This window comes from Chenopodium quinoa, unplaced genomic scaffold (genome assembly GCF_001683475.1).
Source record: "Chenopodium quinoa cultivar QQ74 unplaced genomic scaffold, ASM168347v1, whole genome shotgun sequence".
NCBI classification, from domain to species: Eukaryota; Viridiplantae; Streptophyta; class Magnoliopsida; order Caryophyllales; family Amaranthaceae; genus Chenopodium; species Chenopodium quinoa.
The window spans coordinates 1,009,921-1,082,009 of NW_018742345.1; the positions used below are offsets into that span (position 1 = coordinate 1,009,921).

General features: G+C 37.6%; 1 long non-coding RNA gene across 1 annotated transcript; it reads right to left on the reverse strand.

The window, feature by feature from the left end:
- Positions 1–30,562: 30,562 nt before the first annotated feature.
- Positions 30,563–34,317, reverse strand: LOC110694001. Its single transcript, XR_002505714.1, has 4 exons — positions 34,142–34,317; positions 33,856–33,994; positions 31,492–31,557; positions 30,563–30,882 (listed from the first exon to the last, which is right to left on the reverse strand). It is a non-coding gene; the product is annotated as an uncharacterized LOC110694001 (long non-coding RNA).
- Between the last annotated feature and the right edge of the window lie 37,772 nt (positions 34,318–72,089).

Here is a 72,089-nt window from a genome sequence, read left to right on the forward strand (position 1 = left end):
ATGTCGGTGTTTTGCTTCCACTCTCTTGTAAAATCTTGAGCCTGAGCGCTCCTACCTCCCTCCCAGTCAGCCACTGTGTGCGGGAGGAGAGGTTGTTGACCCATGACCAACTCAAAGGGGCTTTAGTTGGAAGAAGAACTCCTTTGAGCGTTGAAGCAAAGTTGTGCTACGTCCAAAAGTCTCACCCAATCTTTCTGGTTGGCGCTCACAAAGTGACGCAAGTATTCCTCAAGAAGCCCATTGAATCTCTCTGTCTGCCCATCAGATTGAGGGTGGTGGCTTGACGACATGTTGAGGTCAGACCCCATCATTTGGAATAGCTTAGACCAGAATATGCTCGTGAATCTGGTATCCCTGTCGCTCACTATGCTCTTTGGCAATCCCCAGTTGGTACAGGAAGTGGTTCAAGGAGGCCCCCGGGCTTCTGTCTGTCAACCTTGTCTTGCTGGCACACAAGGCAGGTTTTGGTGTAGCTCATCACATCTTCCTTCATTCCTGGCCAGTAGTACCCCATCGCGAGTAGACAGAGGGTTCTCTGCCAACCTGGGTGTCCCGCCCACAGCGTATCATGGCATTCCTTCAACAACATTTTCCTAAATCCCCCTGCTTTGGGGATGAAAAGCTTTGTACCTTTGGTGAAGATGAGGCCATCGTCCAACCAAAAGCGTCTAGTCTTCCCCTCTTCAATCATCCTTGTTAAGGTTTTTGTCATCGGATCATCTGGGAGATAAGCACGAACTTGATCTCTAACGGATGTGGCAATGCTGCTTGCAGTCATTGGCGCTAACTTGTACATCGCAGCAAGATTGGCCCGCCTACTCAGGGCATCGGCAACTCTATTGCTGGATCCTGTTCTATAGGTGAACTCCACGTCGAACTCAGCTAAGTCCTCCTGCCACCGAGCTTGTTTTCCTGTCAGCTTGGGTTGGGTGAGAAAGTGACTCGCCGCGGTGTTGTCTGTGCGGACGGTAAACTTTGATCCCAACAAGTAGTGCCTCCATCCTCTTAGGCAGTGCACAATGGCTAGTAGCTCCTTTTCTTGTGCCGCATACCTTCTCTCCGCATTATTCAGCTTCCTACTTTCGAATGCAATAGGATGTCCTTCTTGGAGGAGCACTCCTCCTAAAGCAAAATCCAAAGCATCCGTCTCGACCACAAATGGTTTGGTGATATCTGGAAGGGCAAGGACCAGCTCCTTCACCATTGCTTCTTTCAACTTCTGGAAAGCTTCCTTCTGGGGCCCTGACCATTCCCAACGACAATCTTTCCTCAATAGGTCGGTGAGGGGACTTGTGATCTCTGAGTATCCCTTAATGAATCTTCTATAATAGTTCGCTAGTCCGAGAAAGGATCGCAACTCAGAGGGGTTCTTGGGATCCCGCCAATCGCGAACAACACATATCTTCTTTGGGTCCATCCTCAATCGACCCTTCCCCACAAAGTGTCCAAGAAATTCGACTTCTTCCTGCGCAAGGGCACACTTTTCTCGTTTCACAAAAAGGTGATGTTCTCTCAACTTCTCGAAGACCAATCTTAGGTGCTCGAGGTGCTTTTCCAAAGTCTTGTTGTAGACAACGATGTCATCGAGGTACACGACCACAGACTTGTCTAAGTACTCTCGAAATACCTGGTTCATCAGAGTACAGAACGTAGCAGGTGCATTCGTCAAGCCGAAGGGCATGACTAGCCATTCGTATGCCCCGTATCTCGTCACACAAGCAGTTTTTGGTTCATCTCCTTTGGCGATGCGAACTTGGTGATAGCCAGACTTCAAGTCTAGTTTTGTAAAGTACACTGCATCCCCTAACTGATCGAACAAATCCGCCACCAAAGGGATAGGGTAATGATTGAGCACCGTAACCTTATTTAATGCTCGGTAGTCGTTGCACAATCGAAGACTTCCATCTTGTTTCTTCTGAAAAAGCACAGGGGCCCCATAAGGAGCCTTTGATGGGCGGATGATGCCGGCCTCAAGTAAGTCCTCCAATTATTTCCGGAGCTCGGCCAATTCTGGGGGAGCCATGCGATAAGGGCTTCGTGCTGGGGGTTTCGCCCCTGGAACCAGCTCAATCTCATGGTCCACAATCCTTCTAGGTGGGAGAACTTTTGGTAGATCTTTCAGGAGGAGATCCTAGAACTCTGATAGTAGCTCGACAACTGCAGGCGGAAAGTCTCCACTTGCTTCATCTTCCTTTGTGGAAAGTGTTGCTAGGAACGTGGGCTCGTTCCTCTTCAACCCCTTCTCCAATTGCATTGCTGAAAGAAGGGGCCCTTTCGGCCCTTTTCCCGGATTGCAGGTTCGGAGGAGACATGGTTGCTGCCCGGGCACCAGAATAGATCTAAGATGCGGCATTGGGACCGCCTTACTAGAGTGTAAGAAGTCCATGCCGAGCACCAAGCTGAAGTCGTCCATTGGCGCAACGGTAAAATCCACTTGTCCGCTCCAATCTCCCAGCTTCATTGTTACTTTCTTGGCAACGCCGTAGATCGGTTTGGCAACTGAATTCACCGCTTTCATACTGCCTCCTTCTGGTAGGAGCTTCAACCCAAGTCTTTTTTCCTCCTTTTCTGAAATGAAGTTGTGGGTAGCACCTGTATCCACCATGGCACGAGTTTCCTTTCCGTTTACCAACGCATTCACATACATCAACCCAGAGTTTTTGGGTTGTCCCTCAGAGCCTTCTCTTCCCATAGCGCACATCATGTGAATGGCCCCCAGTGTGGAATGTTCTCCTTCACTAAGTTCTACCTCATCGGCTTCTTCCCCCTCGGGGTTTTCTAAGGACATGGAGGATAGTTTCTTTTGGAGATTGTCAATTTCTCCCTTGTGTCGACATTCAAACCACTTGTGCAGTCCTCGGCAAAGGATACACGTCAATGGCCTGGCTGCCGAAGATGAACTAGGGGTGCTTCCTCTACTAGAGAAGGAAGAAGCTCCACTCTTCCGAGAGTCTTCTCCCCCACTCCTATTGTATCTATTGTTCGAGTTGTTGGAGCTCACTTGCGAGCCATGTCCTGAGTTCCTAGGAGGGTTCGGTGTCGGCCCACTATTCCCTTTCTTCAAACTTTTCCCTTTCTCTAAGGAGTAGTCCATCAACCTTTCAGCTGCAGCGATGGCTCCCGAAAAAGTATCAATCTTTTGGCGCCAAATTTTTCTTTGGGCCCATTCCTTAAGACCACGCACAAAGTTGAATAGCCGATCTTCCTCGGACATATTGTGGATCTCCAACATGCACGCTGAAAACTCTTTGACATACTCCCGGATGGAACCCTTATGCTGCAAAGCAGCGAGCTTGGAGCGAGCAACAAACTCGGTATTCTCGAGATAAAATTGGGCCATCAGCTCTTTCTTCAGATCCTCCCAAGTATCCACCGCCGTCCTCTTAGCTTGGATGTCGGCGTACTTGGTGCGCCACCAAAGCTTTGCATCATCCACCAAATACATAGTGGCGGTATCAACTTTTAACTCATTCTCCAACTTGCAGACCCGAAAGTATTGCTCCATGTCGAAAATGAAATTATCGACTTCTTTTGAATCTCTCGTGTCATTGAAGGTCCGGGGTTTGGGAGGTTTTATCTTGGCACCTCTACTTACCCCGAGCCCTCTCTGGGCACGCATTAAGGTTGCACATTTATCTTGTGCTTCATCAGCGACGCCTTGCACGAAGTTAACTTGCTACGTTAACCCATCCACAGTTGCAGCAAGCCTCTCTATTTGTTCGGCTTGTTTTATCACAATATCCTCGATTTTGGGCAACCTTTCTTCAAGCATGGCCCACTGTTCGGACTTGCCTTCAAGCCAAGCAAGTCTTTCCTCAAAGGTGTATTCATGCATCTCTCCTTCTTCTGCCATCTCTACGGCAAACCTGGCTCTGATACCAAACTGTCACGGTCCGAGTGATTCGACACTGGATCGTGCGGCACGCTCTCGTCTTTTGGCGACAAGAGTGCAAGCCTAAAGCAAGGAGGTTCGTGAGCACACAGCAACACGGACCTACGGTGTCTCAAGAGGGCACACGAGAACAACGAGTGCGGGGTCGGGGCTTGTGACGGCCGATACTTCGAAGCGGGCACAAGCGGAACCGACGAAAATGAGGGCGTCTCTAGGGTCTCTTGGTTTGGTGGGGGATGATTTAAAACAAGGCAAGCACAATACCTATAAAGGCTTAAACAACACACAAGTCTTAAAGCAATAGCAACGGGGTAGAGAGCTTTGATTGAATAACCATTCGCTCCCTAAAGAGCTTTATATTGCATTAGTAGAGAATTACAAGTGTACGTTGAAATGACAGTAACACAATAATTCTCCCTAGGGTCTAGAAAAATAAAAAGAAAGACTAAAGAGACATTACATAAGAAAAATACAAGGAAAATAAAGAAGAATACATAATAAAGAGGTTGGATTCTAACACTCGAGAATCGTCATAAATTTGCAAATTCCTATAAAATAATACCAACTCTACAAAAACACTAGAAAACGTATATTAGTAATAAAAATAGCTCCGTAGAGCTCAAATAAGCACAAATATGACCGTGGGACGGGGAATAAAAATATATATAAAAAAGACTCATCAATAAGTATACTTCTCATTATGGCTATCAGAACCTCTTTCCTCGACCATGAGTATTGTGAGTTCTCTTGTTTGATTTCTAGTCTGTTTTGATTTTACTCAAACGTCTTCCATACATGGAGATTATAACGGCAACACTCGGGCGGCGAGGTCCTCTTTGTAAGAGAAGCTAACAATATAAGACTGGCAATGTCCCCTACTAACAATAGGTAACATGTCTTTGTTGTTTACAAGACCTCTCGAAGAGCGAGACTGTAAATGCATGGCCGTGCTCAGATGGATTTTAAGAAATCATATGCTTATTGACAGTCGAACTCAGATTTTGAGAAACGCTTCTGGATGTAATAAGGATGACGAATAATCTTACCTTATAGTTCATGAAGAGACAATAAGTGATATAGGAAATATGCTACACATAAAAACCGCACTTGTCCGGAAGGACAAGTGGGAGATTGATAGGAATGGTGTCCTTCGAACAAGTGTATTATTCTGATAGAGGGTTCAAAATTAATTATTAGAAAGCTAATTATTCAGTGAGGTCAAGTGATCGAAATGCCTACTTGGAGGCCACTTCCGATCAGTAGTATAAATCCATAATTAATATTACATCTTAATCTTGACTGAACCCTTTAGGTCACACCCAAGAAACTAACGATCCGATACGATGAATTACTGCAAAAGGAATTAATGAGTCGCTCGAGTATTATGAATTTAGACGTTGGAAATTGAGCTAGAAGCGTCGAGACCGAGCGTCGCAGGTCGAGTTAAATTAGTAAAAGACAAGAAAGTAAAATCTATAATTAATCAACTATTACCAAAATACCCCTTGCATCAAAATTCCCCACGCAAACCGAGTGTTAGGGGCAATGGTGCTAGCATGTGCACCATACTAAGGCTAAAGTGTTGGGTGCACATTGCTAGCAATGCTAGAAGCACCAGCCACGTACAAGTAGCAGCAGTAGTCCGCATTGCATGTGTAGCTTGCTGCGCGCATGTGCATGCTAGTGCGAGGCTAGTACGCTGCTGCTCACGCGCTAAGTTAGCATGGCTAGAAGCAAGCCTCGGCCAGCAGCCCGCGTATGTGCGTGGCTTGTTGGGCCGAGCTTACGACAAGCCCTCACGCACGAAACGCACTCAGTAGGCCCAGCCGAGGCATGCCTTGGTGCGGGTGCCACGTGGCGTGCGGTGGTTGGTCCGTGTGGCTTGAATTTGGCGTGTAAGGGGAAGCTTGTGGAGGAAGGAAATGGTCCCCTCCCCTAGTGGTCTTCACCTACCATCTCCCTCCATGTTGCCACTTGTTGATTATTTATTTGTTTGAGATATCTTTTTATTTTTTATCTAAAAATAAAATGAGAAAATTAATTTTACCAACTCCTAGCTCTCCCACATTGATGGGAGAGTGGAATTCTCATATGACATTCTCTATATATACCCACTTTGGGAATTGGAGAAGATCACTTGAGTAGGAACTCAAAAAGATATCTCCACTTGAGATAAGTTCACATAATACTCGAGTAGTTGTTTTAGTCCTCTGTTTTAAGTCCACTTGAGATAAGTTCACATAATACTCGAGTAGTTGTTTTAGTCACGACAGTCCTCTGTTTCGAGTTTTAAAAAAAAATAAAAAAAAATTGATAAAAATAAAGTATTTTAATTAATCTTAAATTATGGATTTAAATTTAATTAAAGATAATTGTTTAAAAAAGGCTGTTTTTAAGGAGATAAAATGGGAAATTCCAATTATGGTTATTTGACTTGGTTTATGTGATTATCCATAATTTGATTTTTTAATCAAATTAAAATTAGATGGTTAACTAATGATTAGGATGGAATTTTAAATTGGTTAAGATAATCCTAGAATATAAATGTGATTTATTTTCTTAGATTATATATTTATTTGATTTCATCTCATTCCTAATTTAAATATATGATATTTTATTATGGGAATGAATAATATGAAGATATTATCTAATCGTGTCCTAAAATATGTGATATTTTGAAATATACGTTGCCTTAATTAAGAATATCTTATATTTTAATTTAGGCAAAGTATGCTATGTGATTTATTTTGTGGAAATTTTATGTTATATATGATATATTATTATTGCTATAAATGACTAGTATGGCCCAAATTTAAATTAGAAAATACGATCTGCGTATCGTTGTGTATTTTTGTAATTTAAATACGATCTGCGTATCGTTAAGTATTTTTGTAATTTATTTTAATTATGAATTAGTTTAATTATTTAAATACTTGATTAATCCAAAGAAGAGCCCAAGATGAGAAGGCCCATAATGAAGATGGATGGAGATCCATGAAGAGTTCAAGGAAGTGCCTAATCAAGCTTAGTTCTTAGGATTAGGGGCCATACTAGCTCATATTTAATTTTATTCATTTTATTATTATTCTTAAAATGTTTATAAGGTTATTGAATGTTGTTATCAAATGCGCTAGAGTTCACTAATTTATAACAACATAATAAACTTAAGTCCCACAAATATTGAGGCTCGCTTTTCCAAATATAAAGTACTTATTAAACCCTTGATTAATAGTAATGGGTCATGCCTCCGTAGGGCATTATTATTAATCTTGGGAGGTAAGGTGAAATTGCGAATTTTGCACACTTAATTTGGTCACCCTCAACAAAATCATCAAAAGCGTTTTGGATTTTGAAGCAAGGGGATAGTTGAACATGTGATGTTATCTATCCAACCAAGAATTACAAGAAGTTGTAATTAGTAAAGGAGTTTACTTACCTTGAAAATGTAACCTTAAGGAAGGGCCTCCGTCCGCTTAATGCTACATAGGGATAGGATCTTGGATCACGTTATTCATGAAGGGACACAAAATGAATATAGTGTAAAGTAGCTAAAATGATTTCAAAGGATGTTTGAATCATAAACTACTTCGATAAACATAGTTGAACTTTGTAATTATTTGCAAAAAATTATGTATTTATTGATTAATTTTCGTGTTATGAATATCTCCTCGATTGAAAGAAATATTGAGAAACGTTCTCAAAAGTAAAAGAGTATCCGTAAACCATTATCCATGCTTTGCTAAAAGGATTTTAAAGGCTAAAAGGAGTGTTATAAACCTATTTAATAATGTCACATTTCTAATGATAGCTTCCAAGAACTCAAAAGGTTTGAATAATTGAATGGCTCCACCATTGACTCATTTTGAAAACGTTTCAAGTGATTGGACTCGATGGAGAGGTACAAGACCTCTAAAGACAACATGAGTGCGACTCACATGATAAACCCAATATTTTTTCCTTGATCAATATGGTTGAACATGGTGAATGACTTGGATTTTCATACTGTCAAATGTTGACTAATTTAAGTGACATCATTCATCACTTATTGCATGCGGTGTTAAATACAAGATTAAACTCCAACATGAATTGTGTTGAATGGTTTTGGCAAAATTATGTAAGATGCTTAAAGTAGTTGAGCATAGTATCAATTTGAGCTTGAAAGAAATGTTCTAAATGGTTCAAATGAGAAAGGGTTAAGAAGGATGGGGACTACAAGAAAAGCTAAAGGATAAAGAAAAGACAAATAAGTTGTCAATTCTTAATCACAAAGCTACTAAATTGTCAAGTGTTATTATGAATAGCAAAATTTAAATTGAGGACTGGCTCCAAAAGATTGAAAACTACCCCATAAAGTACAGTTGGAAGGTAAAGAATGGAAATGTTCCACATCAAGTAGTTATAGAAATTGATTTAGCAAAAATCTACTTATTTGACATGTGATGTCTAGATTAACTCTCTTGTTGAAGAATGAGGTTGAGTTAAAGAGTTGAAACTTGGATAAGGGAAAAGTAAATCTACAATGTGAGAAACAAATGTTGTTTTACATGTATGACTTTACATTTCAACTTAACTATATATAGTTTAGCATTGACATAAATAATCATTATTATATTCTTGCTATAATCAAAACATCATTCCATTGCAGTTATCACTGAATGTCAAAGATTCAACACATCGAACAAATGTTATTCTGTGCTTAGTTGAATCAAGGGATGTTTTGAAATGATAAATAGGTTAAAAAGCTCTATATGTTAGATATAGATGAACCATTTATATGTATGAATCATTTCTAGTAATGTCAATTTGATAAAAATACGAATAGAATTGCATACGGAAGCTCCGAAGGGATGGATTTCTAACATCATAAGATTATGAATCCATTGATGCATGCAAATCTTATTATAATTTTATGATTGAAAATTTTATCTTTTGGAGAAAAGATGACGTTAACACATATATGGTTGAATACATAACGATGTAATTAAGAAACCTAAGGTTCACAGACTAGAGATGAACATGGACACTTCATTTGAATATGATCACACATGCTTACATGAAGCATGAATCTGAAGATTTTGAAGGAGTTCAATACGGTTCAAAAGAAGAATAAAAGAGACTTGGCAAACATTGCGATATGATCGTAACAGTTTACTTTTGAGTCAAATTGTTGACTTGGAAAGAACTCAAAAGCATTTATGATGTGATCGTAGTGATGAGCATTTGAGCCAAGAACTTGATGATCATCCCAAGGATTGTAAAATAAGTTTACAACCTACTCCATTAAAAGAAAATGTTTTTCAAATGGAGGAATTAAACTATATAAGATATAGCATAATTCATGATGAACTGTACCTATCTTCCAAACAATAGTTCTAAGGATACACTTTTAAAATGAGCTTTTTACACTAATTAGGACTGCGTCAAATCACAATGTAGATAAGACATCATATAAGATATGGATAAGAGAAGTTCTTATTTTGTTTTTCTTCAAATTTAAGAATAAGAAACTTGTATTAAATTGTTTAATGCAATGTTGAATTCTAAAGCTTAGTACAAGGGTACTACAACCACGAAATGTTTTGTGGACAAATTGTTTGTTTCTCTAAATTGATGCCTTTTTGAAAAAAAAGTGTCATTTCTAAAAGGCAAGTGGGAGTATAAGTCTCGAAGGTGTTCGAGATAAGGCAAGTGGGAGTATAAGTCTCGAAGGTGTTTGAGAGAACTAAAAAATGAGCATGATTCACCATATTAATGACAACAACACGTGGTCTCATTAATGTAATGGGATACGTAACCATGTGTCAAGGGCCACATTCCATGTATACCCTTCTTATGTTGTTTTCACTTGTTGCGCATAAACCCACAAAGTCTAGTAAATCTAATCCAGAGAAATAAGTTCTATGGTTAAGAAATTCTAAAATATTGATTTTTGAATGTAAGATTTGACGAGTCACAAAATAGCTTAGTACAATGAAAATCTGAAATGGTTTCCATGTCTGAAAAATTGAGTGTGAGACACTTGGTTGATTTGCATGAATTGGGAGAGAACCATTGAATGCAAAGAGTAGACAAGGAAGGAAAAATGTTTTCCAAGCATTGATTAGTCACTAAAGGATTTAACGAATTCATAGTATTGACTATGGTGAAATCTTTCGTTGCTAATATTGCTTATATCTATTCAGACTCTTCTAGTGATTTCAACTCTATGTGATATGGTTGATAGAGTTCAAAACACTTTCCTGAAATTATTCATGAAAGGGAATGTGTATGTGATACACACATTAACGTTTTGAAGAACCAGGAAGTCCTAGAAATGCATGTAAGTTTCATAAGTCCATTAGTGGATTGAAATAAGCATCATGGAGCAAAATCTTTGATTTACTAAGTTAATCAAATTGGTTGATAGTCTTATAAATGAAGAAGCCTGTACATACAAGAAGTTTAGTGGGAGCTATGTAGTCTTCTTGGTTTTGTATGTAGATGACATACTTCTTACAAGATACAATGTTTCCATACTTGAATAGTTCAAGTAATGGCTAATGAATTGTTATTGTATGAAAGACCTTGAAGGTTTAATGAGTACATCTTGGGAATCAAGATTTATTGAGATTGGTCTTGGAAGAGGATTGAACTTGATTGAGAAACTTATATAGATGAGGTTCTCTCTACGTTCAAGCATGAAAACTCCAAAGGAGGTTTCACTCCCATATGGCATAGCACATTGCTTATCAAGACTTAGTGCAAAGCAAAGACAAATGAGATTTAGCGAATGAGTGACATTCCTTGTGCAATTGCAAAGGATTCGTCATAAAGGCTACGCATTATACTCATTAGATGCATGTATGCAATTTTCAAATCGAATTCTGATATGTGATATTGGAAATTATAGAATTAAGAGTTTCCTGAAGTACTTGGAGAAGAACAAAAGGCAACGTCTAAGTATATGGAGATAAACTATCATAAAAGAAAAGGTCGCAAAGTTCATATGGATGAGAATGTCTCAAAATATGTTAAATAAACTATTTCAGAAGCCTAAATATGAAAGTCATATTAGGTTCAATAGAAATTGAACATATTAGATAGTTTTGATTATGTATTGGACACAGTTGCAAAACTATCAATTGTGTTCTCCCTATGTTTATCAATGTGAAACAAAGTTTCATACTTATTTAATCATGGTTTAGTATTAAATAAAATGTCCAATATATTTTATGAATTTCAATGGGTTTGTTAAATTGCGTGATTTGATGAATGAAACCCCATAAGTGAACTGAATTCATGGAATATTTAAGTTCCTAATCCAAGTCGTTAAACTGGACATAAACGACTTATTAAAAAGGATTAGCATATAATATTGATTGATAGCGCAGTTTCATGGGCTATGGGAACATAGAGATGTTCAGTCAATTATATGGATTTGTATGGTTGATACAGATCGAACTGACCTACTTAGAAGTTTTGAAAAACTTCGCAATTATGTTAGTGGATTCCTAAGACATGAGTGGAGCACTACTTAGCTCAATGATTAGTGTAACTTTGATGTTATCAAATGCCATGCCGTAAAAGGGGGCTATAAAGGCAACATTCGGGTTATACTAAAAGTTGAGTGGGAGTTTTGGTTGCCACAAGATTGAATAGGTCCTCCTATGTTAGATAGGATGGGTGTCTTGGCCTCTTGAAGAGTATGGATTGGAAATGCATGGCCGTGCTCAAATGGATTACTAGATAATCATTTGTTTAGCAATTCGAACTCGGATTTCAAGAAATAATTTGAACGCTAGTATGGATGACATAGAGATGTAATCATACAATCAAATTGGACACTAAGAGACTTAAGGAATTTGAAGATTGCACGCCTGTCTCAGACAAGTGGGAGATTGAAGGAAATGTGTCCTCGACTCTCGTGCAATTACTAATATAATATGGATCGTATTATGGAGATAATAAATTCGTTTAGTTGGGTCGTCTTTACGTCTTGCTAGAGACCAATATTGATCATTGAGTTAAACCAATGCCAACTAAATGGATCCTATGAGGTCACACGTTACAGTGTTAGGTCGAACATGAATACCGAGTCCAAAAGTTGGGCTTAGTGAATGACTGGCCATAAGGAGTAATATAGGAATAAGTATTTCCCTAATTAGATAATATGATTATATATAATAAAGGGCTTGGGGGAAAAATAAAAACAGACGTTCATCTCTCAAAAGAAACAACGTAATATTTTTCCCTTCCTCTCTCTCTGCAACCGGTTGGAAACTCTCCATAGAAGAGGAGATTAATCTCTCCCGTCCAACTAGCATTGGTGGAGGTTCGATCTACACTTGTGGACCAATATTAGAGGAGCAACAACTGAGGCTCTAATCTCCGCAAGAAGGTAGAAGAAAGCTTGGGAAATCATGCATCAAAGGTTAATTCTAAACTATTATGTGATCCTTTATTTGTATATGCATGAGATCCTGTTTAGCTGCGTATGAATGAGATTCATGAAATTCCGCTTAGAGTACCTAAAATCCTACAATTGGATGGTGGAATAATTGAAATTAAGGTGATGTTTTAAGGATTTTATCTCAATTTGGGGGTAATTTGACTCTTTGCTTTTCAACATCCAATATCAAATCATATTTTTTTAATGTTATACATATTCCTCTATATTTGAGATTTTTTTTGTAAGTCCCCTTTTTCGGATGCAGGGAGATGGTAATGGAGGATGTAATTAGGGATGAAAGAGTGGTAATCCTGGCTGTTGCGGTGCAAAGAGTGAAAGAGGGTCCTTAGACAGAGGCGCTTGCTTCTCAGCTCGAGATTGATCTTGCTAGAGATCTAGGATACCATAGTGTGGAATTAGAATGCGACACTATGGAATTTGTAAGTGATACTTTCTCTAAGTCTCTAATGAGTAGGAGGAGAACTCCTATGTCCCTGATTGTGGATGACATTAAAGAGGCAAAGGGGTATTTGCTCATATTGCTTGCAATCACATTAAAATGTGTGGTTGTACGGAAATGTTGCTGCACACTTCATGACTAGAGTTTCTCCTGTAGATGAAATTGAACAGTAGTGCCTTTTTGAGTCCTATTCGCAAGGTTTGATGAGCTTGGTGGAAATTGACAATTTGTAATTAATCATTAATAATAGGAAATTTTGATTTTTACCACCTTCAAATAACGACTTTATTGAATTTACCACCTCCAAAAAAAAAAGATTTACTTTACCACCTTATAAAAAAATTAAACATCAGTTTTCCCACCTAAGCCTAACTCTGGTGACGGAAACCACCAGTGGGGCCCGCCATAACAGCTAGTTTTTGAAATTATCCCCAAATTCTCTCGATTTTCCTCCTATTTAAACAACCTTCTTCATTTCCACATCAAATTGTTGAAGATTGAAGTTTTTTTTTTTGCGATTTTCTTTACAAATCCTTAATTTGGGTAGTAAATGAGTCAAAGTTCATCTTATAATTTGCTTATAGCTTGGTTTTTGGTCTGATTTGTATCCTTAATGGCTTAAGGATTGCAAACAAAAACGTGTTTGATCTTATAAATACCGAATCCGTGGATGAGCAACAACAATTACTCGTACCTGAGCTGCTTCAATTTCTGTTTCCTGAACCTGATTGTTATATGACAGAGGTTTCAGAAAACAAACGGCGACGAAGAATAGATTCGACTTCTGGAAAAAAATTGTTCTCGTAATTCAGAGGTAGTGTGACCATTTCTACTGCCAAATTTTCATTGAAGTTAATTGTATTTGAACACAATTACCATAATCTAACCCTAATTTTACTGCCTAATTGAAATATCAAAAACCCCCAAATTAATTTACACTTACATGAACCCTAATTATTTACAATATGAAATTGGGGTTGAATTAACAACAGAAAACATGCAATTTCAATTATACTTAGCAGTTGTAACATAATCACGCAAACAATTGCAAAAAATTACAACAGAATTCATGAAAATTGCTTACCTTTTCGCTGTTAGTCGTCGAACAGTTCAATTGATTCAGGGCCGAGTACAATCTTCAATAATTTGATAATTTGAGGATGTGGGATTGTTAAGGATCACCCAAAATCAGAATTTGTGAAGAAAATGGCAAAAAAAAAACTTCAATCTTCACGAAATAGATGTAGAAATGAAGAAGTTAGGTTTAAATCAATGGGAAATCGGGAGAATTTGGGGATAATTTCAAAAACTAGCTGTTATGGCGGGCCCCTCTGGAGGTTTCCGTCACCGGAGTTAGGCTTAGGTGGGAAAACTGATGTTTAATTTTTTTATGAGGTGGTAAAGTAATTCTTTTTTTTTAAGGTGATAAATTCAATAAAGTAGTTATTTGAAGGTGGTAAAAATCAAAATTTCCTTAATAATAAATAGAATTCCCATATTTTTATAGAGAAAAAAAGAGATTGAAATAAATGAATTCTCAATTGATTTGAACTTGAATTCAGCTTGTAGTTAAGATTCTCTCCAATGGTGAGACTTAAGGAAGTTTCTTTAGGAGAGAGAAAGCATTTTTATGCAAAGGAAACCAATAAGTTGGTATCTAAACTTAGCAACTCCAAAAGAAAGTTGTTAAATTTAGATACTCAACTTTGAGTCTCATTTGACAAAAAAGTGTGGCCCCTTATCAATATTATAATATGTTTTGTAATTTATTTAAGTTTTAATTTTTTTTTCATAAAAAAAACTTATAATATATGATTTGGTGGGCTATCAATTGAAAGTGACATTAGTATACTTTAAAAAGTTTCACCATTGGGAAATTAGACTTCACATGATTGCTAAATTAAGAAGTGGGTTGAGTGTCACCATTAGAGGTGAAAAAACAACTCATTTTGTATTTCAATACCCAAAGTTGAGTCTCACCATTGGAGATGGACTTAGTGTTGTATTTAATGGAGTACTCCTTAGTAAATAAATTAAAGTATACCCCATTTTTTATTTAGAAGCATGTTACCCCTACAATGTTATGTTAATTATGTGTTAGTGTGTGTTACACAAAATTAAATTTATTTACTTTTCTTGACCTTTGACCTATTGACAAGGGGGAATGGACTTTAGAATGTTGTTAAGGGCTTTGGTCAAACGATGGAAGTAAAGTGGAATGACTAAACAAAGTGTTAGAATCCAACTCCTTTTGATGTATTAGATTCCCTTTAGATGCTTTCTTAGAGTCTAGTTTAAATTTTCCAAGCTTGAGGTCCCATTATTGTGTTATTGTCAATTCAGTGTTCACTAGGGATCTCCTCGTACTCAAATTAAAGCTCTTTAGAGGGTGAATGATTAATGAAATCTTAAGCCTTCTATCAAGTGTTGCCTTGCTTTTATGCTTGTTTGTTGTTAGACCTTTATAGATATTGTGTCTTACTTGCATAATAGCTCCCCTCCAAACCAACTTGATGCACTAAGAACTCGTGGTTCGGACTCGCTTATGCCTGCCTTGAAGTATCGGCCGTCACAAGCCCCGACCACCCGCACTCCCTTGCCCAAATAGACATGAGTGCTCTTGAGATTTAATTGCCCGCTCGTGTTGCTTTGTGCTCACAAGTCCCTCTTCCGCTCAAGGCTAGCGTTCTTGCCGCAAAAAGGCTAGAGCGCGTCGCACGTTTAGGGCCCAAACTCCTGGACCGGTACACACAGTCAAAGGCCAAGGAAATGGAAAGAAACCGTCTTTGTGGCAAACAAGGTGTTTTAGTTTGAAAGGGAGAGTTGACGCCAATAAGGATAACCGCTCAAAAGTTATGGGATTCAGCAGAAAACCACTCTAATTTTGCCTATAAATAGAAGTGAAGAAACCACAGAAAGGGGATCAACAAAATAATCAACAACCAGTATTTCATTTTCTTTAAGCTTTCTAACATCCTTAGTTTTCCCAAATTGGTTTATATGTTGAATGGAAATTGTAACCATGAGATGATCGAACTAAAAATTGTATATTTTTTAAGTGACACTAATTGTTTATTTATTTGATGGATGGAAATTGCAACCATGAGATGGTCGAATTAATAGTGTTATATTTTTTGGTGCACCTAATTTAATTTGTAGTCTTTTATGGTTCAGTATATATCCATGTATAGTTTAATTTTGGTACAATGTTGTTGTTAGGTAACTAATGTTGAAGGAGGAATTCTATTACTTGAAGCCAAAAATCCATGAACAATCAAATTGAAGATTTAAATTTATTCAAAATATAAAATGACTTGATATTTTTATTTGTAATCAATTATTTTTCTATTGGTTTAGGGGTTTAAGTTGTTAAGCATTTGTTTTCAACTAATATACATCTATTTTGTTACAAAATAAAAGCGCCAATTTGATTGTATACCAATGTAGAGCTTTGACCGGTAACATCTTTATTTAAAAATAAGCAAAAATTTGTTATTAAAATCATTGAGATGAATCTAATAAGTATCCTCATTATTAATTTTCATATATAATTTAAAACAAATGGAGTAATCCTAATAGTAATAGTTATAACACGTTCATGAGCACAGGCACACACTAGTGTATAACAATGGCAGAACCTCCATTCAAGATCTCGTACTCAAGGTCATGGGTATAACATAATTTGCTCATTTCTTAACCAAAATACATGCATATGTTATCAAAATTCTCACAATTCAACATACAATCATATGGGATAATTAATTTCAACAATTTTACATTACATAAGAAAGCCCTAATTTGTTTTTTTGGCATTTTTTTAAAAAAATCCGAGAATCTCAAGCAATTAAACTTTCTCTCTCTTCCGCCATGGATGACCTTGCTCCTCTCCTTCGCCGTAACTACCACCAACTTCTCATCGGTGGAAACTTGTTCTTCATTGTCGCAAGAAGATGACGATGATACTTCTCGACTAACGAAATACTTTGTGAACAAATATAATGACCATATATATGTTTACATACAGCAATAAATAATACATAATGATGTAGACACAACATAAAATGACAAATTGAAATTAGGAAACTTTGCACATAACCACCTTTTAAATCTTGGTTTTTGCATATAACCATTTTTTAAAATAAATGTTGCAAATCAATTTTAAAAATTTTGTTGCAACTTACCATCTGTTCAATGAAACAGTTGGTAAGTTTGGCTTAAAAAGTGGTAAGTTGCAATAAAATTTCTAAAATTGGTGGCCTGATGTAATTTTTTTTTTTTTTTTGGTAAAAGGTGGTTATTTGCAAAAAAAAAAAGAAAAAAAAAAAGCTTTAAAGGTGGTTATATGAAAATTTTCCTTGAAATTATCACTTTTTTTGATAGAAAATTGAAATTATCACTTAACTACTCAGTGGTATACAACCAATTATTTCCCTATTATCATAAACCCTAGCCTTATAGCGATTCTAAATAAATTTTCAAATTATAAACTCAAACTCTGTGCACTTCACCTTGAAGTTGTAATATTAAATAAAAATAATTTTAGTTTAGTAAAAACCTTTCAGTTAGGTAAAACTAATTTTTTTTTAGTAAGATTAATTTGACTTAAGTAAAAAAACAAAAATATTAAATAAGAAATAAAATTGACAACTAGTATAAATATTCAGTTTACCAAAAATAAAAATAAAAATAAAAAAACTTCAAAGAAGATATAAAATAGATAAAGAATCCGTAAAAAATAATTCCAATTCAGTAAAATAATTTCAGTTGAATAAAAATAACTTCAATTCAATGAAAATAATTTAAGTTCATCGAAAATGATTTCAGTCTAGTAAAAACAATTTCAGCAAAAGTAAGGTGAAATGAACAAGACTTCACTCGTCCCCTTTTCTAAAAACCTTTATTTCCACTATTAAATTTTAAAAATTAAACTTTAATCTTCTATTTTTACTCCTGACGTAACTAATACCCCAATAAGAAATCTACTTTCTACACGAATTATCTCATCATTTCTAAGGCCCTGTTCACCTCACCTTATATTGGTTGAATTAAAATTTTTTATTTGAATTAAATTAACATTATTTTTGTTGGACTCAAATTATTTTTACCAAACTGAGAAATTAATTAAACTGAACTTAAAATATTTTTGCTTACCTGAAATTATTATATTTTTACTGATTCTCTATTTTTTTTAATAGCTATTCTCTATTATATTTCTTCTTTAAAGTTACTAGTTTTTACTGAACTGAACTTAATTTTACTGAAATAAAATTAGTTTTGTTGAATTGAAATTATTTATACTTACTTTTTCATGGTGAGGTGAATATAACCTAAACGGCTTATTTGGGGAAAAAATTTCAAGATATTTCATAAAGTTATTTTTTTCTAAGAGATTATCAAGCATTTACTAAAAGAATTATAAGATTTAATTTACATAAAGGTAGAAATTTGATATTTTTTTTTTGAATAAAATTTCAAATTATTTGATTGGTTATTACTTTTTTTTTATTTCCATTTTATTTTATTGATCCAATTTTAAAAATAAAATTTATGTCTTTCAACTTTAATTGTGACTGCCTAATTTTAGTGGTTAATTTCTTATAACATTTGATTAAATTTTTTATTTTATTTCCTCTATTTCATAATATAATTATTTTTAGTACTCCTGTTTTTTTTCTCCTTTTTTTCTCAATACATTTAGTTGAGTTTTATTTTTCTATTCTTTGGAAATTTATTTGATTTATTATTTAAATGCAAGCTTAACTTTCTCTTCTTCTTTATTTTTTGACAAAGGTTTAAAATAATGTACAGAGTACATATTACTACAAAAGCAGAATGATTTATATTCCTACAAATTATTCTCTTTCATACTTGTTTTTTATAAGGGAAAATTCCCATTGGTACCAACCTGGTTTTGACTTTTCCTATAGATACACTCCGAAATTTTTGCCTTTCCATCGGTACACCGTGGTTTGGTCTTTTTCCCAACTGTGACTAACACTATTAAAAATTATTTCATTAAGTTAAAATTAAGAAAAGACTATAATACTCCCTTTTAAGCATCTAATGTCTCGATTTGTAGTCGAAAATTGTTCGGTTAAAGTTTTAGGAGTCAAGTTATTCCTTAAGCTTCCAAATTAACCTCAAAATTAGCAAAACAATAACACAAATGTCCCATATGTGTGTTAAAAATTGTCTTAATTTGCGTGATGTTATTTATTTCATGATAAAAATTGTTCGATTAAAGTTTTAGGGGTCATTTAGGCCCTTTGTGGGTTTAAATCAAACTCGAAATTGTCATGTTGCATGTCATTATATTTTTTTTAAGTTTTTTTTTTGTCATGACACGCAAAACGAGACATTTTCGTTAATGTTTTGACAATTTCGAGATCGATTTAGACCCATAAAGGGCCAAAATGACCCCTAAAACTTTATCCGAACAATTATTATCACAAAAAAGTAATAGCACGCAAACAAATCTTAACATGACATATGAGATAGTTGCGTTATTTTTTTTCTTAATTTCGAGGTTAATTTGGGACCTTAAGGAATAACATGACTCCCAAAATTTTAGCTGAACAATTTTTGACACGTAAATCGAGACATTGAATGTTAAAAAGGGGTATTATAGCCTTTTCTTTAATTATTTTAAGGAAAATTTAGAATTTGGTACCTCAAAAATAAGGGGTGTTCAAATTTGGTGCCCATTTAATTTTTTTTTTTTAAATTGATACCTACCAAACTGTAACTTTATAGGTTTCAATACTTTTGTTAGTGTGTTGTTAGGTTTGCCGTTAGTGGGGCCCACAGTCCAACGACTAGCTTTTTTAATTCCCTCCTTTAAAACCAAAGAATCATTCAGTCATCCCTATTTTTATTTTTCAAACTAATCTTGAGAAGAATTCACTTAAAATCTGCATTGGCTTTGTGTATAATTGGGGGTTTACATTTGTTGCTGATTTGCAAAGGGACTTGCGAGGGTTTGGTGCAATTGTGAAGGCGGTAACAATCGAATTGAAGGTTGGTTAATATTTTTTTTAATTTTCCCCACAATTGCGTAAAGTACACTGGAATATTTAGTGGAATGTATTTGTGTTTGTGGTTTGTATGTTGTTAATTTGTGATTTGCACTACTAATTGTTATTTTGATTGAATTATAATATTGAAATTTGGTATGTGAAAACTAGACAAAAAAAATACCAAGATTCAAAAAAAGAATTGTTGAAAAATCTTTTGTAGCGAAGGAGATATAGCCACTGGAAATTGACCTTCGAAACTGACCAAAACTGATGAAATTAGAACACTTCCAAGATCGTGATGAATTGAAAATTTCTTCAAAAACTTTGGCTCTTGATACCTATTTGATGTGGATTAAACCACAATAAGGGATACTAGCAATTAGGGTAAACCTAATTCAATAAAGATGTGATCTTTTCGACTAAAACAAGAAGAAAAGCAACGTTTTCAAATTAACTCACACGAATCAATCTCACAATTAATTTTCTTAAACTTAAAAACACTTAAATTCTCATTAATGAAAACAATATTTATAGGCATACAATCCCATGCCCAATAGGATAACTATAACTAAAAAGATAATATTAAATCCTAACAAACTCTAATAATATTAAACCAACTACTAATAGGATAAAATAAGGAAAAATAAATCCCAAACAAAATACAAAATAAATCTAGACCAAGATCCTTAACCTGCATCAGTGTTTTTAAAATATTTTAAATCAATGTTATGTATTTGCAAATACATAACCTTCGTCCATTTCTACTTCCTCAACACTTGTGTCATTAAATGAGAAGAGAATCGAGGTGTGATGCATGCCTACGAATTTGTCATAGGTTATTCATAATTTGTACGAAGGATGTTACTAGGAGTATATAATAAGATGCATGTAAATATAGCTCAATGGTGAATATTTCTACCATAGTTGTTGGAGATTTGTGGTTCGAATTGTCTTAATTGGTTTTAGTAGACCTGACAATGGACAGGTCGGGTTGAGGCTTAAAAAATTAACCCATTTTTCGGAATTGGTTAGACAAAAATTTCATATCCATGCACGCCCAAAATGGGCGGCCTGCATGGGCTTTTTGGGCTGGGAAAAAAAGAACTAAAATGGCTTAAAATGTATTCCCAAGCCTTTCCAAAATATATATATACCCAAAAAAGAACTAAAATGGCTAAATATATATATAGGGCCTGAAAATGCTACCCGAAATCCGCCCAAATTCGAGTCGGACCATCTTTGATGAGCTCTAGGTTTTAGGAATATTATTTGATATTTGAACCCATATAATCCCATCATTTAACACCAGTGATTTAACAACCGTGTTATGTTATATTACGAAGTACAAAATGACTCCACCATTAAGACCATCACCCGAGCTAGAATTAGTCTATCTATCTATAATCATATCACTAATAAATAAAGCTGGTCTCGCAATAAGGACACAAGACAACGACACTTGGCATTCCAGTTTTTCGCCAAGTATCAAACCATGTAAGCGATAAATAAGTTTTATAGTGATACATATGATGCTAAGTAAGCAAATTTTGGACAACTTTTTTAGAATAAAATTGTTTTATAGAGTTTTAGTATCGATATGCTTCTAATATTTCATATATACAAAATTAGTTATAACTTAATAAATATCCTATAACTTAGTTTAATTTCCATCATAAAATTAATCTTAAGGATTTCATTAAAATAAGATCCATTTATAATAGGAAAAATTAATAAAAATAATCCAAACTATTGATCTCCTTCTCAAATTAATCTCAACTATTATTTAACTTCCAATAATCCCAATTATTGGGTGCTTCTTCTTCTTCTCACAATAGTCTCCTTTATCGGTTACTTATGACACTATCAATTAACATTTTTAATCCCCACTTTTTTTTTTTTTTTTTGTTTTTTGTTTTTTTTTTCAATACATTTCACCCTTTCTTTTTCCCTCCACCATTTCGATAAACTTAGCAAAAACATTCTGCCATACCACCTCAACGGCTGCCAGCCATTCAACCAACTCCTTCTCTTGCATGATACTTTGTACTTTATATACTCCGTCCGTGTTTTTTTAAGTGTTACAGTTTGACCGACACATAGTTTTATTAGACAATTTAATTGACTTCAATAAAATAAGAAGTTAGTGGGGTAATTGGAGTATTAAAAAATTGTAAAAGAAAGATAGTAGAGTTAATAGTTTATTGAAAAGTAATGAATGTGAAAGGAAAGATATAATAAAAAAGTAGTAATGGGTTTGGATGGGGACCATGAGAGGAGAGAGATATAGTATTTTAATATAACTTTTTGCCAAAAAAGAAAGTGTAACACTTCCAAAAAACACGGCCGAAAATGAAAAGTGTAACACTTAAAAAAACACGGAATGAGTATATTAGAGTGTACCCGTGCAAAATGCACGTAATATATATTATATTCAAAACATATTAAATATATAATATAGAAAAAATACTACGTACATTTCAAATATTGGAGGTTGATTTTAATGTAGTAACGACTTGTTCTCTTCAGTTTATTTTCAGTTCAGTTCAGTTTAGCTCTGTAGGGAATATTTCAAGCATTACCCCTAGCTTGAACGCCACTGTGATCATACACTAAAGTACGGTAGCGTCCAAAGGGAAAGAAGATAGAGCAAAAGAGTCGCCAACAAGTTTTTTAAGAAACTTGTAAACCGTTCACGAGGTGAAGGTTACACCCCTTAACGATCCAGGAGATCGTCAACTCCAATAGGTCTTGAACCATGACTGGTAGTTCGGGGATGAAGGTACAAATCAAACCTAAAAGAGATTGAACCTGCCTTAATAATAGGCCTCTACTTTATTCTGATCGTATTCATGTATGTGCGCTTTCTGACTAACATACAATCATTAGGATTAACCCTAAACCTGTTTAACTATGTTGGTTGAATATTAATGCACAAACAAAACTATTATTGGCGATCACTTGAATTATAATCATATTAACCCTAAACAAGATTATTAATTATCTTATTAAGCGTGATTACAAGTACCAATTTCCTTTAAACATGCATAAAAGGCGTGATCAAGCAATAACAATAAATATATATCAAGCAACATAATAATAATCATAATAATAATCATCATAAAATTATAATCATAAGAAAATCATCATCATCATGTTAAATCATAATAATGTCAAGATCCTAAGCATGATACTAATAAGATTAATAACAAACCATAGCATGTCACTAAACAATAAAAATCAAAGCTTTAACCCTAACATGATACTATCAATCATAAATATTAGGAAGAATATAAGAAGCATCGCAGGAATCATAATTGATTTAAGAACTTATTCTTTACCCTAGACATAATATTAGGAAGCATTCTTTTAATAATACTTGATATTAAAAATTACCCTAAACATGATTCTAGGAATCAAAATAACAATCTAAGCATGATATCTACATCATAATATCAATAAAAATCACTAAAGTACTTACTTGGATGCCTCATACCTCTTTCTAATAACAAAATACACACGTTAGTAACTTCAAGGAAAATAATATTAAAACAATTAAATTAAATAATTGAAATAGAGATTTGGGACCAAACCCTAAAATTAAAACCTTTCACGTCTAGGGCAAAGGCAACTTCGAACAATGCCAGGTGTATCTAAGTCTTGCGAATGCGGAATTTTGTATTTGATAAAAGGCTAGTTTAGAAAAGAGAGAGAGAATAATCAATAAAATCTTGATGAGAGTTGGTGAAAATTGGTGAATGAAAACGGAGTTCTTAGAAAGCTATTTATAGAAAAATCAGCCAAAAAGATAAAAAATCGAAACAGAGTTCTGACGCGCATAAAACTTGATTAGCGTCGACGGTGGCAATTAGCGCCAGGCGCTGAAGTTAGCATCCACAAACAAGGCACTGAATTAGCCTAGAAATGAAACGCCAGGCGCCAAGCCTTAGCGCCAGGCGCTAATGCTTAGCGTTAGGCGCTAATAATCAGTTTCACGCGTTTTTGTTTTTATCATATCTTTTGATCCGGAAGTCCAAATAAGGCATATAATATGTAGTTAAAAAGCTCTTGAAGTATAATTTTTAACCAAATTAGAATCATATTAAAATATTTTGTAGATAAAAATATATGGCCGAAATAGTGGAAGGGTGTCAGTTTTGAATAGAGTTTCATATCTCATTCATATCTTTTTCGTTATAACTCGGATTTAATATTATAATATATCATTGGAAAGCTAATTTCAAGATATATCCAACCATATAAAATTTGGATAAATATTATGAGGCACGAAAACAAAATCTGACTGTCTTTGAACATCTTTAAATTCGAATAGAATTAGGATTTAAGAAAAGGAAAGTTTTTAAAAAGGAAAGTTTTTATTTAACTCAAATTCTTTAATCTTATCTTTTCAAAAAGGATAATTATGATCTTTTAGAAACTTATAGAAGCTTCTAATTAATCCTAATTAGTTTAGGAATAGGATTAGACCTTTGGACCCTCCACATGATCATTGGGTCGTAGGTAAAACCCAGTTTGGGCCCAGTTTAGTATTTTGGCCATAACTTCCTCATTATTCATCGGAATTGGGCTTATAATATATCGTTGGAAAGGTATTTTCAAACCCCATCCAACTACACCATTATTAGACCCATATCATGGACCAAACTAAATTGGAATGCACGTTTTTCAAAAATAGGGTAAGAAAAGAAATATTTTCAAAAACAGAAAGAAGAGATATTTTAATAAAAACATCCTAATCACTAGACTTTTCAAACTTTCGCTTTGTTCGATAGTCAAATGACATGAAAGGTATTCATCACTGGGTTTGGTTTTGGGAGACACATTTGGGTGTCTACAGAAGCCCCCACTTTGACTGAGTTTGGAGAAACGCAAGTTTCGAAAACAAAAGTCAAAGTATCGATAGGGACGGAGAATGATTCAGAACGTTATGCGATCCTAAATCATTCTTGTAATGCTGATACCTGCAAAGTAGCGTTAGTTAAAACAGATAAAAGAGTTAAGAAACGCGTATCTTGCACCGTCAAGCACACGTCTCCGAAGGTAACCGATTTATTGCTGCATTTGCTGTTGTGACAACCTTCCACAATCTATGGGACGCCATCTTGCTATTTTGATGTTCACTCGTCTCTGAACAAAGAGCTTCTTTTTTTGGATATGTTCACGTGCCTCTGAACAAAGAGATTCTTTTTAATATGTCCACGCGTCTCTGAACAAAGAGCTTTGATGATATGTCCACGCGTCTCTGAACAAAGAGTTTTGATGATATGTTCACGCGTCTCTGAACAATAGAGCTTTTGAATAATATGCCCACGCGTCTCTGAGCAATGGAGCTTGAAAGAAATGTCCACACGTCTCTAAACAAAAGAGCTTGAAAGAAATGTCCACGCGTCTCTGAACAAAAGAGCTTGAATGTTTATTGCGATAATATTTCGAAGAAAAATTTCCGAAGACCAACGATTGTCGATCTCTAAAGCTCGCTTGAACTTTGCTTCCGCTATGCCAGTACGTCGGCGGTTTGCTGCTTGTGAACCATTATGTCGATGCCTCTGTGTTTATGAACCAGTATGTCGGTGTCTCTGTTATTTAGGAACCAGTACGTCGGTGTCTCTGCGATGAGCCAATGCTTAGGCGCTTTAAGCTAAGTGAGACGATCTTTTGTCAGGTCGATCACCTATTGCGATTGTGATCAAGTTGACTACTTGTTCATGTCAAATTTCTTATAGGGGCTAACTGGCGTACCAAGGAACCAGAAATTGCTGAAAGAGGTTGAAATATATAGCTCTGAGTGGTTGAGCTCTGTTGCCGCCGCAATGCCTCTGGGGCCCCGATTTGGCTCTGTCGCCAGACGCTGAGATTTAGCACCAGGCGCTAAAATCTGTTGCCAGACGCTAGATGTTTTTGTCTGGCACTGAAGTAGGAAAGAAGATAGAGCAAAAGAGTCGCCAAAATTTTTTTTAATAATGCACACACAGAGATCATGACTTGTGTGTGCATTGTAATGTAATCGTGCGACTCGAAAATGCAAAAAAGAAAAAAAATTCCGTCATTTTTGTGGAGGGTACCGACTTTCTCCCGAAAAAGAAAGACGCAAAAAAAGAATCGAAATTTTCAAATGCATGTTGAATGAGCTTAGTCAAATGTTGTTTCTCACAGTACAAGGATTATAACGTCTTAGACTATCCTAGTTGACTCGATAATGAAATTATTTAGATAACTTTGGCACGGAGGCTAAGCACTTCATACTTCGATGCAATGATGATTATGAATTATGAGTGATGTTGATATGAAAAGGTATGCTTCAACGTTATGTTAAGATTTCATGACAAAGGGATCCTAAGGGAAGTATATTTGGTCATGTATCTGTGCAGTGTGTGAAAATGACACTAAAATTAGGCCGCAAGGGCTAAGTGTGTGGGAAAATATATTGAAAAGAGTCAAATGGTGGTGACTCTTTAGGCTAGGTAGGCTAATAATGTAAGGATCAAGCCCCCAAGTCTAGCTCTACATGAATAGGGATGAGCATTGGAGATCCTTTGATATGATCATGGTGTGAGTATGTGAATGTGAATATGAATGCAATTTTATTACGGCCGCACCTCGATGTGAGGTTGCCTACGTATCCGTTAGGAATCAGGCCGAACGTAGCTCTAACCGAACCTCGCACAAGTGTATGTATACCTCAAAAGGTCTTTTTAAGGGTTGTAACGTGGTTAGGCTAAAGGCTTGAAGAAGAAGGGAATAAAGGCTCAAGACCCTCGATAAGCCCCCAAGGTGTGCAACCTCACTTTTAAATCTTTGTATTATATTTTTTTTATGCTTGAGTTTCTACTCTTTTTTAGCTCTTTTTTGCTTTAGAATTTATTTTATTTTTATAATTGTGGGCAATCCCGATCATGCGATCTATCACTCACTTGGCATTCATGTTTCTCAGGCACGGTACCGAGCACTCGATAAGAGACGCAATCTGAGACGTGTTCTTATCGAAGACATTTTCATATCAAAGACATTGGAACACTTACCCTTTTGTACACTTTTATTTATTTATTTATTTTATTTATTTTGATCTTTTGAAGTCACTCAAGCTTTTTATGATATTGAAAACTGCATAAGGTGCACACTATCCCATCCCAAAGTTAGGTAGATGTAGGTTGAAAAAATGAAAGGTCTATCATTAGACGAGGCTCAAAGTGGTTTATCAAAAAAGGATTGCATATTTAAAGGGTGAAATGTGATATGATGTGGCTACAAGGGATGCCGCAAATCATTGGTATACCTTGTGATTAGTTTTGACATGATTTTTTTTTTTTTGGCAATGTAACGATCATATGCAAGGAAATAAATGCTCATTTTATTAAAAGGAAAAAGAAAGAATCTACAAAATTAATCAAAGGGAAAAGAAAGGTGCCTATGCTAGACTTATTAGGGAAAGGGTAAATAAAAAAGAAAAAGAAGAGGTCATGAAATCTTGTCGTTGAAACTCGCCTCTTGTCTTGTGTTGTTTGCTTCATCATCACCCAGTCTTCTCGTTAGCTAGAGGCAATGGGATCTTATTTGCTTCTATGAGATCTTGAATGACCTGTAGCATTCATCAGTAGTATGACCGCGTCCTCGATGGTACTTGCAATAAGAGTTGGGATTCCATCTCGAAGATCGATTTTCTGGAGATGGATCCTTGGTAGGGCCAATAGGTTTGATTAACCCTCTATCATAGAGACGATCGAAAGCAACATCGTAGGTCATTCCAATGGGCGTGAACTCTCTCCTTGGTTTCTTTTTAGATCCTTGATTGTCCATGGCTAAGACACCATTATGGTCAAAGGTACTAACATTATTACTAGAGTGGGCGTTTTCGGAAGAAGAAGGATTTTCGTTCTTCTTTCCTTTCCAGCCACTATGGTTACTATTGTTAGTAGCTTTTTGCTTTGCGAGGTCGTCTTCGATTTTGATACCTATGTCATAAACGGCCTTGAAAGTATTCAGATTGTGTTGATATTTTAAGTTGCTTTGAATACTTTTCTTGGAGACTCTTGATAAATATCCTCACAGACTCCTTTTCGGTGGGGACCTCAATCAACTTAGCGGAAGTTTCCCTCCACTTGTTGAAGAAAGAAGTAAAGCCTTCATTCTCTTTTTGTCTTAGCATTTCAAGTTGTTTATAATCAGTTTCGATTTGGATATTGCATTTATATCTATCTATGAAAGCGTTTGTTATTAACTCCCAAGAAGAGGTTTTCTCTTTGTCAAGGGAAAAGAACCATTGTTGACAAATGGTCTCAAGGGATAAAGAAAACAAAGAATGAAAGACTTTCTTATCAATCCCCTTAATGTTCATTATAGTTTCAAAAGCTCTTAGATGAAAATAAGGGTTATCTGTTGCCTTGAATTTTGGGATGTCGTTGGCATTGAACTTATGCAGAAGAAGTTCTTTATCCACCAAGACCCCTTGTGAACTAATGCCCTGAAATTTATAGTCGTTATATAGCTTGCTCAAGCTTTCTTACATGAGGTTCATTTGTTGTTGCTTCATAGGGTCATCAATTTTGAGGGTTAAAGCCTTTAACACCTCAATGACGTCAGTCAATTGACTCCTAAGTTCATCAACTTCCTTTTGAGTTGCCATTATCATTTTAGCCTTCCTCTTTTGACGAATCGGTTTATCAAAAAGCAAGACTTGAATAAAGAGGTTGTCCTTGATTAATCGTCCTTCTCTCCTCGACCAAGTACTGTGGAAAAGGAATTTGGGGATATTCATTGTTAATTATTTGACTCAAACTTTATTCAACATGCAATGGATGGAGGAAGGTAGGAAAAATTAAGGTTGTAATGTGAAGAAAGCATGTAGAGAATGGAAACATGATGTAGATGGAGAAATATGAAAAAATTAGGAATAGAATGTACCCCCAACTCAAATGACGGAGAAAACCGACTCATGCATGAACCTAAGACATGGTCATGGTGTATATACATATTAGTGGGTGCTTTATTGTGAGTGAAAGTGACATGTTAAGACTCGTGTCATGACCATGTGGCTAGACTATGTGACTAGACTCGAACAAAAACTAAGTTAAGACCTCACGTATATGCATTAAACTGGACAGGCTGTGGTATTTTAGTCATACCTTTTGATATGTGATTCTGATTTAGATGAAACCAACGCCAAAGTAAAGATAAAACTCAGGGCTACAGATCCATAGGTTGTAAGGCTCGTAGTTCTTCCTAGAACTCTGTCTATGACCAAAACAGGTTGACGTTTGTGCAGTATACGGGAATAATAATCCGGGTTGATTTAAAGGAACTATGACTCGATTTTAGGCATATTTATTAGCTCAAATTAATTAGTAAATTAACTAAGCAAAGTCCTTTAGTTATTAATTAGTTTATTTAGTCTTAACACAAGGCAAACAAACGGTTAGGAAAAAAAACAGATAGAGTATGCACAACAAATAATGCACAATTAGTCAAGTAGGCACAATATGATGCTATGAGTTTGCAACCTAACCATGGCTCTAGTTCTCTAAAGTTCGGGATATGGGTTAGTCAATAGAGGGTCCACGCTTAATTGTCCGGATGTACCGCGCGGAAGCCTAACCGTGAAGGGTTGGCGGAGTGGACGGGACACCGCGAGTTAAGAAAAACTCGCTTCCATGGTTTAGTGAATTCAACATTCTCGGATGTACCCTTTGTTGCTCAGAGCGTTCAATCAGGTAGATGGAGCATAAATTCCCAGAGGGTTATGTCCATATGTAGAACACATATGGGTTTCAGAAAAGTGAGAAAAACTCAATCAGGAAGTAGGATCGAGCAAACAGTGCTAAAAACTGGTCAAAATTAGAACGCATATTTCTGGCTCGGCATTGGAAGAACTTGGCGCCAGCAAACAAAGGCTGGCGCCACAATTTGGCTTTAGCCCCTGGCGACAGAAGTTGTCGCCTGGCTCTAAAGTTAGATAAGTGGCGCTAGACTTTGTTTCCTGACGCTAGTTCCTACATGTCTCAGCAGCTTTCTGTGCTCGATAAAATTTTCCAGTTTCGCGCAGCATTATTTCGGTCCTAGTTGTGAAAGATATTTCTCAAATTTCCTACGTGTAAAAATCCTATGTTTTAACTCATTACGGATGGTCTTTCCAATGAGATCTTTTTTATGCATATGAAAATAATGTTAATCAAAATTACGCACATGAAATACTTAGAACTTTTCAAGTCTCATCCACTCATTCTAAATCATTGCCGAAATAAATTTCAGGAATTAAAATAGAAATCCTCCCCAGTGGAGTCGCCAAAAACTGTAGGGAATATTTCAAGCATTACCCCTAGCTTGAACCCCACTATGATCATACACTAAAGTACGGTGGCGTCCAAAGGGAAAGAAGATCACTAGTAGAAAAAATGTTATTTGTAACTAGCAAAATTGACTTTTTGTAACTGGCATTGTTGGTTGCGAATGCCACCGTTACAACTAGTGAAAATTATTCGTAACTAGCTAATGTTAGTTACTAATAATGTACTATTTGTAACCGGCTTTACCCAACGACAGTTACTAATAGACAATTTTCCAAGTTAGAAAGCACACTATTTGTAACTGGCGTTAAGTTATGCTGGTTACAAATAAAGTACTATTTGTAACAAGCATAGCCTAACGCCAGTTACAAATAGTGTTTTTATTTTAAAAAAATAAATAAAATGGTAGCGGTAGAAAATTCCCTCTACTGCCACCACCCGTACACTACTTTTTTTTCAATGTAAAGACCATTAATTATTAATAAACTTTCATAAACTATAATAACTATTAATTTAACCAATATAAGATAAATAAACTTTATACAACATCTTGTAAATTATATTGAATTGATGTACTAGTAAATTACAAATATTTCTCACACAACTCACAATAAATAATACTCTATAACTAAAAAATAAAAAAAAGCTAGTTAGTTAATTGTTACAATGTTTAACCTTCAAATTTTGATGATTTTTTCAATTTTGTCTCTGTCTGCTTCACAAATTAAATTTGACTGTTCTATATGGGATAGCAGCAATTCACACTGAGCACTTGATATTGCGCCAGAATTCTGCATGGGGAAGAAATATATACATTAAAAAAGCCAAAAATAAAAAAGGGTTGTTTTAGACGATCACTAAAAGAACTCTTCCAATTACATGGGCAATGCATCAAATTGAGGGGATATAAAAGAAAATAAGCATCAAAACTCACAAGAAAAACTTCAGTCACTTATTAGACAAAACTAGTCACAAATAAATTCAATACAGAAATCAAAATAAGTAATTCCGCTAAAACTATGCCATGACTAAACTAGCTATCACATACATATAATTGTATCTGACTAAACTGTCACATAAATATAATTGCTTTTATAGTTAAAGGGAGAGCAATAAAACAACCCCACATACAAAATACAACAAAAACATAGGGTAGGAGATGCTTGGTGCCTTAACTAGCTAGCTCAATTTTCAGCTAGCACAATCTATTACATACACAAGCTAGGAGATACTTGAAGTAGCTCAAATTTCAATTTTCTGAACTAGAGACCAAACCATAACATACAAGAGATAGCAGGTGCCTATTATCACAACCTATCACATACACAAGTTAGAAGTTGCTTGAAATACAGGGAGACATACACTTAGGAAAGTCATTCTTTGCAAAATTATTTAATTACCTTGATGAATCTAAGTGCCAAAACTAGCTCAAAACTCTGTTGACCTTTGCTTGAGTGAACTCCAACCTAAAATGTGACCACAAAGGACGAAGCCAGGAATTAAGACTCAAGGGGGGCCAAGGTTTATATTAAACAAAATAGTACGGTAATCGTATTGTATCTCCTACATTTTTTTCACATCAAAAAATTTACTCTAAGACTATTATAAATTAGCTTTGACCATAACTTTTGACTAATATATAAAATTAAATTTTTATAGAAGAATTTACTACGCTAGGAATTTCATGATTGTCAATAATATAACTTATATACCCGTTAATATGTTTTAAAAAAAGAAATAAGGATAACGCTTGTATGCCAGGAATCAAATTCTTTTATCAGCCTCAACGCATCATAGTATAGATACATCAAAAACTAAAATATGGCTTCAGGCACTATAAATTTAAGCGACAATAAATTGAGGTGTATGTGGAAGTAATGGAACAATAAAGAGGAAAGGGAACAAGATAAAGACTTATATTATATGTAAAATTCCAGTAATGTTCAGACAGAAATAAGAAAGGTTATTAGCTACGAGATATGTACAATCCATGAGTAAGAATTAGATACAGAACTTCCATTTAATTACACGAAGACCCATTTACCAAAAGTGGGTAGTAATATAAACATCAGATTTCAACCATGAGTCTGACCACCATAAGCTAGATGCATCTGATATCAGTTTGGATATGTGCTTGAACATTGTATGTAATAAAATTAATAAAATAAAAACCTTACTCCTTGAAGATACAAGTGAATCTGACAACATACAGGCCAACCAAAATGACGTGTACCAAGCAAGCAAAGACATCAAACCTAGCTTCCGATCTATCAATAAAATTTTCCACCACGATATATAATTTCTCAAGAAAGTTTACATAAGTTTGTTTCTATAGCCTCTTCACCATGTTTTAAACACAAAATATGTCCACAAATCAGAGAAAAAAAAATCCACAAAAAGTGTAGTAGTAGCAAGGATGCAATTTATGTGAGTAAAACACTCTTAAAACAACCTAAACCACATAGGAATATCCCAGCAAAAATCTCAACACAGCTCTAAGAAAAACGCACTAAAACAGAAGCATATACCAGTTGAACCAAAACTGACCAGTTTTCATAAAACAACCCAGTTTAATATGAAAATAGTATAGTGCATCCGGAAAGAACATTAGACTTATTTTAAAGAACATACTAGTGTTTGAAAAAGAACATGCTAGTATTTGAAAAAGAACATGCATAATAGTGTTCAACACAAGAACATGTTTGTGTTTGACAAAGAACATGGCCTCCGAAAAGAACATTAGGCATATTTTAAAGAACATGGAATAAAAATAACATGTTAGTGTTTGAAAAAGAACAAGTCAGTGTTTGAAAAAGAACATGCTAGTATTTGAAAAAGAACATGCATAATAGTGTTCAACAAAAGAACATCTTTGTGTTTGACAACGAACATGACCTCCTAAAAGAACATTAGGCATATTTTAAAGAACATGGAATAAAAAGAACATGTTAGTGTTTGAAAAAGAACAAGCTAGTGTTTGAAAAATTAACCTTGCTTAGTTATCTTCCAGTTGGCTTCAATTCATTACTATTCTTCTTTCTCCTCTAATTGTTCTTTTTTTAATAACTTGTACTTTATAGCTTTAATTTTTTATTTTATTTTTTTTTAAAAAACCCCAAATTCACAAAATTAAACACTTTGACTTTAAAATTATTGACGAAAAACAATTTGCATGTACAAAATTTATACTTACATTTTACTTGAATCCACCATTTGTTTAAGTTTGAAGGTTGAATTGTTGAAATAAGTTCAATTTTTTTCTTGGGTTTCACTTTGAAGATGAACAATTTTACTATTTTGAAATTTTTTTGAAAAATAGAAAAAAAAAATAGAGATAAAAGTTATGGAGAGAGAAAATGAGTACTTTGGAAATGATTTTTACCCAAATTCATTGAAATTCTTAAATGAAAACGATGGTGTAAAGGAGAGTAAAAATTGGCAGCAAGAAAGAGAGTGATAGGAAGGGAAAGAGGAGTGAGAAATTGCAGGAGAAGAGAGTGATGGATTTGCAGTTGTAAGAAAATAAAAACATGTTCATTTTTTACCCATGTTCTTTTAAATATACTAAATGTTCTTTTGGTGCACCATGCGCATGGTGCACCCGGGTGCACCAACCACAAATTATCAAAAGCTTGTTCCTGTTTATTAATTTTGTTTCCCTTAAATTATTGATAATTAAATTGTAAACATTCTCATAGAAGAATTAAAATCAAACACACAATAAATCATAATAAAAAAAATTTCCCAGAATTGAAGATCCATACCAAATGTTCAACTATACACCGATTTAGGAATTTTAAGCCCCGATTTCTTTCTCTTGCGCTTGAAACTCTCGCCACCCAACTTTTCAAATCTGATATTCTTCAATCTATCCCAATTTACTATGAAACCCGAAAATTTCAACTAAAAAGTGATAAAACCACAAAACTTCCATTAAATTAAATTATTAACAAACAAGCATAAACCCTAGAATTCTATTTATTTATTTTTTTTCAAAAACCATGTAAAATTAATCAAAAATAAATATATTAGTCTAAGATCGAGACATACCGTAATGATATTGATGAATGAATTTTGGAGAACCTTTAATGGAGTTTTTGTGGACTTTTTACTTTGGAGCAGTTTCAACTTTTAGAGGAGAGAGAAAATTTGTGAGCCTTGTGAAAAATGGGGACCGATTTGTAACTATGAGGGAAAGAGGGTCTATGACTAATTTCTTCTAAAAACATTAAAATTAAAAAGTGAAATGAGAGTCATGGGTGTTAGGCAGCATTAGTAACCAACTTTAATAAAGCCCCTTACAAATTAATAAGGTCAATAAAGTTTGACCTATTGTTTGTAACTAACTTTTTATATGCCCATTACTAATACTAGGTCATCCTATCTTTGACCTATTATTTGTAACTGACATTGCTAATGTCGGTTACTAATATTAAATTATTTGTAACTTGTGTTATCTATGTTAATTATTAATACTCTTGTAATAACTAACATAATGTATGCCAGTTACTAATAGCGCGTTACAAATAACATTTTTTCTACTAGTGGATAGAGCAAAATAGTCGCCAACAAGTTTTTTAAGGAACTTGTAAACCGTTCACGAGGTGAAGGTTACACCCCTTAACGATCCAGGAGATCGTCAACTCCGATAGGTCTTGAACCATGACTAGTAGTTCGGGGATGAAGGTACAAATCCAAGCTAAAAGAGATTGAACCTGCCTTACTAATAGGTGTAAGGAATAATTTCAAGCCTTTAATCCCACTAGCTTGAACCCCACTGTGATCATACACTAAAGTACGGTGGCGTCCAAAAGGGAAGAAAATAGAGCAAAAGAGTCGCCAACAAGTTTTTTTAGGAACTTGTAAACCGTTCACAGGGTGAAGGTTACACCCCTTAACGATCCAAGAGATCGTCAACTCCATAAGGTCATGAACCAAATAAGGGTTCGGTGATGAAGGTACAAATCCAACCTAAAAGAGATTGAACCTGTCCTAATAATAGGCCTCTACTCTATTATGCTCGTATTCATGTGCGCTTTCTGATTAACATGCAATCAATAGGATTAACCCTAAACCTGTTTAATCTATGTTGGTTGAATATTAATGTACAAACAAATCTATTTTTGGCGATCACTTGAATTATAATCAAATTAACCCTAAACAAGATTACTAATTATCTTATTAAGCGTGATTACAAGTACAAATTCCCTTTAAGCAGGCAATGAAGGTGATCAAACAATAAAGAATAAATAATGTCAACATAATCAATAATAATCATGAATAATAATAATAATCATAATAATATCATCATAATAATAATAGTAATAATGAATAAAAATAATCATCATCAAAATAATAATAATAATAATATTCATAAATTATCATAAATTATAACAATTATAATCATAATCATGTTCATGTTAATATTAAAGCATAATAAACTAGCAAGATCCTAGGCATGATACTAACAAGATTAATAACAAACCCTAGCATGTCACTAAGCAATAAAAATCAAAGCTTTAACCCTAACATGATACTAACAATCATAAATATTAGGAAGAACATAAGAAGCATCGCAGGAATCATATTTAATATTAAAATTACCCTAGACATGATACTAGGAATATCATAATAACAATATAAACATGATGTCTACATCATAACATCAATAAAAACCATTAAAGTAGTTACTTTAATGCCTCGTACCTCTTTCTAATAACAAAATACACACGTTAGTAACTTCAAGGAAAATAATAAACAACAATTAAATTAAATAATTGAAAGAGAGATTTGGGACCAAACCCTCAGAAATTAAACCTTTCACGTCTAGGGCGAAGGCAACTTCGAATATGGTTAGGTGTTTCTAGATCTTGTGAATGCGGAATTTTGTATGACAAAACAAAGTTTAGGAGGAGATGAATGAGAGAGATGAATGATTTAGAGAATGCTAAAGAATAATGATTGTTGATGAATGATGGATGTAAATGATTAGTGATGAATGGTGATGATTCGTGAATGAAAACGGAATTTTTAATACGATATTTATAGAGAAAATCAGCCAAAAAGGATAATTTAACAAAACAGAGTCTGACGCTCAGGAAACAGAGCTGGCGCCAAGCCTGGTTCCAGGCGCCAAGGCCGGGGGTTGGACGCCAAGCTCAATTTTAACGCGTTTTCGAAAATCTGATAAGATTACCGTACTGGAGGATAAAATAATATAATTTCTTCGAAAATGCTATTTGATCTTGATTAAAACTGTGAAAAGTCAATAAAGTCAATTTATCAATGCCAATTGAATTAGGAATCTAGAAGACTAAAACCATTCCTAATTGCATTAGGAATGATAAATCATATTAGGCCCTCCCCAAGATCATTGGGCCGTACATAAAGCTCAAACCGGGCCCAGTTTAGTAAATTGGCTATAACTTCCTCAATATTCATCGGAATTGGGCTTATAATATATCGTTGGAAAGGTCTTTGCAAGCCCCATCCAACTACACTACCATTGGACCCATATCATGGACCAACCAAACTGGATTGGCTGTTTTCTTAAAATAAAGTTTTCAAAAACAGAGAGAAGAGAAAAGAAATTAAAACTATCCGCAACACTAAACCTTTCCACACTTTCGTTTCATTCGATTATGATTCGACGTGAAAGGTACTCATCACTGAGTTTGGTTTTGGGGAGACACAAATGGGTGTCTACAGAAGCCCCCACTTTGACTGAGTTTGGAGAAACGTAAGTTTCGAAAACAAAAGTCAAAGTATCGATAGGGACGGAGAATGATTCAGAACGTTCTGCGATCCTAAATCACTATTGTGACGTCGATACCTGCAAAACTAGCGTTAGTTAAACAGATAAAAGAGTTAAGAAACGCGTATCTTGCACCGTCGAGCACACGTCTCTGAAAGTAACCGATCTGTTTTGATGACCTCCTGCAAGCTAGAGAATGCCATCCCGCTTGAAAACTGCTACGCCTGTAACTGCTTCGAAATTAGAAGATTGCTTCGCCTGAAACGATCCTCCTCCGCAATGATAATACTCCACATCCTAGGGAATACCATTGAAGATTATTTCTCTTGAAACAATCCTCATCCGCATTGATAATATTCCACATCCTAGGGAACACTGATTAGGGGATTTTTATCCACCAATCACCGTTTGACAAGTGGACCAACCAGGTTCCGCCACGTGTCCTTCACGTAGGCCAATAGGAGCCTGCCACGTGTCAATCACAGATACGTCCTCTACGGACCAATTGAGACACGCCACGTGTCCACCCATGCCAAATGGGAAAACCGGCCAACAAGGCCCAATCCTGTCTAGAGGCCCGGTCAGCCCTAGGTTTACCCTAAACCTAGAGAGTGGCACGCTTCTCAAGACTATAAATACTTAATTAATCCTCATTAAAGGGAATCAAGCAATTAATCTCACCTGAAGAACGGAACAGAACAGAAACGTTACGGAAGACACTAATAACCGCCTAATCTCGCTAACAAAGCAGATTACCAACATTAAACACTCTCACCTAGAGAGATCTTATTACTTTAATTTCCGTATTAATTACTCCTTAATCAGGTACTAACTTGACCGTTGGAGGCGGAGCTCTCAGGAGTCTCCGTTATTTTGCAGGTACAGGCGTCCGGTTCCAGTCTCGGAATTGTAACTCTCCCGCAGGACATCAGAAGACCCCGAAACATTTGGCGCCGTCTGTGGGGAGAGTACTTCAGAGATGGCATCCAAGTCTGTACCGACTCCTGAAGAGAGGCGTCCCCTAAACGACCCTCAAGTTCAGTCGGACCATGACACCGAAAGTGAATTTGAAGTTGAAACTCATACAGCTCCAGACGGGACCCTAAGGGCCCGACGTACCCGTCATACCGAAAGGAGGGAACGGGAGCATCTTCAAACAGGAAGCGAGCCAGCAGGCGCACCGCCTGCTCGGCAACAGCCGACTGATGGGTCTGCTCCCATCACAAGGAACGAACTCCTGACCTTCATGAGGGACTTCAAGGGAGAGATTCAAGAGTTGATCAACAAGAAGCCGCCTGCTTCAGTCAAGGAGCAGTCGGCCAAGAAACCTTCCACTTCACTGAAGAGGAAGCCAGTTCAAGGGCGAGAGGCGACTCCTCATCCTAAATCTAGGAAGCGGGAGCCACCTGCTCTTGATTTCACAAAATTCCGTTATCCTACAAGAAATAGGAAACCGGTTCGTCATATTCAGGCGGACGGGTCAAAGCAAACGTTCACAGATGCTCGGCTACTGCTAGAGCAGAAGAAGAGTGACCGATTGTCAGAGTTGGCTTCTACTTCAGACTTTCAAGACAGTTTGCGAAATGCCTCGATGAGGCATACTCAGTCGTACCATGAGAGTCAGTCAGGCGGCACCTCCCGTCAGTCCGGCTTTCATAGTGCCCAGGCGGTACCAAACTTACCATTTGTGCCGCAACAACAGTATTTTATGCAGCCACCTCCATTTGGTGGACCTGCAGCAAAAAACGTCCAACCTATGGACTGGCAGCTACGGTTGCTTAGACTTGGTGAACAGCCGTCGGCCTTCTCCAAGGAAATTACTGAAGCCGCTCAGCCGGCCAAAGTGAAAAATGTACTAGTAGGCGCCTATGACGGCACTACTAACCCAGAAGACCATCTGATGGCATTCACCAACCTGATGTACCTTCAAGGGTTGGATGATCCCACTTGGTGCAAGTGTTTCCCAGCGACTCTCAAAGGAATCGCACAGCAATGGTTCGGCAACCTGCCGACTGGTTGTGTAAATAGCTTCAGGACGCTTGCTTACTTGTTTGCCTCCAACTTCGCCATGAACATCCCTGCGAAGAAAACGACCCTTGATTTGGGAACAATTCAGCAGGGCGAGAAGGAGGGGCTTCGTTCTTACATCAGGCGGTTTAACCTGATGAGAATACAGATTCAAGGGTTACCGGATGAGGTAGCTTATACCGACTTTTTTAGAGGTCTCAAAGACGGGTCTACCTTCAAATTTGATTTGGTTCGAAAAAGGGTGGCGACACTTCAAGAGGCCTTGATTGAAGCAGAAGCCTATATACAGGCGACTGATCTGTGTACGATAAAACAGTCGGACGGGAAAAGGTTCGAAAAAAGAGAAGGACGACAGAAACAGTCGTCTAACAAAGATGAGAAAAGAAAAGAGGTCTGGGCGGCTGATTCCTCTAAACAGCCGGCCCAGAAGAAGAAAAAAGAATTCAAACCATACTCCCCAAAGTATGCGTTTAACAAGGATAACCAGTTTATCCTAAAAGAAATAAAGGGACGGATCTCAATTGAGAAGCCGGTTCCCATGAAAGGTTCTGCAAACAACCGGAACCAAGATAAAATCTGTGCTTATCATGATGACGTTGGTCATCACACCAATGATTGCATCAGTCTCATGCGGTACCTAGACCGCCTGGCTGAGCAAGGTGATCTTGACACTTATGTCAAGAAATCTACGGGGAACACTTCCTCAAAAAAGCAGTCGGCCAAAAAGAATCAACAGGCCGACAGCTCCGATACAGATGATGCAGTCGTCTACACCATTGCTGGCGGCTTCTCAGGAGGCGACCCCACTATTAGGGGCAACAAAGATAATATAAGGCGGTTAGATGTAAATTCCGTTCACCAAGAACGGCCGTCCAAATATACATTTCCTGAGATTGTCATCACTGAAGAGGATCTAGGAGGGGTAAGGGGGCCGCATGACGACCCTCTCGTTATTGAATGTAAAGTGGCCAACCAGAGAGTTGGCCGAATCCTCATAGATACCGGGAGCTCCTCAGATCTCATCAGCAGCAAGTGTCTGTCAAAACTGAAATATCAGACGGACTGCATACATCCGGCCTCCCACCCTTTAATAGGGTTTGGAGGAGGAGTCGTCCACCCACTGGGACGAGTAGATTTGCCCATTCGCCTTGGCGAAAAAGGGGAAGGACGACACATGGTAGTCCGGTTCCTAGTAGTAGAGGAACTCTCGGCCTACAACATGATTCTGGGTCGACCAACCCTGAATAATTCCAAGGCTGTTATAATCCCGTCTCTTATGTTGCTCAAGTTTGAGAGGGATAATGGAACAGTCGGCTCCCTAAGGGGAGATCAGAGGATGGCCCGAGAGTGCTATCTCTCGGATGTCAAGCCCACTGATATGGCCACTGGGTCAAGTGGTGAAAAAACAGACCTTGACAATGTCAAGGAGAGTGCGCCTGTTCAAGAAACAGGTGACAAAAAGAGAAAGGCGTCCCAGACAGAGTCCGCAAGAAAAGCAAGAAAATAGCAATCATTGGCAGAGGAGCGGCCGGATGAGTTCCGCCCTCAGCCGGCTGGTGAGCATGCGGACCTGATCTTAGACGACTCACGTCCTGACCGAACAGTCAAAGTTGGGACGACTGCTCTGAGAAACCTTGGTGACGACTTTCACAACCTATTGAAAGAATACAAGGACATCTTTGCATTTGAAGTCCATGAAATGCCAGGCATTAGTCCTGATCTGGCGGTACATAAACTGGCCGTGGATCCGAAAAAGAAGCCGGTACGGCAAAAGAAGCGGAACCATGGCGAAGAAAGAAGTCAGGCGGCAGCCGCCGAAGTTAAAAAATTACTTGATGCAGGGTTCATTCGGCAATGTTACTTCCCAGACTGGGTTGCAAATGTGGTGCTTGTTAAAAAGCCGAATGGCACCTGGCGAATGTGTGTAGACTACACAGACTTAAACAAGGCGTGCCCCAAAGACAGTTACCCTCTGCCTAAAATTGATAACCTGGTCGACTCAACAGCCGGCCATGCCTTGATGAGTTTCATGGACGCCTATTCTGGTTTCCATCAAATTCCCTTATGGAAGAAAGATCAGGAGAAGACGGCCTTCGTCACTGATCAGGGGTTATACTGTTACACGGTCATGCCGTTTGGTCTTAAGAATGCCCCGGCTACCTTCCAACGAATGATAAACACAGTGTTCTTTGATCAGATTGGGAGAAACGTCGAGGCATATATTGATGATATGATTGTCAAGACTAAACTTCAGAAAGATCATCTGTCGGACCTCCGAGAAACTTTCGCCACACTCAGGCGGCACCATGTCATGCTCAATCCCAAGAAATGTGTATTTGGAGTTGAGTCTGGGAAATTTCTCGGATTCCTTATCAATCAGAGAGGAATAGAAGCGAACCCTGAGAAGGTGCAGGCGGTCATTGACATGCAGTCTCCTCGTACCATCCGAGAGGTTCAGAAGTTAACAGGTTGTCTGGCGGCCTTGGGAAGATTTCTAAGCCGATCAGGCGACAAGTGCCTATACTTTTTCCAGGCAATTAAGAAAAAGGCAAGGTTTGAATGGGGGCCGGATGCTGAGGCCGCCTTCCAGAAATTAAAAGTTCACTTGCATTCTTTGCCGAGGCTGGTCAGCCCTTTGCCGAAAGAGGTTCTCTACATGTACCTGGCCGTCTCTGATCATGCGTTAAGCGCTGTTCTCCTTGCTGAAAGGGACGGCTGTCAGCTCCCGGTCTACTTTGTCAGTCACGTACTGAAAAATGCCGAGTTGAGGTATCCCCTAGTGGAGAAATTTGGTCTTGCACTCTTCATGGCTGTTAAAAAATTGAAGCCCTACTTTTTGGCACATGCAGTCGTCGTGTATACAGACCAACCTATCAAGCGGCCACTGACCATCATGGATTCGTCAGGCCGAATGATCAAATGGGCCATAGAAATACAGAGCCTCGAAGTTACTTTCGAGCCTAGAAAAGCAGTGAAGGGGCAAGCCTTTGCTGACTTTATTGTAGAGATGACTCGTCCTCCTGACTCTCAAGTTTCAGACCAAGTATGGAAGGTATATGTGGACGGAAGCTCTACTTCAAATGGTTGTGGAGCAGGCGTCATATGTCAGTCGCCAGAGGGCGACAGGTTCGAGTATGCTCTACGCTTCAGTTTTCAGGCTTCAAACAATGAGGCAGAATATGAAGCTTTACTAGCCGGGATCCGCATGTCCAAGGCGGCAGGGGCAAGAAAAATAGACGCCTGTTCCGATTCACAATTGATAGTGAGTCAGTACAATGGCGAATACGAAGCAACCCATCCGGCCATGATCAAGTATTTACAGGCGGTCCGACAAGCAGTCGACTCCCTTGAGGATTTCCATCTGATCCAAGTGCCGAGATCAGAAAACAACCAGGCGGATGCACTGTCAAAATTAGCATCATCCGCCTTCCTGGATACTCCTCGAACTGTTTTTTGGGAAGTAATGGAGAAGAGAAGCATCGAGGAAGACCCTATTGGAATCCTAGACAGAAGCTCAACCTGGATGGATTCAATAAGGGCATATCTGACAAACGGTACACTGCCGGATGATCCTCAATAGGCGGCAGCACTGAAGAAACGAGCCACTTGTTTTGAAATGATTAAGGGAGAACTTCACAAGAGGGGGTACCTTCAACCTTTCTTAAAGTGTGTTACTCCAGAAAAGGGACGAGAGATACTAGATGATCTTCACTCTGGTTACTGTGCTTCTCATATAGGTGGTAGGATGCTTGCTCAAAGGGCAAGGCGACAGGGCTACTTTTGGCCTACTTTGGAAGCAGATGCAATGGAGATGGTGAAAAAATGTGACAAGTGCCAAAGGTTTGGAAAACTAATTCACCGTCCGGCTACTGACCTCACTACCATTCACAGCCCACTACCGTTTGCTAAGTGGGGCATGGACATTCTGGGTCCATATACGCCTGCTACAGGCGGCAGAAGGTACATACTTGTTGCCGTTGACTACTTCACTAAATGGGTAGAGGCGGAGGCTGTAAAGGGAATCAAGACGAAAGATGTAATTTCATTCATTTGGAAAAATGTCATCACTCGGTTCGGGGTTCCCATGTCTATGGTTTTTGATAATGGTCCCCAATTTGAGACGCCTGTTCTCAAAAGCTGGTTGGGAGACCAAGGAATTGCACACTACTTTGCATCTGTCGGCCGTCCACAAGCAAACGGCCAGGTAGAAGCCTTTAATAAAATCATCTCAGACGGTCTCAAGAAAAAGATTGAACGAGCAGGCGGCCTATGGGCGGATGAACTACCACATGTTCTCTGGGCCATTAGGACGACTGAAAAAGGGGCGACTGGAGAAACTCCATTCCTCCTAACTTACGGTGCGGAAGCTGTTCTTCCAATAGAACACTACGAGCCGACTCTTCGAGTAATGCTATATGACGAAGAGGCAAACTGGGAAGCCATGCGCCTGGCATTAGACTCACTTCCTGAAAAGAGGGGCAATGCTGTCTTGCGCCATGAGATCTATCGCCTGAGAATGACTAGATCATACAACAAAAAAGTACACAGGCGTCCACTCAAAGTAGGGGACTTTGTACTTAGAAAAATGGAAGCAGTTGGTAGGGCTAATGAGTCTGGCAAACTAACTCCCAACTGGGAAGGACCCTACCGAATCTATGAGGAAGTCAGGGACGGTACCTACCGTCTGGAAACACCAGACGGACAACCGTTGCCTCGAACTTGGAATGTAGATAATCTTAAAAAATATTTCTTCTGAATGATGTAAAGTAAAGAGCTACTTAATAAAGTTTGCACTTACTATTCAATTTTGTATTACGAGGGGCATGCCGTCTGTACCTTTACAGTCGGCTACTCTCCATTGAGTTTTTCACTCTATCTTCAGAGGGGCATGCCGTCTGTACCTTTACAGTCGGCTACTCTCCATTGAGTTTTTCACTCTATCTTCAGAGGGGCATGCCGTCTGTACCTTTACAGTCGGCTGCTCTCCATTGAGTATTTTACTCACAATACTTAGCTAAAAAGATTAGGGCCTAGCCGACCCTGTGCCTAACAGGCGGCTACCCTTCTTTTACTTAGCACCTACGTTCACCAAGAACTTACTAAGGCCACCGGCCGAATGATCAGACCAGGCGCCAAGCCAACTGATCAAATCTACAAAACTAATACGACCTGTCCCAACATCATAGCAGGCGTCCGACGGCATCCCTCCGGATGAAATTCGTCGCAGAGAGCAGCTCCCTTTTGGGTGGAACATTGTTCTATAAACTAATTACACGGCACCTATACGACTGTCCCCAAGGGCAACCCCGTAGCCGTTTTTGAGACAAGGATAACTCTATCACTAACCAAACCAGTGGTAGCAGTTGACATCTGAGTCAGATGACCGCCTGTATTACTTGGGATAAATGCAGGGGGTACCTATTGAGTTAATAGCCAACAAACATTGGCGAATCAAGGGGTCTAGCCGGCCTACGCCGCCTGGTACCTCTACTTCTCAAACAAAAGTGACGGCGACTGAGTAACTCCAACGTTAACTCATAGTCACTCCCTCAAATTTGGTATGGAACCTAAAAGGTTTGAGTCGTCCGCCTGTTTTTAACAAACAAGGGCACTCAAACCCCTATTCCTACTAGGTAACCTATTGAGTTAATAGCCAACAAACATTGGCAAATCAAGAGGATCAGCCGGCCTCCGCCGCCTGGTACCTCTACTACTCAATCTAGAGTGTGACGAAGACTAAGTAACTCCTATGTTAACTTAATAGTCACTCAAACTTAGTATGGAGCCTAAAAGGTATGAGTCGTCCGCCTGTTTTTAACAAACAGGGACTCTCAACCACTACTCTTGCTAGGTTAACAAATTACGAGTTAAAAGCCAACATTGGCAATAAAGGGAAACAACCGGTACCCGCCGCTTGTTATCCTACTTACTTAATTCCTTGGCGACTAGGTAATACTATTTACTTGGTCAGACCACTTTCCTACTTGGTTAAAATTACAAAAAGACAGGCACGTCTGCCTAAAAAGGATCCAGACAAAATAGTTCGAATACCGATTGAATAAATGGCCGACTGATCGTCTATCCTGGAAACAGACAACCAGTCGTCCAGGGGCATAGGCGGCGTACTTACTATTTGTACCTGTCTGCAACGTTCGGCCATGTACAACAGTCGGTCTAGTGAACAATGGGATATTAGATATGGAATACTTAGACAAATTTGAAGCAAAACAAAAATTTGATTAAAAATAAGCCGGTCATTAAAGACCAGCAAAATATTCAAAGCCCCGGCCCCCTGGCCGGGTAAATACAAAGCAAACGGCACGCAGGCCGTGGAAAAAATACATTAAGCTTAAGAAGGGGGCAGTTCAGTATTAGCAGCTGCCGCCTGGTCAGCACTCTTCTTGCTGGACTCGGCTTCAGCTGCATCCTTTTTTGATGCCTTACCCCCAAGTGGCACAAGCGCCACAACCGGCTCTTCCTCCTCCTCCAACGCATCTCCCAACGCCTCTTCTTGAGCAGCCGCCAGGATCTCTTGATTATATGTTTCCGAACACTGGCGGTACGTTCTTTCCCAAGAGGCAAAGTCGGCATTGGGGAACAGGCGGCCCCAGGTCATGCGCTGGATTTGAGCGGAGTCTTCCATCATCTTCCGGACGAGCTCTTTCTTCTCTTGCTCGGCCTTTTCCGAGAGCTCTTGGGTAAGACTCTTCTCTTGGCTCACCAGGCGTTCTTTTACGTTGGCCAAGGATTTCTCCATGGCTTCGTAAGAGTACATTTTTTGGCGAAGAGGTTTCAGCTCGGCCTTAAGATTTGTGATGGTCGCCTCCAACTCGTCATTCTTCTTCTGGGCCGCCTCTAACTGAGCCCGAACAGCGGCGGTAGCCTGCGCCTGATAATAAAGAATATCAATGGTCAGTACTTCATTTTGGGCAATTTGAAACATTGCCTTATCACAGTTAGAGGCGGCCATAGCTTTTGCAGCCTTTACCTCTTTGTTTTTCCGATCAAGCGGCTTGCGAAGGCTGTTAACTCGGAGCAGGGCCTAAGTACAAAAAAAAACAGGCGTCAGTTTCCAAACAAAAAAGATAACAGGCGTCCTGGAATTCAAATACTCAAAAAGTATACCTCAGCAAGGACCCCTGCAATCCCATCAAGGTCAAGGGTGCCGGCACCCCTGACCGCCTCCCTTTCAGATGGAGGAACTACTTTGATCATGGACTTGGCTACCTCAACCAAGTCAAGCCCCTGAGGGCCGGCTGCATCAAGCGTAAAAAAGCAAGTTAGACCTAGTCAAGAAGGAAGCAAGTGTAAAAGTTTTTACAAGTAATTGTCCATACTTCTAGGCGGCCCCGCCGGGGTTTTAGAAGAAGTGGCCGGCTGCTTCTCAGCCGCCACTGTTTTCCTGGAAGACCCAGGAGAGCTTGCAACAGTCGTCCTCCGGGCCTTGGGGTCCGGCTGTTGCGAGGAAGAAGCTCTTGGAGTGCCCGACTGAAAAAAAAAAAAAAAAAAAAACGTCGGTACAAGAGTTAGTATATGCATAAGACAACTCCTAAAAGAGGAAGAGTTTCGAAGCCTACCAAGGGTGCTCCCTTGTTGGGGGAGTCGGTACAAGACTGTTGCATGAGAGAGGCCCGCAACATGGCCGCCGCAGTCTTGGATGCTGTTATTTTACTCATGGCGTCAGCTGCAAAAAATAAACAGCAAAGTTAGTAAAGATCCCAAGTAAACAAAGCGTGAAAAAACAGAATATTTGACAGGCCGGCTACCTCTAGAGCACCGACTGCTGAGGCCACAGGCGGCCAAAAAGTACTCGTCATAGAGCCACTTGAAGCTCGGGACGCAGTTTAGGGGTACTTGCTCTCGTACCCCTGAAGTAGAGTTCACCCTAGTCTCTACTTTGAAGAGTCCTTTGTCTAGGATCTCTTTTTTAGCCTTTGGGGGAATAGGCGGCATGCTGCGGCCGCCTGCGAGAAGAGGCGGATCCCTATTCCACTTGTTAAAGCGTTTGTTCAGCTCCGTGTCTGAACCCTCGATGATAAGGAAGGTGTTCCGCCAATCCTTCCATTTGTTCGCCTTACCTCTCGTCATGAGGTAACCCCTATGGCTTGTTAATTGATACCAGTCGGTACCTCCCGACTTAGGGGTCCGGCTGAGATAGTTCATGTGGGCGAAAGCCTCAAAGCTTGGCTCCACCCCGTACATTTCGCACCCGGCCACATAGCCGAGTACGTTTACCCAAGAGTTGGGGGCTAACTGCCATAACCCCAAATCATACCCATCTAAAATCCGCTGAACAGCCGGATGTAATGGGAAGCGCAGTCCAGCTTTGATGGCCGCCACATAGCAGCCAAAGCAGCCGTCATCATAGCTGGTACCAGCCGGCCAGACGACAGTGTCTTGCATGGTTGCGATCCGGCCCCGGGGTACCGTGCAGTAGTAGGGGGTGTTTTCCTCTCTGTAAGAGGCGGACGGCTCCGCCCAATTGTCCCCCTTCTCAACTGCATGAGAAAGCCTCGCCTCTTGTAGGCGGCTGTTTCTTTCTTCTGAGCCTGGAGAAGCGTGGCCAGAAGAGCTGGACTCGGACTCGTCCTCTGACGAGTCCGAAGAGGACGACTCCTCCCCTCTCCCAGAGGGGCCCGCCTCCTCTCCCTTAGAAGGAGCAGGAGGAAAATTAGACATATCAACGGTAAAATGGGAAGGGACCACCTTGACCCCTCTCTCAGAACTGTCGGCTTGGCAGCCGCCTCGTTTCACTTCTACATCTGGCGCCTGGTCAGATGTTTCACTAATGAGCACCCTTTGGGAGGAGCCGTCCGAGTTTGAGATCATAGCAGTCTTTTTTGTTCTGGCCATCACGTTCTGCATAGACACAGATACAGTCGGACTTTGTATAAAGGGCAAAGATGGGTCCAGAAAAGGGCAGGCGGCACTCCTAGTCCTAGATTCAGCCGTCCCCGGTGACCGGCTGATCACTAACTTAGGTCGTGTCGTGTGCTTCCGTGGTGTCATTTCAAAAAATAAAAAGAAAAATTAAGAGTAAGAGAACTGAGTTACCTGAACGAGTGACGGTTGATGAAGTTCTGGAAATCCGGTGCAGTCGGCTTGTCAGAACAGGCGGTAGGCAGAAAAGGTCCGAATTGTCAGAGCAAGTTCAGGGGTTCGAATGTTCTCGCAAAGTTCTCAAATGTGAAAATGACCGAAGTCAGCACTTCCTTATATAGGCAAAGTGAGAAGGCGAAGGGTCGCTTCCAAATTCAAAATTTGGGCGGGAATATCTCTCGGCCATTTGCAAGGTGACACCTGTAGCAGGCCGTCGCCTGTCACCGTGCGACACCTGTCACAGGCGACACGTGACCAGTCACGTGCCACCTGTGAGGGGCAAATGATTAGGGGATTTTTATCCACCAATCACCGTTTGACAAGTGGACCAACCAGGTTCCGCCACGTGTCCTTCACGTAGGCCAATAGGAGCCTGCCACGTGTCAATCACAGATACGTCCTCTACGGACCAATTGAGACACGCCACGTGTCCACCCATGCCAAATGGGAAAACCGGCCAACAAGGCCCAATCCTGTCTAGAGGCCCGGTCAGCCCTAGGTTTACCCTAAACCTAGAGAGTGGCACGCTTCTCAAGACTATAAATACTTAATTAATCCTCATTAAAGGGAATCAAGCAATTAATCTCACCTGAAGAACGGAACAGAACATAAACGTTACGGAAGACACTAATAACCGGCTAATCTCGCTAACAAAGCAGATTACCAACATTAAACACTCTCACCTAGAGAGATCTTATTACTTTAATTTCCGTATTAATTACTCCTTAATCAGGTACTAACTTGACCGTTGGAGGCGGAGCTCTCAGGAGTCTCCGTTATTTTGCAGGTACAGGCGTCCGGTTCCAGTCTCGGAATTGTAACTCTCCCGCAGGACATCAGAAGACCCCGAAACAAACACCATCGAAGATTATTTCTCTTAAAACAATCTCCATCCGCATTGATAATATTCCACATCCTAGGGAACACTATCGAAGATTATTTCTCTTGAAATAATCCTCATTTGCATTGACAATATTCCACATCCTAGGGAATACCATCGAAGATTATTTCTCTTGAAACAATCTCCAGTTGTTCGTGACAACTCTCCGCAAGCTAGGGAACGTTGTCGAAGACATCTTCTCTTGAAGTTATCCTCATTTGATGCGACAATTTCCCAAAGGAAATTACCGAAGATCAACGCCTTTCGATCTTTAAAAGTTCGCCTGAACTTTGCTCCCGCTATGCCTGTACATCGGCGTTTCCGTTGGTTTAAACCTGTATGTCGGTGCTCTTTTGCTCTTGAACCTATATGTCAGTGCTTTTTGTACTTTTGAGCCAATGCTTAGGCGCTTTAAGCTAAGTGAGACGATCTCTTATCAAGTCGATCACTTTATGTAATCATGTCAAATGCTTAGAGGGGCTAACTGGCGTACCAAGGAACCCAAAATCGTTGTATGAGGTCGAAATCACCTTTTGGAGAGGCTTCGAACTCTGTCGCTGCTGAAATATCTCTGGCGCCAAGAATTGACTCTGTCGCCGAACCCTGTGATAGGGTCTTCCCTGTTTTGCTGCACCTGTATTTATTTTGACTATAGAACTTTGCCAATTTCTTTTCAATTATCTTAGGGTTGACCTAAGGTTTAGCATTGCTTGACTCATCGACTTGACACGACTCAAGGTATAAACTTGACTCTCTGTGATTGACTGACTCGAGGTTGACTCGACTCGAAGTGTAAAGATACGTGTGACTCATGACCCGTGTGTGCATTGTAATGTGATCGTGCGACTCGAAAATGAAAAAAAGCAAAAATTTTCCGTCATTTTTGTGGAGGGTACCGACTTTCTCCCGAAAAAGAAGGACGTGAAAAAGAAAATCAAAAGTTTGAAGATGCATGTTGAATGAGCTTAGTCAAATGTTGTTTGATATTATCTCTCAAGGTTCAAGGATTAATTCATCCTAGGCTATCTCAACTGTTGACTCAATGATGAAAGCATTTAGGTAACTTAGGCACAGAGGATAAGCACTTCATACTTCGATGCAATGATGATTATGATTGATAAGCGATTTGACAAGGCATGCTTCAGCGTTATGATAAAATTTCATGACAAAAGGTTCCTAAAGGGAAGTATATTTGGTCATGTATGCGTGATGTGTGTGATAGTGTGTGGAAAAATATATTATTGAAAAGAGTCAAATGGTGGTGACTCTTAGGCTAGGTAAGCTAATGATGTAGGGATCAAGCCCCCAAGTCTAGCTCTAAATGAATAGGGATGAGCACAGGGGATCCCTTGATATGATCATGGTGTAAGTGTGTGAATGTGAATATGAATGCATTTTTATTACGGCCGCACCTCGATGTGAAGTTGCCTACGTATCTGTTAGGAATCAGGCCGAACGTAGCTCTAGCCGAACCTCGCACAAGTGTGTATACCTTAAAAAGGTCTTTTTAAGGGTTGTAACGTGGTTAGGCTAAAGGTTATAGAAAAAAGGGATACAGGCTCAAGACCCTAGATAAGCCCCCAAGGTGTGCAACCTTGCTTTTAAATATTTGTATTTTCATGCTTGAGGTTTTCTACTCTTTTTTTTAGCTCTTTCTTTGCTTTAGCATTTATTTTATTTTTATAAGCGTGGGCAATCTCGATCATCCGGTCTATCACTCACTTGGAATTCATGTTTCTCAGGCACAGTACCGAGCACTCGATAAGAGACGCAATCTTAGACGTGTTCTTATCGAAGATATTTTCATATCAAAGACATTGGAACACTAGCCCTTTTGTACACTCTTATTTATTTTTTGCTTATGATTATTTTTGCTATTTCTTTTGAAATCACTCAAGCTTTTTAGAATTGCATAAGTTACACACCATCCCATCCCAAGGTTAGGTAAATGCAGGTTGAAAAAAGAAAGATATATCGTTAGACGAGGCTCAAAGTGGCTTATGAAGAAAGGATTGTATATTTGAATGGTGAAAGGAGATATGATGTGGCTACAAGGGGTGCCTCAAATCATTGGTATACCTTGTGCTTAATTCGACATGGATTTTTATTTTTATTTTTTATTTTTTTATATTTTTTTTTTTTGCAATGTAATGTGATGATCATATGCAAGGAAATAAATGCTCATTTTATTAAAAAGGGGAAAAGGAAAAAACTATAAAATTAATCTAAAGGAAAATAAAAAGGTGCTTATGCTAGACTTATAGGGGAAAGGAAAAAATGAAAAAGAAATAGAAAAAGAGGCCATGAAATCTTGTCGTTGAAGCTCGCCTCTTGTCTTGTGTTGTTCGCTTTATCATCACCCAGTTTTCTCGCTAGCTAGAGGCAATGGGATCTTATTTGCCTCTACGAGATCTTGAATGAGGTTTTGAAACCTGTAGCATTCATCAGTAGTATGACCGCGCCCTCGATGATACTTGCAATAGGAGTTTGGATTCCATCTCGAAGATCGATTTTCTGGTGTTGGATCCTCGGTAGGGCCGATAGGTTTGATTAATCCTCGATCATAGAGATGATCGAAAGCAGCATCGTAGGTCATTCCAATGGATGTGAACTCTCACCTGGGTTTCCTTTTAGATCCTTGATTGTCCATGGCTAAGACATCATTATGGTCAAAGGTACTAACATTATTACTAGAGTGGGCGTTTTCGGAAGAAGAAGGATTGTCGCTCTTCTTTCCTTTCCAGCCACCGTGAATACTATTGTTAGTAGCTTTTTGCTTTGCGAGGTCATCTTCGATTTCAATACCTATGTCATAGACGGCTTTGAAGGTATTCAAGTTGTGTTAATATTTTAAGTGCTTTGAATACTTCTCTTGAAGATTCTTGATAAACATCCTCACAGATTCCTTTTCGGTGGGGACCTCAATTATCTTGGCGGAAGTTTCCCTCCATTTATTAAAGAAAGAAGTAAAACCTTCATTCTCTTTTTGTCTTAGCATCTCAAGTTGTCTATGATCGGTTTCAACTTGAATATTGCACTTGTATCTATCAAAGAAAGCGATTACTATCGATTCCCAGGTAGAGGTTTTCTCCTTGTCAAGGGAGAAGAACCATTCTTGGCAAACAGTTTCAAGAGATAGTGGGAACAGAGAGGGGAAAACCTTCTTATCGATACCCTTAATGCTCATTATAGTTTCAAAAGCTCTTAGATGAAAGTAAGGGTTATCTATTGCCTTGAATTTAGGGATGTCAGCGGCGTTGAGCTTATGTGGAAGAAGTTCCTTGTCCAGCGAGACCCCTTGTGAACTCATGCCCTGAAATTTGTAGTCATTAGATAGCTTCCTCAAACTTTCTTGCCTGAGGTTCATTTGTTGTTGCTTCACGGGATCATCAACCTTGAGTGCGAGAAGCTTCAGTGTTTCAGTCACGGTAGCCAATTGGTTCTTAAGATCATTGACTTCTTCTTGAGTTGCCATTATCTTCTTAGCCTTCCTCTTTTGACGAATCAGTTTATCAAAAAGCGAGACTTGAATAAAGAGGTTGTCCTTGATTAATCGCCCTTCTCTCCTTGACCAAGTACTGTGGAAAAGGAATTTGGGGATACTTATTGTTAATTATTTGACTCAAACTTTATTCAACATGCAATGGATGGAGGAAGTGGAGAAAGATGGAAGAATGTGAAGAAGAGTGATGTAGATGGAGGGATATGAAGGATTAGGAGTAGAATGTACCCCAACTCAAATGACGGAAAGACTGACTCATGCATGAACCTAAGACATGGTCATGGTGACATATACTCAAAGTGTGTGCTAAGACTAGTGAGTGTAGGTGACATGTTGAGACTCGTGTCATGACCATATAGCTAGACTATGTGACTAAGACTCGATTAATGACTTGACAAGGTGTTATTGACAGCGAAAATTAATCGAATTGATTAGCAAACTGGTTAATTAGACCCTAGGTGATGACTCGACCAATAATCCGAACTGTCGGCCAAGCGACATGACTGGCGTCACACTGTGGAGCTTGGCGCCAGACAACATTGCTGTCGTCAGGCGCTACACTCCATAGTGTGGCGCTACAGCTCAGACCTTGGCGCCAATATTGGAGCTTCGGTCCAGGACTATTTTGAAAGGAATAGTGTCCTTCGAACAAGTGTATTATTCTGATAGCGGGTTCAGAATTATTAGAAAGCTAATATATTCAGTAAGGTCAAGTGATCGGAATGCCTAGGTGGAGGCCGCTTCCGATCAGTAATATTAATATAATTAATATTACAGCTTAATCTTGACTGAACCCTTCGGGTCATACCCAAGCAAAATATACGAACCATCTCGACGAATTAATTCGGAAGAAATTAATTCGTCGCCCGAGTGTTAAACATTTAGACGTCGGAATTTCGAGCTTGGAGCGTCGAAACCGAGCGTCAGAGAATCTTAAATGTCGAGCCAAAATTTAGGATTTGGCGAGACGGGAAAATGCATCAAGTAACAAGTAAAATCCTAGCCACGCAAAAGGCTAAGAATGCATGCCCAATAGGAGCATGCCACGTGGAAGCACACATGGGAAAACGACATGTGGCAGCACACGTGGCCGCCACGTTGGCAGCCGCCAAGTGGCAGCAGCCACGTTGGCAGCCGCCAAGTGGCAGCAGCCACGTTGGCAGCCGCCAAGTGGCAGCAGCCACGTTGGCAGCATGCCACGTGGAAGCGCCATGATGGCGGCGCGCCACGGTGGCGACACATGTGGCAATGGCCGTGGACCCGGGTTAATGAGTCATGGACACGGGCCAAAATAAAATGGGCCAACCGAACCCAACTTAGGGCTCAAGGTTGGGTGACACATGGTTAGTTCATATTGCATGTGAAATGCCTTGGGGACCAAGTGAGAAAGTGGTCCACACCTAACCATGTGACACTTGTTACTTGTTCCTTTGTTTATTTAACTAAGGGTTGAATTCACCAATCTTTCCATGTGGGATCTTTTTGTGAAAAGTCCCACATTGAAAGATGAGTGAAATTCACAAGGCATACTTCCTTATAAATAGTCATGGCATGGCTTGAGAATTCTTTGCTTGAGTGGGAGTTAAAAAGAGCATTCCATAATATTGGGAAAACTCTTAAACTCATATAACACTCGGGTTTTGGTCGGACCTCGCTAACCCCCAGGTAGTAGACCTTAAAGTTGTGTTCGCCTTTTTGTGGGTGGATACCGTCGGAGGCGCGGCGCTTGACGTGCTCGTAGCTTTCAAGTAAGAGCCCCGGTTATTGGGCGAAGCTCGGTTCGAGGGTAAGATTCGTTATCTTTTCTTTGTGATTATTTATTTATGCTTTATGATTTTAATTATTGCGAGTGGTTCTTTAGGTCGGGGTTTGTTTCCGCGGTGAGTCGGACTCACCAAACCCCAACAGCGGTATCGGAGCCCCGCTCGTTTATTTTTATAATCATGTTTTTTCAAGGTTTATTTTGGCTTAATTTTCTGGTTTAAGTTGCTAATTAGATTAGTAGCTCGGTTTTATTTATTTTAATCCCGTTTTAATGTCGATTTTGGCCCAGAACCCAGATTTTCGCCCAAGACTAGTGAACTTTGGGTGGAAAACGTATTATGGAAAGGTTTTTACCCACAAAGGGGGCTGTGATTTTAGCCAAATTCTGACCAGAAATGCCTTTTTCGAGGGGTTTTTCGTTTTTGACGAAAAATTTTAAGTCTTTTCTAACCTTGAAATTAATGGCATAAATTGTTGATTATATGGTTGATTATTTGCATTATTTTCTGCATTTTTATGTCCCCTTAAAGCACACTTACTTGGTAGTATTTGATGCTTAAAGGTTGATTTATTTTCACATAATTGCAAACTAATTGCTTTTTAGTGTGAAAGTTTTATTTTTGAGGCTTCCTAAGTGTTAAAGATTCAATCTTTATTTGTGATAAGTGATTGAAAGTTTAAAAACCACTAACATGTTATTTTGTGTTAAACTTTGATGTTTTAATCATTTTGAGTTGATTGGAAACATAAAGTTTCGATTTTTGTGATAGAAATTTGGTTATCTTCATTTTGGAAGATATAATTTTCAAGGATTCACAAAATTAAGATGTTGGAATTTTCATTTGAACATTAAAGTTCATATTTTTCCAACTTCCCTTTACTTTGTAAATTCTCAAATTTAATTTAAATTGATTAAATTGAAAGTGAGAAATTGCCTCAATTTTATGTTGCACCAAGCTAAACCAATTTAATTAAGAATGGTTCTTGGAATTATTTTGGTTATTTGCACTTTGAAAATTTTATTAAGTTAGACTTGTTTAAAATTTTATTTTTCTCTCTAAATTAGTTCTAAAATTAATTTAGAGTTAATTATTTTTGTCTCGCGAAAAGGGATCAAATCCCGAGGCCGTGGCACGCAAAACGAGGCATTGCATCACCTTAGCGAGCTGGGCTGCATAGCAGCCCATATGTGGCTGCCAAGGTGGCAGAGCCGCCTTGCTTGCGGCCACACGCGCGGCAGCAGCCACGCACGGCAGCAGCACACGCGCGGCAGCAGCACACGCGCGGCAGCAGCACGCGGGTTGCAGCAGCCACGCGCGGCTGTGCCGTGACAGCAGCTCGCGGCCGTGTGCCGTGGGCCGTGTGTTCGTGGTCTTGGCGTGTGCGTATTAATGGTGCGGTGAGGTGGTTAGCCATAGTAGGCTTGATGTTGCTTATTTTGCCGTTTTATTTATTTTAATTAAAATTTTGGGAGGCTAGGCCTCGGTTTTGAGCGGCATTGGCAAAATTTCATTTTGACAAGTTTGGGTGCTACCGACTTAATTAATTAGATTAATTAAGGAAATGCGAAATTTAGTGGGAGCTTCAATTATTAATCACGTAAATTATATAATCGGTTAAACAACTTTGACTAGTTTTAATTAGGCGTGTTAATCGGATTAACCACCTAGATTAGTTACTAGTGCGCGCGTTGTTTAATTGCATTTTACTTTGTTTTAATTTGTAAATTGCATGGGCCATTCACAAATAGTGAATGGATGAATGGAATATATATATATTCTCTCTCACAGGTTTTGTGAAATGGCAACTAGTGGGACCCGACTAGGATAGAAAATACAGACTACGTGCCGTTATGTATTTTTGTAAATCTAAATATGGTCTACACACCGTTAAGTATTTTTGTACTTTAATATTTAGATTATTCCTAGTTGTAGACACTAGTTTTTGCATAGTTTGGTTAAGTCTTGAAGACGACGTATCTTGGAAGACAAAGCCTTGAATTGCAAATGAAGACCTTTTGAAGATATGAAGATCTCAAGGGGTCATGCTAGTTGCCAATATGCATCTATAATTTCGCTTTATATTTTATGCTTATATATATATGTGTGAATTATTTGTTAGATGCATGTTTAGGTTTTCTTGATGTTGCGATGATTAGTTAAGTTCACTTAAATCAACCAACATAGAAATCCTAGATCCCTAATAATATTGAGTGAAACTTGCCTTTCCAAAACAACACTTACTAACCGAACGAGAGTGATGGTAGGCTACGCCAAAGCGAGGTGCCATCACTTCTCCAAGGGGCATAAGGCACACCGGGTGTGCACGTTGGTCTTGGTTTAACTCATCGGTATGAGTGAGGAGTCCTCACATACCGTGGCAAAAGAGATACATCGTCAAAGATGCATTAGATGCGACGATTCTCTAACCAAGAGTGGCTTAGAGCCATTAGCAAGGCAATGATTACCCTAGAAGATTGAGTGTTTAAGACAAGCCAAAGCATGCTTAACCACTCTTTGTTTCTTCGGATCTTGGAATCGCCTTATTTTCGCCAAATAGGGACAATTATTATGCGTAAATAAGACGTTTAATAAGATTGAAGTTTGCATGAATGCTATTAAATTTCAAACTTATTATGTTCTTGATAAATGGTTATACTTAGCACTTATATTTATAGTATTCTAAATCAAATAATATTGTTTCCATTATTGGTAAAGGAAATCCTTGAGAATAGTTCTCAAAGAAAGGAAAAGCATTTCTAAAATACAATTCTCATGAATGACTTTTATAATTAAGTCCGAAAGGACGGTTGGAAATCATGTATTCAAAATACTAGGTAGTTTTGATAAAACATGAGGTATTGAGTTGCAAACTCAAGATTGTCAACGTTTGACAACCAACGTATCTTTTCGCATCACAATTGAGTAGGACTCATTGATGTAGTAATTCGAGTAAGAATTAATGGAAAAGATGAAACTTTGTTTAACGGCGCACTAGGTGCTTGATTATGCCTAACAAAGTATAAGAGTCAAGGTACTTAAAGAAATGATTCTTAAAGTAAGATTATGAGATATTGTATGATAAGAAATATAGGAAAGAAGGAACGAAGAAAAGGAATTAGATTTCATTTCAACTCATGAGTTCATGTTATTGTATTTTACTTAGCAATTCGTTATCTTCACAAGTATAGGATACTGCTTGAGTGTTCCACTATGATAGTGACCTCAAACTATTGAAGTTAAGCTAAGTTATCGACTTACAAGCTTAAAATGAAGCAAGAAGAGCTACATCAGTTGTAAGGTCGTATGCTTTGTTTAAAGACCTTTTAAGCCAAAGGCTGGAACAAGTAATGGTTATTATGTTCCATAATCAGCAACTGATCCGTTTACACACGGAATGACTCACATTCAAAGTAATGAGCAATAGTTGCGAGATTTATTTGAATGGGATGGTTATCCAAGAGTTGAGTTAAGAATGCTTGATTATAAACAAACATTTCTCTAACATGATAAACTCACTAAGTTCAAGTCATGGGCTTGATTTGCGTTCCAAACATCTTTAGCAATGTCACATCGACAAGAACGTACTCAAGGCTCTATTAAATAGGCTCTTGATAGTTTCTTGATTTGGAATCGTTCTAAGACAAGCAAGTCTTACTTGTTGAAACCGACAAAACAGAGAGCTATTGTTCTTGGTATAGACAATTGACTCCGAAGGCTAAAGAGGATTCAATTACTTCAACGTTTCACAAAGAATTTGAAAGGATATGGCTATATTCATCAAATGTGAACAAACTTGACTTGAGTACCTCAAGAGTTCGGTGATGTACAGAATCGACTTGGCAAGATATCAAAATTTCTAGATTAGATTGAGCGATGTTTGCTTGAGCCAAGCGTGACTATCTCAAAGTTATGAATGGAAATTTTCATAAATAACTCCACAAAGAACATGGTGTGTCTTCACGGAGACCTCGGTGTCATTTGAAAATGACTCGAACAATGATGGTTCACAACCCTTCTTATAAAGTTCTTAAAGTTTTGCACAAATGACTAATGTTACACTAAACAATGTGTCGAAGCTAAGAAAGGACGCCATATTCAGTTATGGATAGAAATAACTTCTAAAAGTCTTTTCAAGTATATGTCTAAGGCTCTTAGTCTCAGTGGGAGTTCACTAGCTCAGTGGGAGCAAAGTGGCTCAGTGGGAGCTAGGTGACTCAGTGGGAGCAAAGTGGCTCAGTGGGAGCTAGGTGACTCAGTGGGAGCTGAATGGCTCAATAAAGACTAAGATAGCTCAGGTAGGAGCTAACTGTTTGTTTCACAACGAACTTTTACCCAAAGACAATATACATGTCTCTTTGTAAGCATTCAAGTGAGACTATGGGTATTACCTCCACATCCTAATTGAGAACAAAAATTGTTTGTTGCTCTAAGTAGTGTCTTTCAGGAAAGTAACACGTTTCCAAAACGACAAGTGGGAGGAATATGAACTCGATGACCATCGATCTTAGAAACAAACTAGAACTGAGAATCTCGGAAGAGACCTTAAAGGACTTCGTGATAATGCTTGATCAAGAATACTCAAAAGGACTTTACAAGTGCCTTAAAAGAGAATTCATTACTTACAAAACATTAAAGATGTTGGAGTAAGATCAACATAATAAAAGGGCTTTGAAAGCGCCTTAAAACTCAGTGTTTGATGCCCCGTATAGGTATAGAATTCACCAAAGGCTTGGATTGAATCCTATAAATTTTCCATTAAGTTAGAAACAAACCTAAGACTTACAAGCATACTATTTACTATTAGATAGTAAAGGAGTAATGTCTTGTAAGATAGCTACGACAAATCCAAATTCCGAATAATGGTTAAAAGCCATGAAAATCCGAAATAGACTCCATGTTTGAAAATCATGTTTGAAACTTGATTAATTTGCATGAAAGGTGAAAGACCCATCGATTGCAAATAAGTTTTCAAGGAGAAAACTAACAAATGTGGAAATATATATGCATACATAGCTAGATTGATTGTAAAGGATATAATTAATTTCAAGGAGTTGATTTTAATAAAATCCCATTCACCAATCGGAATGCTCAAGTCTTTTCGTGATTGATCTAGCAAAATTGCACATATGAAATATGGCAAAAGAGATACAAAAACCGCCTATCCAAAATAGGATTTTGGAAGTGACTATGGAATATTCGAAGGGTTTTGAAAATCTAAATAATGCTAGATTTGAAAGCAAGCACATGGAATCCGTCATGGGATTAAAGGAAGCATTGCATGAAGGAATTGGAACGTGTTTTCTCATAAAGTTAATAAGAGGATTGACTTATGGAGAAACATAAAAAATTCTAATGAACAAGAAGTTTAGTGGGAGCAAAAGTAATGGTCCAACAAGAAGTTTACGAACTCTATTGTGAAACAACCATCAAATGCTAAATGTTTAGATTTGAAAGTATTTTCGACAATGGACCGAGATAAAGACGATACTTAGTACATGTTGGGAATTAAGTTCTATGGTATAGACTTAATTAAATGTTTAAATGAGTAAAAGAAATTACCATGTTAAACATGAAAGACTTTGAAAGGCTTTCGACCCATATGTATGAAGCTAAGTAAATGTTTGACCTATGTATAAGCTAGGCTAAGTACTAAGTCAAACGAAAGAACTCTAGTAGGAGACTTTCAACCACATCATATAGCGAACAATTTGGCAAGACACAGTGTAACTGTACGAGCTAAATGTTACATGGATGGAATAAAATTGAGAATAATTCTAGAATTAAATCCATCATGTAAAGCTATGATATGGAATTGTCAGATGACTTAAATACTTAGAGCATGTGAAGTACGTATATAATACCAATCGACATTAATCTAAGTATTAGATCATTAGATTATAGTCAAGAACATCCAAAGAACTTAGATAAGTAGTTGGATGAGTTCTTGACGCATGGAAACAAATATAATTTGAGTTTTGATGTTGCAAGCACAAACCTTAACAAGGATTAGATCCTTAGCAAGGAATCCATTTATAAGCACGAGGCAAGAAGTGTCGTGGCTTGAGAATAGTAACATGGATGTGCATCCATGTATAATGTGCGGGAATTTAAGGAAAATTTCCATGATCACAAGTGATTAGGGTATCCCAAATCGTTGTGAGTCGCTTGGAGTGAAACCCAAGCAAGGCATCATCAGGGAGTATACTAAAATATATGTTGAGAATATTGTTGCCTTAAAGGCAATAATAAGGAAAGATGTTAAATGGAAAAGTTCGTTGTTGAACGTTGATGACTGTAGGTTGTCAAGTAGAAGGTCTCAAATCATGAAAATGAGTGGGAGCCATTGCTTGGACAATAAATCCTGAATCACATGTAATCCATTAACACTCTCAAAATTTTATCATCTTATTATGGAAATGGTGGATAATGAAGATGCTAAGGTTTGCAAAGTAATTATAACTAAACCTTTGCAATAAATGAACGACAACATTCATAATTACATGAAAGAAATCAAGCATATCAAATATGGGTGTGATTTCTATGAATGTTTTATGAAGAGTATTACTCTTTAAACATTTGGGAAAAACCATTTATCATAAGATGAAACATTATGAAGTTTCATAGTGGAATAAAATATTTCTAAATATTCCACAAAACTATTTAATTGTGGTTTAGAATTAAATAATGAGTCCATTCGTTTTTAATAAATATTCAAAATAGGGTATCAAGTCAATGGCTTGGATAAAGAAACACCTATTAAGTGAACATTGAATATTTTAATCGAAAATTATCCCTAATCAAGGTCATATTTTGTGGACGATTGATGACCATCAGAGATTAGTGTGTAGTATGATTTATAGCACCGTTTCTTGTACTATGAGGATATAAATCATTTGCACAGGTATTGGTTTAGAACCATACTGGATCGACCTATGAGGATACTTTAAGAGATTTAAAAATCGTCATAAGTATTTTCTCATTATTACTATCGGAACTCTTTTCCTTTGACCATGAGTAGTGGGAGATCTCTTGTTTGAGTACTGGTCCGCTTTGGTATCCGCCAAACGTCTGCCGTAACTGGGGATTATAAAGACAGATATTGGGCAGGTGAGTCCTCTTACTAAGAGAAGCTACATTACAAGACTGGAAATGTCCCCCTACTAACAATAGGGAACATGTCTTGTTGTTTACAAGGCCTCTCGAAGAGCGAGACTGTGAAAAATGCATGGCCGTGGTCAGATGGATTTTAGAAATCATCTGCTTATTAACAGTCAAACACGGATTTCGAGAAACACTTCTGGACGTAACAGAGATGACTAGTAATCTTACTCTATAGTTCATGAAGAGACATGAAGAGACATAGGATAAGGGCTATACACTAAATGCACACTTGTCTGGAAGGACAAGTGGGAGATTGAAAGGAATAAAGTCCTTCGAACAAGTGTATTATTCTGATAGCGGGTTCAGAATTATTAGAAAGCTAATATATTCAATAAGGTCAAGTGATCGGAATGCCTGGGTGAAGGCCGTTTCCGATCAGTACTATTAATATAATTAATATTACAGCTTAATCTTGATTGAACCCTTCGGGTCACACCCAAGTAAAATATACGAACCAACTCGATGAATTAATTCGGAAGAAATTAATTCGTCGCCCGAGTGTTAAACATTTAGATGTCGGAATTTCGAGCTTGGAGCGTCGAAACCGAGCGTCAGAGAATCTCAAATGTCGAGCCAAAATTTAGGATTTGGCGAGACGGGAAAATGCATCAAGTAACAAGTAAAATCCTAGCCACGCAAAAGGCTAAGAATGCATGCCCAATAGGAGCATGCCACGTGGCAGCACACATGGCAAAACGCCATGTGGCAGCACACGTGGTAGCACACGTGGCCGCCATGTTGGCAGCCGCCACATTGGCAGCCACCTAGTGGCATCCACCAAGTGGCAGCGTGCCACGTTGGCAGCCACCACATTGGCAGCCACCTAGTGGCAGCGTGCCACGTTGGCAGCATGCCATGTGGCAGCGCCATGATGGCGGTGCGGCAAGGTGGCGACACATGTGGCAATGGCCGTGGACCCGGGTTGATGGGTCATGGACACGGGCCAAATTAAAATGGGCCAACCGAACCCAACTTGGGGCTCAAGGTTGGGTGACACATGGTTAGTTCATATTACATGTGAAATGCCTTGGGGACCAAGTGAGAAAGTGGTCCACACCTAACCATGTGACACTTGTTACTTGTTCCTTTGTTTATTTAACTAAGGGTTGAATTCACCAATCTTTCCATGTGGGATCTTTTTGTGAAAAGTCCCACATTGAAAGATGAGTGAAATTCACAAGGCATACTTCCTTATAAATAGTCATGGCATGGCTTGAGAATTCTTTGCTTGAGTGGGAGTTAAAAAGAGCATTCCATAATATTGGGAAAACTCTTAAACTCATATAACACTCGGGTTTTGGTAGGACCTCGCTAACCCCCAGGTAGTAGACCTTAAAGTTGTGTTTGCCTTTTTGTGGGTGGATACCATCGGAGGCGCGGCGCTTGACGTGCTTGTAGCTTTCAAGTAAGAGCCCCGATTTTTGGGCAAAGCTCGCTTCGAGGGTAAGATTCGTTATCTTTTCTTTGTGATTATTTATTTATGCTTTATGATTTTAATTATTGCGAGTGGTTCCTTGGGTCGGGGTTTGTTTCCGCGGTAAGTCGGACTCACCAAACCCCAACATGTTTTCGGTGTTATTAGTCAACTGAGGGTATGCCTAAAGTCGTACTAGGTCAATTCCGATTGAAAAAAATTAGATTTATTGACTCAAATTAATAATTAATTAATTAGGCAAAGTTTTTTAAGTCATTAATTAGTTTATTAAGACTTATTTACAAACACAAGTCAAACCAAATGATTAATTTAGTCACATAATAAGTATGCACAAGTAGGAGATGCACAAGTAGCCAAGTAGTCACAACATGATGCAATGAGTTTGCAACCTAACCATGGCTCTAGTTATCTAAAGTTCGAGATATGGTTTAGTCCATAGAGGGTCCATGGTTAATTGTTCGGATGCACCGCGCGGAAGCCTAACCGTGAAGGGTTGAGGCGAGTGGATGGTGAATTCAACATTCTCGGATGTACTCTTTGTTGCACGGAGCGTTCAATCGGGTAGATGGAGCATGAATTTCCAGAGGGTTATGTCCATATGTAGAACACATATGGGTTTCAGAAAAGTGAGAAAAAATTCAAACAGGAAGTAGGATCGAGCAAACAATACGAAAAATTGGTCGAAATTAGAACGCATATTTCTGGCTCGGTATTGGGGGAAATTGGCGCCAGCAATCAGAGACTGGCGCCAGTTTTTAATTGTAGCGCCTGGCGCCAATACTGGCGTCTGGCGCTACGGCTAAGAGTCTGGCGCCAAGCTCTGGCCCCTGACGCTACTTCCCACATGCCTCAGCAGCTTTCTATGTTCGATAAAATTTTCCAGTTTCGCGCGGTGTTATTTCAGTCCTAGTTGTGAAAGACGTTTCTCAAATTTCCTACGTGTAAAATCCTATGTTTTTAACTCATTACGGATGGTCTTTCCAATGAGATCTTTTTTATGCATATGACAATAATGTTAATTAAAATTACGCACATGAAATACTTAGAACTTTTTGAGTCTCACCCACTCATTCTAGATCATTGCCGAAACAAATTCAGGAATTAAAATAGAAATCCTCCCCAGCGCAGTCGCCAAAAACTATAGGGAATAATTTCAAGCCTTTAATCCCACTATCTTGAACCCCACTGTGATCATACACTAAAGTACGGTGGCGTCCAAAAGGGAAGAAAATAGAGCAAAAGAGTCGCCAACAAGTTTTTTTAGGAACTTGTAAACCGTTCACAGGGTGAAGGTTACACCCCTTAACGATCCAAGAGATCGTCAACTCCATAAGGTCATGAACCAAATAAGGGTTCGCTGATGAAGGTACAAATCCAACCTAAAAGAGATTGAACCTGTCCTAATAATAGGCCTCTACTTTATTATGCTCGTATTCATGTGCGCTTTCTGATTAACATGCAATCAATAGGATTAACCCTAAACCTGTTTAATCTATGTTGGTTGAATATTAATGCACAAACAAATCTATTATTGGCGATCACTTGAATTATAATCAAATTAACCCTAAACAAGATTACTAATTATCTTATTAAGCGTGATTACAAGTACAAATTCCCTTTAAACAGACAATGAAGGTGATCAAGCAATAAAGAATAAATAATGTATCAAGCAACATAATCAATAATAATCATGAATAATAATAATAATCATAATAATATCATCATAATAATAATAGTAATAATGAATAAAAATAATCATCATCAAAATAATAATAATAATAATAATAATAATAATAATAATAATAATAATAATAATAATAACGACGGGGCTCTTCGGCCAGCAGATGTGTTGCTTAACTCTTGGGATAGAGGCCTAGATGTATGTGTTGACTTGACGGGGTCTTCTCCATTGACTCAATCTGGGTTGTCTGACTTCGTTCCTGGTCGTGTTATGTCGGCTGCGGCTCAGCGGAAGCGAGACAAGTATGGGGCGCGTTGCAGGGCTATTGGCTATGGTTTTCTTCCTTTCTCCTTTTCTTCATTGGGGGAATTAGAGAAGGATGTCGTTGCGTTGCTGAAGCGGGTTCAGGCGTTCGCTAGGACTCAGGATATTGGAGCTCGTGCGGCTGCTCACATCTTTAACGGGATTGGGTTCGCTATAGCTAGAGGGGTGGGGGCCCAGATTGTATCTCGGCTCCCCACTAATTTCTTGTAAATCTTTTGACTTTGTAGGTTTTTGTTATTTAATAATAATAACAATAATAATAATAATAATAATAATAATATTCATAAATTATCATAAATTATAACAATTATAATCATAATTATGTTCATGTTAATATTAAAGCATAATAAACATAGCAAGATCCTAGGCATGATACTAACAAGATTAATAACAAACCCTAGCATGTCACTAAGCAATAAAAATCAAAGCTTTAACCCTAACATGACACTAACAATCATAAATATTAGGAAGAACATAAGAAGCATCGCAGGAATCATATTTAATACTAAAATTACCCTAGACATGATACTAGGAATATCATAATAACAATATAAACATGATGTCTACATCATAACATCAATAAAAACCATTAAAGTACTTAATTTGATGCCTCGTACCTCTTTCTAATAACAAAATACACACGTTAGTAACTTCAAGGAAAATAATAAACAACAATTAAATTAAATAATTGAAAGAGAGATTTGGGACCAAACCCTCAGAAATTAAACCTTTCACGTCTAGGGCGAAGGCAACTTCGAATATGGCTAGGTGTTTCTAGATCTTGTGAATGCGGAATTTTGTGTGAGAAAACAAAGTTTAGGAGGAGATGAATGAGAGAGATGAATGATTTAGAGAATGCTAAAGAATAATGATTGTTGATGAATGATGGATGTAGATGATTAGTGATGAATGGTGATGATTCGTGAATGAAAACGGAATTTTTAATACGATATTTATAGAGAAAATCAGCCAAAAAGGATAATTTAACAAAACAGAGTCTGACGCTCAGGAAACAGAGTTGGCGCCAGGCACCAGCACTAGCGCCAGGCGCCAAGCCTGGTTCCAGGCGCCAAGGCCTGGGGTTAGACGCCAAGCTCGATTTTAACGCGTTTTCGAAAATCTGATTCCTGCGATAAAATAATATAATTTCTTCGAAAATGCTATTTGATCTTGATTAAAACTCTGAAAAGTCAACAAAGTCAATTTATCAATGCTAATTGAATTAGGAATGAAAAGAACCTTCTAGAAGAATCTAGAAGACTAAAACCATTCCTAATTGCATTAGGAATGATAAATCATGTTAGGCCCTCCCCAAGATCATTGGGCCGTACATAAAGCTCAAACCGGGCCCAGTTTAGTAAATTGGCCATAACTTCCTCAATATTCATAGGAATTGGGCTTATAATATATCGTTGGAAAGGTCTTTGCAAGCCCCATCCAACTACACTACTATTGGACCCATATCATGGACCAACCAAAGTGGATTGGCTGTTTTCTTAAAATAAAGTTTTCAAAAAACAGAGAGAAGAGAAAAGAAATTAAAACTATCCGCAACACTAAACCTTTCCACACTTTCGTTTCATTCGATTATAATTCGACGTGAAAGGTACTCATTACTGGTTTTGGTTTTGGGGAGACACAAATGGGTGTCTACAATAGGCCTCTACTTTATTCTGATCGTATTAATGTGCGCTTTCTGACTAACATGCAATCATTAGGATTAACCCTAAACCTGTTTAACTATGTTAAATGAATATTAATGCACAAACAAAACTATTATTGGCGATCACTTGAATTATAATCATATTAACCCTAAACAAGATTATTAATTATCTTATTAAGCGTGATTACAAGTACCAATTTCCTTTAAACATGCATAAAAGGCGTGATCAAGCAATAACAATAAATATATATCAAGCAACATAATAATAATCATAATAATAATCATCATAAAATTATAATCATAAAAAAATCATCATCATCATGTTAAAGCATAATAATATCAAGATCCTAAGCATGATACTAACAAGATTAATAACAAATCATAGCATTTCACTAAACAATAAAAATCAAAGCTTTAACCCTAACATGATACTATCAATCATAAATATTAGGAAGAATATAGGAAGCATCGCAGGAATCATAATTGATTTAAGAAACTTATTCTTTACCCTAGACATGATACTAGAAAGCATTATTTTAATCATACTTGATACTAGAAATTACCCTAAACATGATTCTAGGAATAAAAATAACAATCTAAGCATGATATCTACATCATAATATCAATAAAAATCACTAAAGTACTTACTTGGATGCCAATATTATCTTATCTTTTCAAAAAGAATAATTATGATCTTTTAGAAACTTATAGAAGCTTCTAATTATTCCTAATTAGTTTAGGAATAATATTAGAGTCATTAGACCTTTGGACCCTCCACATGATCATTGGGTCATAGGTAGAACCCGGTTTGGGCCTAGTTTAGAATTTTGGCCATAACTTTCTCATTATTCATCGGAATTGGGCTTATAATATTTCGTTGGAAAGGTCTTTTCAAACCCCATCCAACTACACCATTATTGGACCCATATCATGGACCAAACTAAATTGGAATGCACGTTTTTCATAAATAGGGTAAGAAAAGAAATATTTTCAAAAACAGAAAGAAGTGATATTTTAATAAAAACATCCTCATCACTAGACTTTTCACACTTTCGCTTTGTTCGATAATCAAATGACATGAAAGGTATTCATCACTGGGTTTGGTTATGGGGAGACACATTTGGGTGTCTACAAGCTCGAATAAGTTCAGTTTAGTTCAATTAAGTTTAATTCAATTCAAATCATTTCTTAAATTGATTTTCTTCTCTCATAAAATATTGAGTTTATTTCAGTCAATGCAGCTCCAATAGGTTCAGTTCATCACAGCTCAGTAAATCAGAACAGACCCTAACTTAGACCCTGTTCTTGTGGTCTGTTATCCTAAAATATGCTTTACTCTCCTAAACTCTGCTATGCTTTGCTCTGATCTGCTCAGTATTAATAATCTGATGTTGCTCTCCTTTGCTATGCTAAAATATGGTGTTCTTTGCTATGCTAAAATATGATGTTCTCTGCTCTACTTAGAAGCTCAAAAGAATATGACTTTACTATTATATGTCGGTGGCCAAGCAATCAATGTGAGCATATGGCTAGCTATTATGGGGGTACATAACTTTGTCAAAGCTATACAAGTTACCCGTTCAAGTTATACGGGTTATTCGGTTGGTGTCATAGGGGTTATACCATCAGCGCTATAGGAATTACTTTATTATTTTGCAAGCAATTATTCGATGAGGCTAATTGTGCAAAAAGCGTGATGTACACACACACACACACACACACACACACACACACACACACACACACACATATATATATATATATATATTGTGTTGATGATTAGAGAAGTGGAAGTTGTGTGAAAGATATTCCAAAAAAAAAAGCATATTATTGAAAGGTTGGGGATATTAAGTGCTATGGTGAATTGTTGATGAAGGAACTATATACCCGTGTTAACACATCATATATTATACGCGAAAGAAAATAACACAAAGTGAAATGTTAGTATATATTGTCTACCAAAAAAAGTGAAATATTAGTACTGAGTGGTTATTGCATCCTTGAAAACAAAAAATTAAAAAAAAAATGTGGGAATGGTAGTTATTGATTTTTTTTTAAAAGCTAAAAAATAAAAAAAATAAAGTAGTGGGGTAGGTAGTCTTTGAATCTTTAAAAAAATTAAAAATGAATAAATAAAAACCTAAAATTCATGAGATTTGAGTATTCGAGTTTTGAAGGTTCCACGTTAAAACGACTCTTAAATCCTATATACTAGAATGTACCCATGCTAATGCATGGGTTATATCTATCTTATACGTATGTTGTTAGGAAAATAATTAGTATAAGTGGAATTTACATAAGTGGAAGTTGTAGATTTTTTTTTTAGAAAGTTATTTTTTTTAGAATAATTAGGGATGTGGGAGTTAATTGGAAGTTATTTTCTTAAAAAAAAGAATAAGAGAGAGAGAGAGAGAGAGAGAGAGAGGATGCATGAGAATTGAGAGTTGGGGGTTTGGGGTGCTGTGATGAAGTGCTGCAAAAACGACTCTACAATTATAATATAGATAAAGTGAAAGGGGTTTCGGGTGATAAATTTCCCTATCTCAAAATATCCCTCTCAATGTTTTTTTTTTTTTTTGGAAAAAAACCTACAATTCTTTAAATAAATAACCTACTATAAAAAAAAAAAAAAAAAAAAAAAAAAAAAAAAAAGACTACCATATAAAAAAACTACCATTAGAAAAAAAAAACCCTTAAAAACAGAGAATCAAGCCTGATATATCCACAGACACGAAATTTCGTGTGTCACTTAGCTTGTTATATATATAACTAGAGTGTATTCGTGCTAGCACACGGTATACATGTAACGTGTATATTTAGAAAGAAAAAATAATACTCTATAAGAAATATGGAAGTTTCTTTTCAAAAAAAAAGGGATGAAAGTTACTTAATGGGAGGTTATTAAAAAAAAAGCTCTAAACTCATGACAATTGAGGATCGAGGTTTTGGAGAAACCTCATTAAGTGACTCTTTAATTAAAATATAGATATCTCCTTTGGTGTTTGGATGTTCACTTCTAAAGTCAATGGGAAACATCTGCTTTATTGCACAACTACTAAGTACTAACAAAACAATACTATTCCAAATCTATTATATAATTGCAGAGTCACTTCACCACAACCCTTCAAATCACCAATACTCAAATCTCATGCATTTGAGTTTTTATTTTATTTTATTTTATTTTTATTTTTTAAAAAAAAAATTATTTTTTTACAAACCAATAACTACCCAATACCCATCCCATTATATTATTTATTATTTATTTTTTAACTTAATAAAAAAACAATAAGGATAATAACTACCCATCTCTCCTTTTTTTTTTTTTTTGGTTTGGATTTTTCAAGGAATTGCAATAATTAATAAAAATTCAATTTTTTAATAAAAACATTACTAACATTTCACTTTGTCTTATTTTCTTTCTTACATGTCGTGCATTAGCATAGATACACAATTCCTTTATCAACATTTACCATAGCACTCTAAATCCCCAACCCTTCAATTATATGCATATTTTTGGGGATTGTCCTACAAACAATTTCCACTTCCCTAATCATTAAAATAAAAATAAAAAATAAAAAATGTACAACACGCTATTTGCGTGACTGGCCTCACCAAATAGTTTCTTGCAAAAGATAAAAAAAAGACCTATGACACTAACTACGTAACCCTTATAACATAGAACAAATAACTTTTATAAATTTAACACACCTACACTTCCCTAATCATCAACAAGCTAAAGATAAAAAATAGACCGTATGATACTAACTAAGTAACCTCTACAACACAGAACGGGTAACCTCTATAGATTTAACAAAGTACTCCCTCCGTTCCCTAATGTTTTTTACGTTTGGAATTATGCGCGGTTATTAAGAAATTGTGTAAAGTTGAGGTATGTTGGAATATTTCAATGATTGAAAGAACAATTTTATTGAAAAAATTCAATGTTGAGCATGTGGGGTGAAGAAATTAGAGGAGAGAGAAAGTAATAATAAGTGTTGAAAAACTATTAAAATAGTATAAAAAGTATAATAGCACATGGAAAAGTAAGGACTTTAGAGTATAAAAATTGTAAAACAAGAGTAATTTTGTCCAAAATTTATGACCAAAATAGGAAAGATATTAAATGTAAAGAATAAAAAGGAACACCCTAAATGGAAACGTAAAAAACATTTAGGAACGGAGGGAGTAGTACCCACGTATAAGAGTCAGCTTTTTTTTTTCTTCTGAGCAAAGCAGTAAATGAATATCATATTTCAACAGAGCAGAACAGGTGTTGGCAGTTTACTAATATTTAATAGAGAAGATTTGAACAGAGCATTGTAAGGCAGATCAGACCACAACAACTCTAAAAAAATGGCTTAAGTTTGGCCCTGTTTGATTCACCTTAATTTTGCTGAACTGAAATTATTTTTACTGAACTGAACTTATTTTTACTGAACTGAACTTAATTTTACCGAACTTAAATTATTTTTACTGATTTTCTATTATATTTCTTCTTTAAGAAAACTGAATTTTACTGAACGGAACTGATTTTTACTGAACTGAAATTATTTTTATTGAAATAAAATTAATTTTACTGAACTGAACTTATTTTTACTTAATATTATTTTTTTAAGGTGAAGAGAACAGGACCTTACTACATCAAATCAACTTCCCTATTTGAAATATATTTTTTCTTATATTATATATTTAATTGTTTCTAATATAAAATATATCCCGGTACACTCTAGTTTCCATGTAATTTAGAAGTCTGCAATGTGATTTGGTATGCAACTTAATCCCCTGTTTCTCCTATGCTTCTCCAAAATTGAATGTCTGTGAAATTTTAACTCCAAATTTGTAAATTTGTTCTACCATTTAAGTTGTGAAGGTGCAATTCACGAGTTTCTGATTGTTTTGCAGTTTTGATTTGAATTTAAGGATTAATTTAGGATTTAACAACTCCTAAATTGTAATATAGGGAGCAAAAGTATATGATTTTTGGTCATTTCCATTTCCTAGCCTACTTTGACCAAATAGTAAATTGAAAAGGGTCCGATTCGTTTTTTCTCCGGCTAACCTTTAATGGCAACTTCACCATGACGTTGCTATCTCCAACTCTGCAGCTTGACCCTTTTTAAAATTATTTATTTATTTTTTTATGTTTTTTATTTTTTATAAAGGGGATTAGTGTTTTGCTGTTAATTCAAGGAGATGGACGATTTTTGTTGGTGTAAAGGCAGTTTTGCAGAGTATATTATGGACTATGGAAGTATGGTGAGCAGGAAAATAGGGAAGGGATAGAGGTTAGGGAAGAAAGTTATTATTTTAAAAGCAAACCAATTAAAGTGACATACTACCTCTGTTAGACATTATTTACAACGATTTGACATAAAGTAAAGAGGAAAAATGTCCAACTATCGCAAATAATATGTAACAGAGGTAGTATCATGATTTTAACTTGTTTAATAGGTTATCTAAAAATGGAGACTTGTTTAGGGTAAAAATACCCTACACACGTGGACCAATGAGAGGAAGCCACGTGTCGAGCTCAGGATGGCCCACGTGGCCTAACATCCTCTTGACACTTGGCGCCCTCAGATACACCTCTGAAATTGCGGCCTTCAAGGGCCCAAATCCCTAGAAGCGATGTTTTACGGCGCAACCCACTGAAAGTAGGTCAGGTGACCTAGATATGGACACGCTTTCCAAGGACCTTATAAATA